Source organism: Pleurodeles waltl, chromosome 2_1 (assembly GCF_031143425.1).
Source record: "Pleurodeles waltl isolate 20211129_DDA chromosome 2_1, aPleWal1.hap1.20221129, whole genome shotgun sequence".
Classification (NCBI taxonomy): Eukaryota; Metazoa; Chordata; class Amphibia; order Caudata; family Salamandridae; genus Pleurodeles; species Pleurodeles waltl.
This window is the reverse complement of record NC_090438.1, coordinates 523,730,753-523,802,841: the sequence shown is the minus strand read 5'-3', so window position 1 is coordinate 523,802,841 and position 72,089 is coordinate 523,730,753. Positions and strand designations below refer to the sequence as shown.

At 47.8% G+C, this 72,089-nt stretch overlaps 1 pseudogene; it reads right to left on the bottom strand.

Moving 5' to 3' along the window:
- Nucleotides 1-28,964: 28,964 nt before the first annotated feature.
- Nucleotides 28,965-33,760, bottom strand: LOC138259974 (small nuclear ribonucleoprotein Sm D3 pseudogene; annotated as a pseudogene).
- Nucleotides 33,761-72,089: the final 38,329 nt, after the last annotated feature.

Here is a 72,089-nt window from a genome sequence, read left to right as displayed (position 1 = left end):
CTGTTGCGTAGGATCTCATTATTCTAATGAGACTACTGGATTTTGAGCAGCAGGATCATCCACGGTTTGGGAGACTGAGTCTAACCCACTGCGGGTTACACCTGTTGCTCTAAATCTGGGTTTTGCTCCGGATAACTAGCAGTGCCTCATCTATACCAGAGGATAGTGATGATTGGGCAGCTGAGTGCATGACATACTAGGCTTCTCAGGAAAGTCGTGGTCACTCAGGTCGCATCCGGTTCTCTCATTTACAATTTAGTCTCATGTATAAACTACAAACAGAGGCAGTATATGTTTCAATAATGAGTTTAATAAAACAACTGCATCTTAGAGAGCAAGGTGTGAGCTGCAATAACCAGGACGACACAACATGACAGCATTAAAATTGTGACGAGGAGAGTGAAGCATAAAAACAATGCTATCATATTGTCACTATGATCGATGGACTATTTCCTATCTAAGTTATAATTTGAGCACGCCATGTTAAACTCTAGTTCTGCCTTTCAGGTTCCCCTGGGAAGACATCAACCCCCATACCTGAGCAAAGGTCTGTGGTCTGCATTAGCATCTGTAGCGAAGCATTCAGCAATCAGCATACAGTCGTGGTTCCCTGGCTGGAATCTCCCTCTAACGTGTAAGGGACAAGGAAGTGTTTATATAACAACACAGCTTCTGAGAAAATGTCCCTACGTAAGGATGTGTATTTTCTATGAATGTTGGAAACTAAACTTCTACCACGTTCACCGGCAATGTACCGAACTGTAGCCTTGAATGAAGCACAGAGTGATCGAGAATGTCTTGTTTGAGAACAGAGTGCCGGGCTAGGCAAAAACAGTTAGATAGATGAAAATAAACAAGACCGTAAAAATGGTTATTGTACAATGCAAAGCCGAATAAAATAAATCTAGGTTAAAGTGCACAGCGGCCTAGCGTGTCAAAATAACATGCATGGAGCTATAACTAAAATGGCTACACAACAATCCCACTAACACAACCCACCCATCCCACTACCAAGCCCTACATCCAACACCAATGCATGGACATCCATCACAGACCTGCATGGACACCCATCACCACAGCATGCCCGTTAGAGAGACTCACCCAGCCCACAAAATCACCACGCACACAAGTCAAAGCTGACAGGGAAATCACAATCATACAGTGAAACACACCCATGCACAAAATGGCACACACAGACACATTAACATTGCATTTGCATCCCCACAGGACCCATACTCCACGTCACAGGAGAGGAGGTGCCAGCCACATCCAGTCCCCCACCTGAAGAGGCCCACAGTGACTAAAGCAACTCTGCACGCCTGGATCAGGATGACCAACCTGGCCCATCCAGAACCTCTGGACAGTCGGTTCCCCTGCCACAGTCCCAACCCACCACAGAGCCTCCCCCCTCAGGAAACACCAGCACAGCACCCACCCAGCGGGCCCATACCACTGTCCCCAGGACACGTCAATCAGCAGTGTGTCCACCACTACAGGGACCCCAGCCAACGGCACAAACCCAAATAAATCAGGGACCTGGGGTCAGTGGCAGTGGGCACACGGTTCAGGGGACAGAGGCACAGGACAACAGGGAAGCTGGGAGGACAGGCCCAGGGAACCCACTCTCCAGGAGGCACTCTCCAAGATCGTGGGAGCATACCACCATTCCCAGGAGACAATGGGCCAGATGCTGGCCAAGTTGCAGGAGACCCAGAAGCTGCAGGCGAGATAGTACCTGGGGATCAGGGTTGACCTAACAAAAATATACACCATCCTGGTCACTGTTTCAGGGGTGCTGGCTGACATGGACAAGAACATGAGGGAGGCAGTGGCACAACAATGGGTGCCTGACACAGCCACACCGAGGAACAGCCTTCCACCTCCGCCGGCGCTAGTGGACAGGAGGCCCTGCCACAGGACCAACAGGCCACCAGCACCCCACCCCCTGCAGAACGAGAACCACCCCGCAAACAGTCCCTGCGATCCAGGCAGAAGCCAGATAACATTGCCAAGACCCCCGCCAGGAAATAAGACTCTCCTGATTGTCACCCTTGTGTCCCACTCTGTCACCCTGTCCAAATTGAACTGCCATTACTCCCCATCCTATGCCCTATTGGACAATGCACCTGTGATACCACGATACTGGACTCTACCCTGGACTTTCCTGTACCATCAGCCCAGCCCCTTGCACATCCCCCTCTAATTATGAGTACCTAAATAAACACCCTTGGAACAAATACCAATCTGGAGTCTGTCAAATGATTCACAAATGTATTAGTACAACATTATCAAAGCATTGCACCTCAAATGTTCAGTGAAATATACACATAGCAGGAGCCAGAGTGGGGCACAGAGATCTGAAAAAAGAGATTCCAAAGGGAACAGTCAGTGTCCATAGACATAGTGAATGAGGCTGCCTTGTATAATGTCCAACAGATAACTGAAATGTAAAGTGAACTTACAGTGTCTTACTTGTGTGTCACTGGAAGTACTGCAGAATTATATTGGTTCTGTTGTCCACATCTTCGTCCTCTGCCTCCTCTTCCTCACTGTCCACAGGCTCCACAGCTGCCACAAGACCATCTCCAGGCACATCCTCCTGCAGAAAAGGCACCTGGCGTCTCAAGGCCAGGTTGCGCAACATGCAGCATGCAACATGCAACGATGATCTGGCACACCTTCTTGGGTGAGTAGTACAGGGAGCCACCTGTCAGATGGAGGCACTGGAACTTGGCCTTCAGGAGGCCGAAGGTCCTTTCAATGATCCTCCTTGTACACCCATGTGCCTCATTGTAACGTTCCTCTGCCCTTGTCCTGGCATTCCTCACTGGGGTCACTAGCCATGAGAGGTTGGGGTAGCCACAGTCACCTGCAAATATTGAGGGATACCTGTTAGCCACACACTCACCCTTAGGGACAACCCCATACCCATACTCCAATTTATACTGGGTGGGGCCCTTTGGCTCACCTATTAGCCACACCAGGTGCCTCTGGAGTTGGCCCATCACATATGGGATGCTGCTATTCCTCAAGATAAAGGCGTCATGCACAGAGCCAGGATATTTGGCATTCACATGGGAGATGTACTGGTCCGCCAGCCACACCATCTGCACATTCAGAGAGTGATAGCTTTTTCTATTCCTGTAAATAAGTTCATTTATCCGGGGGGGGGGGACAAATGCCACATGTGTACCATCAATGGCACCAATAATGTTGGGGATATGTCCCAGGGCGTAAAAGTCAGCCTTCACTGTGGCCAAATCCTTCACCTGGGGGAACAAGACTTAGCTGCGCATGTGTTTCAGCAGGGCAGACAACACTCGGGTCAACGCATTAGAGAACATCCCTGATGCCATAGCCTCTGTTGTTTGGAAGGAACCACTTGCCAGGAAATAGATCACTGACAGGACCTGCACTAGAGGGGGGATTCCTGTGGGCTGGCCGATAACTGACATCAGGTCTGGCTCCAATTGGGCACACAGTTCTTGGATTGTGGCACGATCAAGTCTATAGGTAATGATAATGTGTCTGTCTTCCATTGTCGCAAGGTCAACCAGGTTCTGTACACCGGAGGATGCCGCCATCTCATTTTCTGCCTCAGCGGTTGAAGCCTATGGAAGAGAATGGTGAGAAAAGGGTCATATTCACACATCTATTGCACTACTGATGATTTGTTTACTTTACAAAAACAGTATGTGAACTCGAGAGTCAGTTGATGTGCCAATGTCTGCTGTGACGCAGTTAGGTGCCATGCCCTGTGCCCCCCTGAAATGGCGGATGCCTGACCTGTGAGGAGGGACAAGTGGAAATGAGGTAATTGCGCTCGCATTGTGCGTCGTCGCGGTAGGCGGTCGATGACCGCAGTGCAAAATAACATTGGTTATCATTGGGCCCTATGGGTTCCAGGAGCCAATGGCGATGTACGCCAGCGGTGACTGTACGCACCGCTGCGGATGTCACCGCCATTTTCTATCTAATCACTCACTTGCTACCTGACCTTCAACAGGAGAGGACCTACACTGCAGGTGCTGCTGTGACCTGTGTCTGCAACCGACCATGGCTCATGTGTCTGGGTAAAGGGCCCCTGCCTTCACTGCGGAGGAGTTGGAGAAACTGGTGGATGGGGTCCTACCCCAGTACACGTTACTCTACGGTCCTCCAGACAAACAGGTGAGTACACTGTGAGCATGATGCGTGGGCCATGAATGTAGGGATTGCTGTGTGTCTAAGCCACATGTAGGGGGGTGGCAGAGGCGTCCTGGCCAGAGTGCAGCATATAAGGTGGTCAATGTATGAGCATCAGGGGATGGGTGGGATCTGGTGGGCAATGAGTCTGATGGTCCGACGGGTGACTAATTCCCTTTTCTGCTGTCTTTTCCCTGCTGGTCAGCCCCCACCAGAAAAAGGGTATTTGGCGTGCCATCGTCAAGGAGGTGCGGAACCTGAGGGTCTTTGACAGGCAGAGCACCCACTGCCGCAAGAGATGGGAGGACCTGCGCCGCTGGGCACAGAAGACGGCGGAGGCCAAGCTGGGTTTGGCCTCCCAACGAGGAAAGGGTGCCCATCGCACCATGACCACCCTGATGTTCCGCATCCTGGCAGTGGCCTATCTGGAGTTGGATGGGAAGTTGAAGGCATCACAGCAGCCACGAGGGGGTGAGTACAGAATCTGAAACCTGACTTCGCGCGCGTTAGGAGGTACCTGGGTGGGGGATGTGGGCTGTGGATGCCCCTAGGCCAGGGCGATCATGGCAGGGTAGGTCCCTTGTTGGGCAGGCTCTGGAGCACTCCTCCCCCAATAGTGTAAGTGGGCATCTACTACTGGGCAAGGTCCTCTGGGTTTCTGGTGTGCAGATGATGGCGTTAGGCATTGTACCCCATGGGCTGGTGACTGTCTTACTAAATGGTTGGGCATGGCCTAGTGCATAGGGCTGCTCCCTGTGAGTTGTGTACGCCAACGGTAGTGGTGTTGCTGGCATTGTTTCGTCCATCTCCTCCCCCCCCTTTTTGTTTTGTCCCCTTGGGCCAGATGTACAAAGTTTTTTCCATGTCGCAAACAACGAATTTCACTGTTTGCGATGTGCAAAAAGCACTTTGCAATGCACAAACCCTGTTTTGTGATTCAGTAATCTGGTTACCGAATCGCAAAACGGGTTTGCGAGTCGCAATTAGGAAGGGGTGTTCCCTTCCTAATTGCGAGTCGCAGTGCAATGCAGGATTGCTTTGTGAACGCGAACGGGGTCGCAAACCAATCGCAGTTTGCACCCTTTTGTAATGGGTGGTAACCCATTCGCAAAAGGGAAGGGGACCCCTTCCCCGTTATGAATGGCACTGCAAACATTTTTTCAGAGCAGGCATTGGTCCTATGGACCACTGCCTGCTCTGAAAAAAATGAAACGAAAACATTTCATTTTTTGTTTTTGTAATGCATCTCATTTTCCTTTAAAGAAAATGGGCTGCATTACAAAAAAAAAAAAAACTGCTTTATTAAAAAGCAGTCACAGACATGGTGATCTGCTGTCCGCAGCAGGCCACCAACCCTGTGAGGGCCGCCACTCGCAAGGGGGTCACAAATTGTGACCCACCTCATGAATATTCATGAGGTGGGCCTTTGGGATCCCCTTGCGAGTCGCAGATGGTGTCAGGGACACCACCCAACATTCCGATTTGCAACTCGCAAATTTCGAGTGGTTCTGACTTGCAATTTGCAGGTCGCAATTTGGAATGTTCCTACATCCGGCCCCTTGTCCTTATGTACATTAGCATCATCTGGCGGAGGAGCAGAGGCACCAGCGACAGACGGAGCTGCATCCCATTGAGCCTGGAGGCAGAATCCACCGAGGGTGAGGGCACCAGTCGGACGGAGGGCATGGGGAGCACCACAACTGGGACAGGAGGGGACACCACAGACAGCGACTCCTTCCATGATGGAAGCTCCCTGGCGGTGGCAGACACCTCTGTGCCCACCCCAACAACAGGTACAACCGCCACACCCCCTACCAGCACCACCCTCCCAGAAGCCCCTCAGCGTGTTTCCTGTGCCTGCTCACCCAGGAGGGTGGGCATCTCCTTCACCCCAGGCACCTCAGGCCCTGCTCTAGTCAGCCCTGCTGCCCTCATTGAGGAGGCTATTGACCTCCTGAGATCCCTCACTGTTGAGCAGTCGACCATACTGAATGCCATCCATGGTGTCGAGAGGCATTTGCAACAAACAAATACATACCTGGAGGGCATTTACTCTGGCATGGCGGCCCAACAGAGATCATTTCAGGTTCTGGCCTCAGCACTGATGGCAGCCCTTGTCCCTGTGTCTAGCCTCCCCTCCAACTTCCTCTACTCAGACCCATTCCCCTCAACCCCAGCCTATCCCAAGCACACCTTTAGACCAGCATTCACCCAAATCACCACACAAAAGTGGCTCAGGCAAACACAAGCACCACACTTCATCTCACAGGCACTCACACAAGCACCATACCCATGCAAACATACCAACGTCCACTGCCTCCACTGTGTCCCCCTCCTCCTCTTCATCCTCCTCCCTCCCAGTAGCGTCTACACTCACACCTGCATGCACTTTAACTTCATCCACTACCTCCATCACCAGCACGCCCACCACAACACACCCCTCACGAGCAGTCACCACCCCACAACTATGCACACGTCCCCTGTTTCCTCTCCCACTGTGTCTGTGACCCCTCCTCCAAAAGTACACAAACGCAAACACCCACCCACCCAACAGGCATCCACCTCACAACAGCATCCAGCCCATGCACCTTCACCCAAACTCAGCAGACAGACACCTCCTCCAACCACTCCCTCTTCCTCCACTCCCAAACCCTCTTCATCTTCCCGTCCCAGTGTGTCTAAAAAACTTTTCCTGGCAAACATTGTCCTGTTCCCTACCCCTCCCCCGTCCTTCCCCTGAGGCCAGGGTGACCAGAACCCAGGCCAGCACCTCAGCCACCGAGTCAGAGTCCGCTGTGGTACCTGCAACTCCCAGAGGATCAAAGGGGGCACCCATCAGGCCAGCCAGTGTGCCACCGACCCCTGCAAAGGACCAAACCATTCCGCCACCTGCCAAGGTGAAGAAAGGTACAGCATGCGGCAAGGGCAAGGAGCACGACCCACCCAGCAAGGCCTCCTCCAAAACTCCAACTGCCAGAGCCAAGGTCCCAGCAGCATCTGCCAAGGTGAGGAAGGGGCAGAAAAGCCAGGCCAAGGCACTTCAGATGTCAGAGGCTCCAGGTGAGGGCCTGATGGCCACCATCAGGACCGACAGCCCTACCACCTGTACCGTGGCCAGCACCGCCAGCATCCCTGCTGCAAGCACTGCCACCTGCACTGCCACTGCCACCACTACTGTCAGCAGCAGCATCCCTAGTGGCCAGCCATCCGAGGCTGCAAGAGACAGGCTGGTGCCTCCCTCCACCACTGGCAGCACTGGCACCTGCACCACGAGCAGCACCGCCAGCATCCTCGCCACAAGCACTGCCGCAAGCACCACCACCTGCACCGCTGACAGTAGGACCACTACCAGCAGCAGCAGCCCAGGTGTGCGTTTGTCCGAGGCTGCAGGAGACAGGCTGGAGCCTCCCACCACCACTGGCAGCACCACCACCAGTACCGGCACTACCACCAGTTTGCAGCCTTAGTCGCCGCAGGATGGAGTCTGGCCCTGCCTCCATGGAGTATCATGCTACCTGGTCCCTGCAAATCTCGTGCCTCAGACACCCAGGTGAGGGAATGTGAACTGCCACACCCCAAGTGCTGCAACACTGGGCACAAGGCCCCCTCCAGAACCAGTGGAAGAAGCCATCCACTCACCCTATCCTTGGCAGGATAAAGCACACTGGGCACAAAGCCCCCTCCAGAACCAGTGGAAGAAGCCATCTACTCACCCTATCCTTGGCAGGGTGAAGCACACTGGGCACAAAGCCCCCTCCAGAACCAGTGGAGATATGCATCCACTCACCCTATCCTTGGCAGGATGAAGCACACTGGGCACAAAGCCCCCTCCAGAACCAGTGGAAGAAGCCATCCACTCACCCTATCCTTGGCAGGATGAAGCACACTGGGCACAAAGCCCCCTCCAGAACCAGTGGAAGAAGCCATCCACTCACCCTTTCCTTGTCAGGATGAAGCACACTTGGCACAAAGCCCCCGATAGAACCAGTGGAAGAAGCCATCCACTCACCCTATCCTTTTAGCAGGATGAAGCACACTGGGCACAAAGACCCCTCCAGAACCAGTGGAGAAGCCACCCACTTGAGAGACTGTGGCTTTGCACTCCCCAGGACCAAGCAGTGGGCAAACCACCCACTTGAGAGACTTGAGAGACTGTGGCTTTGCACTCCCCAGGACCAAGCAGTGGGCAAACCACCCACTTGAGAGACTGTGGCTTTGCACTCCCCAGGACCAAGCAGTGGGCAAACCACACACTTGAGAGACTTTTGAGAATGTGGCTTTGCACTCCCCAGGACCAAGCAGTGGGCAACCCACCCACTTGAGAGACTTGAGGAACTGTGGCTTTGCACTCCCCAGGACATCGCTGTGGGCATGGAGCCCCCTCCAGGAGCATTGGCGTTATTCCATCTTCTGGCTGAGGTGCCCCCCTTCCCCGTCCCCCTGAGGTGCCTGTGTGTTTACGACCTGATGCCCCTGCAGTGTTCTCTCCGTATTGAGGCAGGAGTCAAGTGTGGGCTTGGCCCATGATTTTTGGCCCAGTGGCCCACAGACATTTGCAAAGGACAATGTACGGCCTTCTGTACATATTGTAAATATTTGTAAATACTGTTTTTATATTTGTTATGTATATCTGCCTATTTTGAATATATCACTGATTGGACTCTCTTCCTTTTGTCCTTGTTTTCTTCCAGGGGGTTACCGGGTGTAAATGTACTGTTGTTGCATGTGTTTAAGTGTATGGTGTTGTGGGAGGGCAGGGGTGCTGCGTGTTGTGTGTGTGTCACTCTCTTTTTCCTCCCCACCCTCCCCTGTGTGTTAGGTGCAGTACTCACCGTGGTGGTTGCCGCCACCTTTGATATTCCTGGTGTATGAGGAGGTAGACCAGCATGGGCAGGACCTGTAACTCGGGCTCCATGGCGTCCTGGTTCTTCGTTGAGTGTCGAGAGGTGAGTGGTTTCCCTTCCAAACACTGTTTATGCCTTGCTTTTGATGGCATTGGTACCGCCCCGGAAAAGCTGCCGGATTGGCGGGTTGTAATGGGGTGGGCGGTACATTGTCTTCCGCCTGTCTGTTGGTGGTGACCGCTGTGGTGTTTGTTGCTACTGCAGTGGAGGTTGGTGTGTTAAAGTGGCTGTCTGTGTGGGCAGTTTCCGCCGTGGTCGTGATCCCATTTTTTTTTACCGCCGGCCTGTTGGCGGTATTACCACCACTTTATCACCTACCGCAAGGGTTGTAATGAGGGCCCTAGCTGACAGAAAGGAAAAAATCCCCTATCAACATGGTTGTGCACTTCACTGCAACTTTCCAGACACGTGTTTTTTTTCTTTATAAATGAAAACTCTGCAAAACCACTGCTCCAAAAATAATACATTTCAGTATTTGTATGTGTGCTGGCCGTCTCATGCACTCATTTGCCTCATATTCCCTCCCACTGGTTTTCTCACACCCAGGCAACTTTTGGAATAGGCAGAAACCACAAGCCCTGTGATGGATTACTTTGAAAATAAAAGGGTTATCACACCAACTGTAAACATATCTTTGTTTGGTAAGGGCTCTTCAATCAACATGCATTTGATGCTTGCAGGTTGCCCCCTAACACTCAGGAGCACACTTTAGCTGACATCTTATGAAAACAAGTGATTTCATGAAGACGGGTACAGATAGCGATTTCCAAAATCGTGCCGCTATTTGCGAGATGCAGATTGCGACACGCAAAAATGGATTTGAAATGCGATGTAGCAAAAAATCGCAATGTGCTATTATTCGCAGAATGGCTGTTTGCACATGCAATTTACAACAAACTGAAACCAGATATTAATCAGGTGCAACCTATATAAAGAGGCCCAGAATGCCTCAGCCCCTCTTCCACAATGGCTGCACTCTACGTCATGGCGAGGAGAATGAGGATCTTGGCAGGTTTGAGGAGAGAGAGGAGGAGACAGGAGCGCATAACCCTTTTTGACCAGACTGAGGAGGAAATTTATGATAAGTACAGGTTAAGCTCAGCCACGATACTTGGCCTGATAGCTGAGCTACAACCCATGCTGCAGCACACAACACACAGGACCAATAGCATACCCATCCATGTGCAGGTATTATGCTCCCTGCACCTACTAGCCTCAGGGAGCTATCAAGGGGTCATAGCAGCAGCGGGAGGGGTATCACAGAGTGCCCGCTCTAGATTTTTCAATGCATTTCTCAATGCCATGTTGAGCAGAATACAACTGTACATCAGATTCCCCAACACCCCACAGGCAGTACAACAAACCAAAGTTAATTTTTTCCAGATAGCAAAGTTCCCATATGTGCTAGGTGCCATTGATGGGACACATGTAGCAATCTGTCCACCATCGGCCAGCAAGTATGTGTATCGCAACCGTAAAAAGCATCATTCCATGAACATACAGGTGATATGCAATGCCTCCTACATCATTACCGATCTTGTGGCCAGATACCCAGGGAGCACACATGAGTCCTACATCTTTCACCACAGCGGGATACACACAAGACTGCTAGCTGGGGAGTTTGGGGAACGATATCTACTAGGTAATTGGATACTTCACAATAATGCATTGATGTAAGCATAACGTCAGACAGCAAATGTACTCATTGTACTCTCTGTGCATTCATGAGACAGTCCCTACGCAGTGCGCACCTATATGCTAACGCCCTACCTGAGCCCTGCCACCCCAGCAGAGAGGAGGTACAATGATGCACATAGGGCTACCCGCAACGTGGTGGAGCGCACCTTTGGGCTGCTGAAGAGCTGTTTCAGGTGTATCCATAGGAGTGGAGGTGCATTACAGTGCAGCCCTGAGATGACATGCAAAATTGTGGCCACATGTGCTATCCTGCACAACATAGCAACCACCAGGGGCATACCAGTGGAACTCACGGAGCCAGACTCAGATGAGGATGATGATCCCTTACCACCCCTTCTACCAGCAGACAGGACCAGTGCAGCAGAAAGCAGGGAAAGACGGGCTGACATCACACGCAACCATTTTTGACGTAAGTAATGACAAATACACTTCAATACTATGTTTTTCAGTAGTTAGCATCTTTATTACCTTAACTGCAGGTAAACAGTGTGTCAGTAGGACATATCTATTCACAATGGGAAGACATGATCTATTAACAGTGTCACACTATTAGCATCATAGCATGACTTAATTACACATGTTGAGGTGGTCCCCTGTGGCCCTCAACATCACTTCTTTTGTCCACGCACTCCACTCGAGTCCTCAGTGCCCTCGCTGGCACCTCTAGTAGCAGGTTCACCTGCAGTACTGTGTCTGGCACTGCGACACCTCGGATCAATCACAGGGACTGTCAGACTGCTGAGGCTAGAGGACTCCTCACTGTCACCAACACCCAGTTTGCTGGTTGTGGCACTGCGTGCTGTTTGCATGGCATCCACTACGTTGGTAATTTGCACCAGTCCCTGTGCAATGTCCCTACTGCAATGTGCCATCTCCAGCTGTGTGGCAACGGCACGCCGTGATATCAGGGCTATTGAACTTGCAAGCAGATTGACTGATCTACAGAAGCTGTCAACCTTAGCCAAATATTGGTGCTGGCGTCTAGGCTGGCTGACACGTTCCTGCCGTATCTCTGAGCATAGTTTCCCAATGGCCTGTGTCAACTCCTTGGTGTTCTCAGCAACTCTTTGCTGTCCCTCAATCAGGGTCTCCAAGTGCTTGTTTTGTAACCCCATACTGTTATTGTGAGACACAAACTGTAGGAGGCTGGCCTGGCTTGTAGTGGGTACCAGAGGTATTTACACCTTGTGCCAGGTCCAGTTATCCCTTATTAGTGTAGAAGAGGTGTTTCTAGCAGCTTAGGCTGATAGAAGGTAGCTATAGCAGAGCAGCTTAGGCTGAACTGGGAGACATGCAAAGCTCCTACTTTACCACTGGTGTCATATGCACAATATCATAAGAAAAATGTCAGAGTCACCAGATCCTCGGGGTCTGTGCACATTCCCAACACTTCCACCACAAGACAGCTCCAATACTCTGATTAGATTTATCACAGAGTCTAAGAGAGTCCAAGTGGGGAAAAGGGGATTAGGACGGGAACAGCTGGGAAGGAGACCTGTAGGAAGCAAAGGTTAAAACACAACATCAAAATTACATCTCATGAAATCAGTAACATGCTACAACTCTAAGCTTCGTCTTTTCCGAAAACAAAACATGAACAACCCTAGAATAGTCCTACAACTGACTAGGCTTTAGATGACCGAATACCTGAGGAGGAAACAGGAAAAGTTAAATAGGACTTTCAGATTCAAGTACTTTCTTTAGCATGAGAATCAGGAAACACTCTGAGCAATTTCTAAACAACCATATGAATCTCCTTTTAAGAATACATATAAGGAACACACAGCATTACATCTAGAACTCTGGTATTGTTGTGTTCATCTCAGAATTAACATTGGAAAGTGAATTGCGCACATTGCAGATTTTTATATGAGTGTTAAACACCATAAAGGATTGTGCACCATGAAATCACACAACGTAGATTCAAGGAATAAATCACGCGACTTGTCAACTTGAAATGCTACCAAGAAAATGTCTTAAAATGGTAGAGCACACTAATTTACATTATTTATACACGAGGAAAGAACTGCGCGTCTTGCCGATTCAAATGCCACCATACAAATGCCAAGAAATGGTAGCGCACAATGAACAACATGAAAACACTCAGGGAAAAAATTGCGCGTCTTGTCGATTCAAATGGCACAATGCAAATGCCAAGAAATGGTAGCGCACAATGAATAACATGAAAAAACACTCAAGGAAAGAATTGTGCATGTTGCTGATTCGAATGCCACCATGTAAATGCCAGAAAATGGTAGCGCACAATGAACAGCATGAATTACACACGAGAAGTGAATCGCGCGTTTCGGCGATTCGAAAGCCACCATGTAAATGTCAAGAATCAATCAATCAATCAATCAAAGGCATTTGTATAGCGCACTGCTCACCCGGAGGGTCTCAAGGCGCTGGGGGGGGGGGGAACGCTACTGCTCGAACAGCCAGGTCTTGAGTTGCTTCCTGAAGGCGAGATGGTCTTGCGTTGTCCGGAGGTGGATGGGGAGGGAGTTCCATGTCTTGGCTGCCAGGTAGGAGAAGGATCTTCCTCCGGCGGTGGCTCTGCGGATGCGGGGGACGGTGGCGAGAGCGAGGCTGGCGGAGCGGAGCTGGCGGGTGGGCTTGTGGAAGGTCAGGCGGCTGTTGAGGAACTTGGGGCCCAGGTCGTGGAGGGCCTTGTGTGCGTGGGTGAGGAGTCGGAACGTGATTCTTTTGTTGACGGGGAGCCAGTGCAGGTCTCTCAGGTGTCCGGAGATGTGGCTGTGTCGGGGGATGTCCAGGATGAGTCGTGCTGAGGCGTTCTGGATCCGTTGGAGTTTCTTCTGGAGTTTGGCGGCGGTGCCGGCGTAGAGGGCGTTCCCGTAGTCCAGCCGACTGGTGACGAGGGCCTGGGTGACCGTCTTCCTGGTCTCGGTGGGGATCCACCGGAAGATCTTTCGAAGCATGCGCAGGGTGTTGAAGCATGAAGATGAGACGGCGTTGACTTGTCTGGTCATCGAGAGGGAGGAGTCCAGGATGAAGCCTAGGTTGCGAGCGTGGTCCGTTGGCTTGGGGGTGGCTCCCATGGCGGGGGGCCACCAGGAGTCGTCCCAGGTGGATGGTGATGATCCCAGGATGAGGACCTCCGTCTTGTCTGAGTTCAGTTTCAGGCGGCTGTTCTTCATCCATTCGGCGACGTCTTTCATCCCTTCGTGTAGGCTGGCTCTGGCGGCGTCCGGGTCGCTGGTGAGGGAGAGGATCAGCTGGGTGTCGTCGGCGTAGGTGATGATCTTGAGGTTGTGTTGACGTGCGATGGTTGCGAGGGGGCTCATATAGACGTTGAAGAGGGTGGGGCTGAGCGATGACCCTTGTGGAACTCCGCAGATGACTTCGGTGGCCGCTGACCGGAACGGGGGGAGGCGGACTCTCTGGGTTCTTCCGGCGAGGAATGAGGTGATCCACTCCAGGGCCTTCTCCTGGATGCCGGTGTTGTTCAGGCGCTGTACCAGGGTGCGGTGGCAGACAGTGTTGAACGCTGCGGAGAGGTCCAGGAGGATGAGGGCCGCAGTTTCCCCATTGTCCATTAGGGATCTGATGTCGTCTGTGGCTGCGATGAGGGCGGTCTCCGTGCTGTGGTTGGCTCGGAAGCCGGATTGCGAGTGGTCGAGGGATCCGTTGGTCTCGAGGAAGGTGGCTAGCTGTCTGTTGACGGTCTTCTCGATGACTTTGGCAGGAAACGGGAGGAGCGAGATGGGGTGGTAGTTCTTGAGGTCGGAGGGGTCTGCAGTTGGTTTCTTCAGCAGGGCACTGATCTCGGCGTGTTTCCAGCACTCCGGGAAGGTGGCGGTGTTGAAGGAGGCGTTGACGATGTCGCGGAGGTGGGGTGCGATGACGTGGTTGGCCGTGTTGAAGATGTGGTGTGGGCAGGGGTCCGTAGGGGATCCAGAGTGGATGGTGTTCATTGTGCGTGTTGTGTCTTCGGTGCTGACTGGGGTCCAGGTGCGGAGGGTGGCGGTGGGTGGCATCGGTTCGGTGGTGGGGTTTGTGGTTGGTGGGCCGAAGCTGTTGTGAATGTTGGCGATCTTGTCGTGGAAGAAGGCTGCGAGGGAGTCGCAGAGGTCTTGCGAGGGAGTGATGTCATTGTTTCCGGCGTCGGGGTTGGAGAGCTCTTTGACGATGCTGAAGAGTTCCTTGCTGTTGTGGGTGTTGTTGTCCAGTCGTTCCTTGAAGGCTGTCTTCTTTGTGGCGCGGATCAGTTGGTGGTGTTTGCGGGTGGCGTGTTTGAGGGCCGTCATGTTGTCTGTGGTGTGGTTGGTGCGCCAGGTGTTCTCCAGGGAGCGGCAGTTCTTCTTGGAGGTGATGAGCTCGTCGGTGAACCAGGAGGCTTTCTTGCTGCTGCGTCTGCTGGGGGGGTTCTTCTTCAGTGGTGCGAGGGCGTCTGCGCAGTTGGTGATCCACTGTGTGAGGTTGTTGGCGGCTTCGTTGGGGTCCGTTGAGCTGGTGGGGTGGTTCTGGCTGAGGAAGGTGGTGAGCTGGTCGCCGGTGATCTTGTTCCAGCTCCTGCGGGGGGCTTGTTGAGGGTGGTGGTGGGTCGTCGTTTTACTGAAGCTGAAGTGGACGCAGCTGTGGTCAGTCCACTGGAGATTGGTGGAGTGGCTGAAGGTGACATATTTGCTGGATGAGAAGACTGGGTCAAGCGTGTGGCCGGCGTGGTGGGTAGGGGTGGTTACCAGTTGCTTGAGTCCGAGGTTGGCCAGGTTGTCCAGTAGAGCAGTGGTGTTGCAGTCCTTGTCGTCCTCCAGGTGGAAGTTGAGGTCCCCCAGGAGGATGTAGTCGGTGGAATTGATGGCGTGGGGGCTGACGAAGTCTGTGATGTCTTCGCTGAACTGTGTGCGTGGTCCCGGTGGTCTGTAGATGAGGGTGCCTCTGAGCGTGGTCTTGGGGTTGGTGTGTATCTGGAAGTGGAGGTGTTCGGCGGAGGTGAAGGTGTCATCGGAGTTGGTCGTGATGCGGATGGTGTTCTTGTGGATGATGGCGATGCCTCCTCCTGTCTGGTTGACGCGGTCCCTCCTGGTGATTTTGTAGCCTTCTGGGACGGCGATGGCGACGTCGGGTGCTGAGGAGGCGTTCATCCAGGTTTCCGTCAGGAAGGCGATGTCTGGTGCTGTCGAGTCGAGGAGGTTCCAGAGTTCGACGGCATGCCTGTGAACGGAGCGGGTGTTGAGCAGGATGCACATCAGGTGTTTGTTGCTGGGGCTCGGTTTAGTAGGTGCAGTGTTGGGTCGTAGGCTGGTGAAGCGGCAGGTCAGGCAGGTGAAGGGTCCGTTGGTGCGTCTCGGGGTGGCTCGGTAGCAGGCGGTGTTTCGGCCGGCGTTGAGTGCGTGGAGGGTTTTGGCATCGTAGCTGTGCAGGGTGTGCTGGCGAGGGCGAGGACCAGGGGGTCTGGCGCTGGGCACGGTCCAGGCGTGGACAGGCGCAGACGGGCTTACCTTTGGCGCACCTTCGGCGCTCAGTCGGTGCTCCCGCTGCGCGCGTCCGCTGCGCGCGTCCGCTGCGCGGTCGCTCTGGGGGCGTCATAAGTAAGGAGCCGGGAGGGAGGAGCAGCTGGGTGGCGGGAGCGGTCCGGCGAATGGAATCACAGGGGGGCGGGGCCGCAGGGAGGCAGCGGCGGGAAATCCCAAGAAGCAGCGGGCAGCGGGAATCCCAGGAGCAGCGAGCGAAGGAATCTGCAGGCAGGAGGCGGCAAAGGCAGGCAGGAGCGGCAGGAGTGAGTGGGGCGACCAAGCCCTGTGGAGGGCTGAGCGGTCACACTCTGTGGTCCCCTTAAGTAAGGAGCCGGGAGGGAGGAGCAGCTGGGTGGCGGGAGCGGTCCGGCGAATGGAATCACAGGGGGGCGGGGCCGCAGGGAGGCAGCGGCGGGAAATCCCAAGAAGCAGCGGGCAGCGGGAATCCCAGGAGCAGCGAGCGAAGGAATCTGCAGGCAGGAGGCGACAAAGGCAGGCAGGAGCGGCAGCAGTGAGTGGGGCGACCAAGCCCTGTGGAGGGCTGAGCGGTCCGCGCGCAATGAACAACAAAATTAAATGCTCATGAAACCAGTTGCACGTCTTGCCAACTCGTAAAACATCATGTAAATGTCAAGAAATATCAGCGCGCAATGAACAACAATGTAATAACGAAGTCAAATCTTTATGGAATAAATTGCGCGTCCTCCCTATTAGCAAAACACCATACAAATGTCAAAAAATGGCAGCGCACAAGTAATCTGTTATTCATTTAAGAATTAAAATCAAGAACATGAAAATTCTCAATTACGGTGTTGGGAAAATGTCCAAACACCATCTTACTGCCTGGAAACTGTTTCCAGGCAGTAAGTAACTGTTTTAGTAAGATCACCAATGAGAGATGAGTGCAGAAGACTGGAAAATCCAAATAGGCCGCCGGGACAGGAGCTCAGGAAGAAGCTGCTGCTCTGCACCGGGACCTCTGAATAGTGAGCACTGGAAGTTGGGCTGACTCTCTTTTATAGAGTCTTGGCCCAGCCTAGAACCACGCCCAGGCCTGTTGCAGGGAAAGTCTCTAGAAGGCCCTGAAAAGGGACCACACCCTAACACACTCTGAATGTCTGCAGCAATACATTGCAAATGTACAGTATTTATAAGCACCTTAAAAATGAATCTTTTGGATGGAATTCTGCAATGCAAAAGGTTAAACATTAACATATCATCACAATGTATAAATTACATTATCTTGCGAGTGTTGGGTTTTTGCATTCTAGATGCCCGTAGAGCGCGCACTGTCCTGGTGTTGACAAAAACACAATACACAGATATACTAAAAATAAAGGTACTTTATTTTTATGACAATATGCCAAAAGTATCTCAGTGAGCACCCTCAGTATGAGGATGCCAAATATACACAAGCTATATGTACACAATACCAAAAATATGCAGTAATAGCATAAGGAAGTAATGCAAGCAGTGTAAAGTTACAATAGATTGCAATAGGAGCACGTAGGTATAGGGGCAACACAAACCATATACTCCAAAAGTGGAATGCGAACCACGAATGGACCCCAAACCTATGTGAGCTTGTAGGGGGTCGCTGGCACTGTAAGTAAACAGTGAGGGTTAGAAAAATAGCCCACCCCAAGACCCTGAAAGGTAGGTGTAAAGTGCACCTACTACCCCCAGAGAGCACACAAGTCGTGATAGGGGGATTCTGCAAGGAAAACCAACACCAGCAAAGCAACAACAGTGGATTTCCGGACCTGAGTACCTGTGAAACAACGGGACCAAGTCCAAGAGTCGCGACAGTGTCGAGAGTGGGCAGATGCCCAGGAAATGCCAGCTGAGGGTGCAAAGGAGCTGCCACCAGATGGAAGAAGCTTGGTGTTTTGCAAGAACGAAGAGGACTAGGAACTTCCCCTTTGGAGGATGGATGTCCCACGTCGTGAAGAAGCTTTCAGAGGTGTTCCCACGCAGAAAGACCACAAAGAAGCCTTGCTAGCTGCAAGGGTCGTGGTTAGGGTTTTTGGATGCTGCTGTGGCCCAGGAGGGACCAGGATGTCGCCACTTGGATGAGGAGACAGACAGAGGGGGCGCCCAGCAAGTCAGGGAGCCCTCACAGAAGCAGGCAGCACCCACAGAAGTACTGGAACAGGCACTTAGAAGAGGAGTGAACCGGAGTCCACCTGAAGTCAGAAAAGGGAGTCCCACGACACCAGAGGACAACTCAGAAGGTTGTGCACTGCAGGTTAGAGTGTTGGGGACCCAGGCTTGGCTGTGCACAAAGGAAATCCTGGAATAGTGCACAGGAGCCGGAGTAGCTGCAAATCACGCAGTACCCAGCAATGCAGTCTAGCGTGGGGAGGCAAGGACTTACCTCCACCAAACTTGGACTGAAGAGTTACTGGACTGTGGGAGTCACTTGGAAAGAGTTGCTGAGTTCCAGGGACCACGCTCGTCATGCTGAGAGGGGACCCAGAGGACCGGTGATGCAGTCTTTTGTTGCCTGCGGTTGCAGGGGGAAGATTCCATTGACCCACGGGAGATTTCTTCAGAGCTCCTGGTGCAGAGAGGAGGCAGGCTACCCCCAGAGCATGCACCACCTAGAAACAGTCGAGAAAGCCGGCAGGATGAAGCGATACAAGGTTGCTAGTAGTCGTCTTGCTATTTTGTTGCAGTTTTGCAGGCGTCCTGAGCAGTCAGCGGTCGATCCTTTGGCAGAATGTGAAGAGGGAGATGCAGAGGAACTCTGGTGAGCTCTTGCATTCGTTATCTGAAGAATTCCCCAAAGCAGAGACCCTAAATAGCCAGAAAAGGAGGTTTGGCTACCTAGGAAGGAGAATAGGCTAGTAAGAAAGGTAAGAGCCTATCAGAAGGAGTCTCTGATGTCACCTGCTGGCCCTGGCCACTCAGAGCAGTCCAGTGTGCCAGCACAACTCTGAATCCAAGATGGCAGAGGTCTGGGGCACGCTGGAGGAGCTCTGGGCACCTCCCCTGGGAGGTGCAGGTCAGGGGAGTGGTCACTCCCCTTTCCTTTGTCCAGTTACGTGCCAGAGCAGGGCTGGGGGATCCCTGAACCGGTGTAGACTGGCTTATGCAGAGATGGGCACCATCTGTGCCCATCAAAGCATTTCCAGAGGCTGGGGGAGGCTACTCCTCCCCAGCCCTGACACCTATTTCCAAAGGGAGAGGGTGTAACACCCTCTCTCTGAGGAAGTCCTTTGTTCTGCCTTCCTGGGCCAGGCCTGGATGGACCCCAGGAGGGCAGAAACCTGTCTGAGGGGTTGGCAGCAGCAGCAGCAGCTGCAGTGAAACCCCGGGAAAGGCAGTTTGGCAGTACCCGGGTTCTGTGCTAGAGACCCGGGGGATCATGGAATTGTCCCCCCAATGCCAGAATGGCATTGGGGTGACAATTCCATGATCCTAGACATATTACATGGCCATGTTCGGAGTTACCATTGTGACGCTGTACATAGGTAGAGACCCATGTGCAGTGCACGCGTGTAATGGTGTCCCTGCACTCACAAAGTCTGGGGAATTTGCCCTGAACGATGTGGGGGCACCTTGGCTAGTGCCAGGGTGCCCTCACACTAAGTAACTTTGCACCCAACCCTCACCAGGTGAAGGTTAGACATATAGGTGACTTATAAGTTACTTAAGTGCAGTGGTAAATGGCTGTGAAATAACGTGGACGTTATTTCACGCAGGCTGCACTGGCAGGCCTGTGTAAGAATTGTCAGATCTCCCTATGGGTGGCAAAAGAAATGCTGCAGCCCATAGGGATCTCCTGGAACCCCAAAAACCCTGGGTACCTCAGTACCATATACTAGGGAATTATAATGGTGTTCCAGTATGCCAATGTGAATTGGTGAAATTGGTCACTAGCCTGTTAGTGACAATTTGGAAAGCAGAGAGAGCATAACCACTGGGGTTCTGGTTAGCAGTGCCTCAGTGAGACAGTTATTCATCACACAGGGAACACATACAGGGCACACTTATGAGCACTGGGGCCCTGGCTGGCAGGGTCCCAGTGACACATACACTAAAACAACATATATACAGTGAAATATGGGGGTAACATTCCAGGCAAGATGGTACTTTCCTACACAAACTGTTTGTTCATTGACTTCAAATGTTTGCATTACAGGCGCTGCACCTTCAGCATGGAAGCTTCCAGGCCGCCAAAGATTGAAAGGCCCACTCCTTCTTCTGTGTCCTGTCTGCCTGCATCGTGACACCTCCTGAGGGGAGTAGACTGGCGCTGGCGCTGGTGCATGGACTGCTGTCTTCCTGTGGAGCTCGGCTCTGGTGGTGGTGTGGGGTCATGTTCTGGCATCTCATCTGAGTCCAGGTTGTACTCTGGCAGTGGTAACATCCTTGCCCTGTGTCTAGTGGGAACAATACTGTAGGACTCACTTGTATTTGAGTCTGACTGTGGCTGTGTTTCTGCTTCCCCCATGTTTTCTGATCCTGCAGCATCAGGGACCGAGTCCTCTGTAAGGATAATGTGCAGCATGTCAGTTCTAGCATTTGTCACAGATTTCCACAGTGTTGCTTCATATGTACAAATAAATTGTGTCACCCTGAATCATTTGTGGGGTTTCACTATGTGGCTGCCCACTATCTTGCTATTTATGTGGTGTACTCACCTGAAGGTTGTGTACTACCACTCTCAGAAGGCACTGTTGTGTTGCATGTAAGATGTGACATTGACTACTTTTCATTGTGCATCAAGCTAGGTTCTCTTTCCTAAGGGGCATGTGTACATGCAGATGTGGGGACACACATAAGCACTGGCTTTACCTTTGCTGGTGCTGGGTGTCCCTGACCGGTTGATGTCAATTACACCACTGACAGCTTCTGGCAGCAATGTGGACTCCACCAGGTCTTCCACAAACTTTTTAAAGATGATCGAATGCAAACGGCCTCCACTTGGCTCTTCTCCTGCATTTACTTTTTTCATTTGACACACTTGGTGTGAATAATTTAACCTTTTCCTTTCTGCCAGATTTTGGCCTCAACTGCAGAAGAGCTGAGTGGATACAGATGGTGGGCAGAAAACACAATAAATAAAGAAAAACCAGGGCAGCAGGCAGGTACCCACCAGTATAGAAATGAATCAATAAAACAAAGATAATTTATTTAATAGAAAAACAAGTCATGAAGGGCTGTCTCTGCACACAAAATAAGACAGGCTGCTATAAAATGTGCAAAAATGTTTAAGATTAATAGTACTTCCAAAATATAGGGCTAGATGTATCAAGATTTTGGTTAGTGATTTCCAAATTGCGATTTTTAAGAAATCGCAATTTTAGAAATGCAAAAGCGGTGTATCAAAATTGAAAATCGCAATTAGCGATTTCTTAAAATTCGTAAACACAATTTGCGAGATGCAAATACAGAATCGCAAAAAAATTGTGATTCAGTAAATGGTTCTGGAGGGGGATTTGTGCCTAGAGTTCTTCATCCTGCCAAGGACAGAGGTAGTGGATGTGATACTCCACTGTTTCTGGAGGGGGCTTTGTGCCCAGAGTGCTTCATCCTGCCAAGGACAGAAGTAGTGGATGTGATACTCCACTGGTTCTGGAGGGGGCTTCTTGCCAAGAGTGCTTCATCGGATGAATGACCACTGGGGATGGCAGCCATGTCTGCGGTGGTGCCACTGGCTCAGGATGTTGCGGGCCACTGGCGGTGCTTGCGGTGGTGTCAGTCGTGGCGGTGTCAGTCGTGGCGATGCTGGCTGCGGTGTCAGTTGCGGCGTTGCTGGCTGCGGGCTCTGTGGTGGCGGTGCTGGCTGCGGGCTCTGTGGCAGCGGTGCTGGCTGCGGGGTCTGTGGGGCGGTGCTGGCTGCAGGCTTTGTGGCAGCAGTGCTGGCTGCGGGCTCTGTGGCGGCGGTGCTGTCTGCAGGCTCTGTGGCGGCGGTGCTGGCTGCAGGTCTGTGGCGGCGGTGCTGGCTGCGGGCTCTGTGGCAGCGGTGCTGGCGGCGGGCTCTGTGGCCGTGCAGGTGGCAGTGCAGGTGGTGGTGCAGGTGGCGGTCTTCTCCGCCGTACAGGTTGGCGTCGACGTGGACAGAAGGTGTGATACTGGTCCCTCAGTCGGTGCCACCATGCCCTCTCCTGACCTGCCCTTCAGTTTCTGGCCCTTCCCCACCTTTGAAGGTGGCGCAGCTGTCTTGCCACTATCCCCTTTCAATTTCCCTGACCCCTTGGTGGCAGGTGTTTTTGGCTTCTCCCTATGGGATGTGGGCAACTTTTTTAGCTTGGCAGGTGGCGGGATGTCCTTGCCCTCGCTCCGTGGCACACTGGCAGCCCTGATGGTTGGCACACTCCAATAGCCCGCAGTTGCTGGCACCACTGTGCCTGGGGATGTGGTGGCTGAGGTGCTGGGTTGGGACCTGGAAAGCCTGGCCCTATGGGAAGGACGGGGGGTGAGGTGTAGGGAAGAGGCCAATATTAGCCAAGAAAAGTTTTTTAGACACACTGGGACAGGTAGACGGAGGGGGGTTGGAAGAGGTAGTGGTTGTAGGAGGTGTACGTCTGCTGGATTTGGATGAAGGTGCATGGGCCGGAGGCTGTTGTGAGGTGGATGGCTGTTGGGTGGGTGTGTGCCTGCATTTGTGTAGTTTGGGAGGAGGGCTGGGAGAGGACACTGGGGATGTGTGCATGGTAGTGGGGGTCGTGAGTGCACGTGAGCGGTGTGTGGTGATGGGTGTGCTATTGATGGAGGTAGTGGCTGAAGATGTAGTGCATGCAGGTGTGAGAGTAGATGAGACTGGGAGGGAGGAGGGAAACGTGGAGGAGGGGGACACAGTGGAGGCAGTGGATGTTGGTATGTCTGCATAGGTATGATGCTTGTGTGAGTGCCTGTGGGATGTGTGGTGCTTATGTTTGCCTGAGCCACCTTTGTGTGTTGATGTGTGTGCATGCTGGTCTGATGGTGTGCTTGGGATAGGCTGAGGTACAGGGGATTGAGTCTTGGTGGAGGAAGTTGGAGGGGGGAGGCTGGACACAGGGACAATGGCTGCCATCAGTGCTGAGGCCAGAGCCTGAAATGCTCTCTGTTGGGCTGCCTGGCCAGAATGAATGCCCTCCAGGTATGCATTTGTTTGTTGCAAATGCCTCTCGACACCCTGGATGGTATTCACAATGGTAGACTTCCCAACAGTGAGGGGTCTCAGGAGGTCAATAGTCTTCTCACTGAGGACAGCAGGGCTGACTGGGGCAGGGCCTGAGGTGCCTGGGGTGAAGGAGATGCCCACCCTCCTGGGTGAGCGGGCAGGGAACACACGCTGAGGGGCTGCTGGGACAGCGGTGCTGGTAGGGGGGGTGGCGGCTGTACCTGTTGATGCAGGGGGCACAGAAGGGCCCACCACCGCAAAGGAGCTCCCATCAGAGGAGGAGTCGCTGTCACTGCTGTCACCTCCTGTCCCCGCCGTGGAGCTCCCCTCGCCCTCCGTCCCACTTGTGACTTCAGACTCCGTTGTGTCGCCCTTCAGGGCCAAGTGGGATGCAGCTCCCTTCTGCTCCGGTGCCACTGCTCCTCCGCCTGATGATGCTATTGCACACAAGAACAGGGAGATCACAAAAAGGGTGGGGAGAGACAGAAGAAAGACATGTTCAGTACATGCAACACCACTACCGTTGGCGGACACAACAGACACAGCAGCCCTCTGCACTACGCCATGCACTTATAGTTCCTAGCTTTATCACATGCCCATGGGGTACAAGGCCTAAACTCGATTGCTGCACACATGGAAGTCACAGACACAAACCACTAGTGAAGTTGGGGTTCCACTGAACCTGCCTGACAAGGGACCTTGCCTACCAAGCTCGCCCTGGCCTAGGGGAACCCACTGCCCATCTCCCCCACCCAGACACTTTGTAAGGCATGCAGAGTCAGCTGAATGTGACTGTACTCACCCCCTTGTGGCTGCTGTGATGCCCTCAAGCGCCCATCCAACTCTGGATACGCCACGAAAAGGATCCGGAATATCAGGGGGTCATGTTGCGATGGGCACCCCTCCCACGTTGGGGCAAAGGTCCTCCCATCTTTTCCGGCAGTGGGTGCTCCGTCTGTGGTGGACCCCCAGGGTCTGGACATCCTTGGCGATGGCACACCAAATAACCTTCTTCTGGTGGGCGCTGACCTAGAGGAATGGTACAGGGGGAAAGGAAAATCTTTACCCGTCCGGACCATCATACTCATTGGCCCACGTTCCCACCCTTGCCCTGACGCACAGACACTCACCATCCGCTCATGCAGGCCTCAGTCCCCCCCATGTATCTTCCATTCACACCACTCAAAACAGGCATTGCCCATGCAGCATGCTCACAGTGTACTCACCTGTTTGTCTGGAGGACCGTACAGTTGTGTGTACTGGGGGAGGACCCCATCCACTAGTTTCTGCAACTCCTCCGAAGTGAAGGAAGGGGCCCTTTCCCCAGACACATGAGCCATCGTCGCTTCCAGACTGAGGTCACAGCAGCACTTGCAGTGTAGGTCCTCTCCTGTTGAAGGTCAGGTATCAAGTGAGTGAACAGACAGAAAATGGCGGTCACGTCCGTGGCGGTGCGTACCGTCACCGCCGGCGTACATCGTCATTGGCTCCTGGGACCCATAAGGTCCAATGTTAACCAATGCAGGATTGTGCCGTGGTCTTCGACCGCCTACTGTGACGGTGTAGAACGCCAGTGCAGTTACCTCATATCCCCTTGTCCCACCTTAAACTTCAGGCAGCCACCATTTCAGGGGGCCACATGGCATTAATTTTAAATGCGTCACACTGATGTAGGCCTTGCATACATACAGTAACAGGCACATTACGGATTAACGGATTAATAACGTTTCTGCAAAATACACATTATGATACCTCAGTGTTGGCTGACTCTCTGCTCGCTGTTCTCCTTCATAGGGCACGTCCGCTGGGGCAGGTGATGAGATGGCAGCATCCTCCGGTGTACAGACCGCTGGTGGACCTGTGGCAGGTGATGAGATGGCGGCACCCTCCGGTGTACAGAACGCTGGTGGACCTGTCGGCAATGGAAGAGAGACACGTAATAGTCACCTACAGACTTGATCGTGCAACAATCCTGGAACTGTGTGCCCAGTTGGAGCCAGACTTGATGTCAGCTATCTGCCATCCCACAGGAATCCCACCTCTAGTGCAGGTCCTGTCTGTACTCCATTTCCTGGCAAGTGGATCCTTTCAAACAACAGTGGCCATTGCATCAGGGATGTCCCAGCCAATGTTCTCTAACGTGTTGTCCAGAGTTTTGTGTGCCCTGCTGAAATGGGGTTTCCCTACGGGTTAGTGTGTGCATAACAGTTGTTCCTCGAAATTTGCAGGTGATTCTGGTTACCCCAACCTGTCATGGCTACTGACCCCAGTGAGGAATCCCAGGACAAGGGCAGAGGAACGCTACAATGAGGCACATGGGCGAACTAGGAGGGTGATAGAAAGGACCTTCGGCCTCCTGAAGGCCAGGTTCCGGTGCCTCCATATGACAGGTGGTTCTCTATACCACTCACCAAAGAAGGTGTGCCAGATCATCGTGGCCTGCTGTATGCTGCACAACCTGGCTTTGCGACGACAGGTGCCTTTTCTGTAGTAGGAGGATCCAGCTGGAGGTGTTGTGGCAGCTGTGGAGCCTTTGGACAGTGAAGAAGAGGAGGCAGAAGAAGAGGATGTCGACAACAGAAACAACGTTATCCAGCAGTACTTCCAGTGAGACACAGGTAAGAAGATGTCACTCCCTCCCACATCTCATACTATTGTTTGAGCTATCATAAGTCTGTCATTTTCACTCAGTGTATGGACCGTGACTTGTCACTTTGCCTTTTCATTTAACAGATATGGGTCCCACTTTGTGCCCTCTGCTATATTTCATCCAGCCCTACAGCTATGTTTCATCGGTATGTGAACAATTAAATTGACATTGCTATATTCCATTGTTATTACAATTACACATTTCTGAAAGCACAGACTGACTCCAGATTGTTTTGTGATTGAAGTGTGTTTATTTCTGTGCAAATAAGTGGAGGGGGTTGTAAAATGGGCAGGGGTGAAGGTGGAGGAATGTCCATGGCAGAGTCCAGCCGATTTGTTTCACAGGTGCATTGTCCAAAGGGGCATAGGAAGTGGAGCAAGGACAGTTGATGGATGGACAGGGTGACAAAGTGGGACAGAAGGGTGACATTCAGGGGGGTCTCATTTCCTGGCGGGGTCTTGGCAATGTTCTCTGTCTTGTTCCTAGATCTCAGGGACCGTTTGCTGGGTGGCTCTCCATCTCCAGGGGGTGGGGTGCTGGTGTCGTGGTCCTGTGGCGGTGCCTCCTGTCCACTAGGGCCGGCGGAGGTGGAGGGCTGCTCATCATTCAGGCTAGTGTCAGGGGCCCGTTGTGCCACAGTGTCCCTCCTGGTGTTGACAAGGCTCTGCAGCACCCCTGCAATGGTGACCAGGGTGGTGTTAATGGACTTGAGTTCCTCCCTGAACCCCAGATAGTGTAGACCCTGTCGACGATTCTGCGCCATAGCTCCTTCTTCCTAGCAATGGAGGTGTGCTGCACCTGTGATCAGCATAGCTGTGGCTCTACCTGGACGATTTCCTCCATCATGACCCTGAGATCCTCCTCAGAGAACCTGGGGTGTCGTTGAGGTGCCATGTGGGTGATGTGTGAGGTCGTGTCGGTTGTGATGTGTGAGGGGTTGTGTTGTTGTGTGTTGTTAGAGGTGCGTGATGTTGTGTGAGTGATGATGTTGTGTGTTTGTGGATGCTAGTGTTGTTTCTGGTGGTGTCTCTCTCTGGTCTTCTTTTGAAATTCTTGTAGTAAGGGTTTGTGGGTGATGTGGGCGTATGCTTTATATTGGATTGGGTGTGTGGGAGTGGTGTGTATATGTGTATCAGGTGTGTGTATTTGGAATTGTCCAAAGTGGTTGTGTTTTGTAAATGTGTGTGTATTTTGAGCGCGGCGGTGTGTACCACCAATGGAATACCGCGGTTGAAAGACTGCTGCGTGGGTCGTGATAGTGTGGGCTTATTCCTGTTGGCGTGGCGGTGAAGGTTTTTGTTATCGCCAGTTTATCACTGACCTTTGGTGTGGCGGACTTGAGTGGGTGTCTGGATTATGGCGGATTCTGAGCTGTGGGTCATAATAGCTGTAGCGAAATTCCGCCGCCGCAGCGGTGTGTTGGCGGTCTTCTGCACGGCGGTAAGCGGGATTTACCACCAATGTTGTAATGAGGGCCATAGTGTTTTTCTGTGGCCAGAAATTGTCAGTTGCAGACCTCAGCTTGCCATGCAATCTCTTTTCTCTTGTACAGTGCATACTTTGAACTGAGTCACCTTCAGGCCTTTATAACGGGCCACCTTTGAGAGCTATGGAGGAAAGACTGAAGGCAGTGCACATTTCTTTCAGTGCCTGCCAGTGGGTCAAAAAGGTGTTCAGAATACTTGGTCATCGAAACCTTGGCCTCCCTGCTGAACAAGTAGAGCAGTGGTCACTTATTCCAGTTGCAATAGTGATTCTGTGTAACTCTGTCTGAAGGAGGTAACCGTTGCCAAAATATTAAGAAGGCTAAAGTAAATAAAACTGCAGTACTTACAGGTGAGTCGGTGTGTTGTGTGTTTGGGGGCTGTGAAGTGAAGGAGATGCAAGGAAGTGCACTCAGGAGTCAGTGAAAGGAGGCTGCTGAAGATAAGACATGCATACAGACGATATGAGGAGAGAAAAGGGTGAATGTAAAATGAGCATAACGGGCATGATTGATACACTCTGAAGACTACTACCAATTCAACAGGCCTCAGTAACCTTAGTTCACAGTCTCACAATTTCAGTATTGATTTTTTATTTATTTTATTAAACTTCTTGCTTTCTCAAATTTACTTGAAAATGCACTGTTTGCCCCCTCTTTTTTCAAAAATTTCCCAGGGGGAGAACCCCTCAAATCCCCTTTATTACAGTCGGACTCGCTTGGTACGCTCGCTCGCCACAGGGTGCTAATCCCGAACATTTATGTCCCACCACTTTCAAATGCCACCAGCCCCAACTGCCTAATTTTCTGTTGCGACCACTAGTAAATCTATATTTGGTTTGATTGGTTGAATATCTTATTAGGTTCTGGGTCAGAATATAGCTCCAACATATTTGTTTATACCAAGCTTAAACGGGTATGTAGTTTAGCGCCATTGCTTTTTTTTTTATTTAGCAGACTTTCCGAAAAAGATTAGAGAAGTAAATTATTATCTTCCGAAATTGAGTGCGAATGGGAAACAGATTTATTAAATCATCAAAACCAGTGCTTAATTTGTGTCGGTGGTTTCCGGTGCTGGGTACTGACACTTATTTTTGAGGGCCGGCAATTATTTTTCTGCCTCAAGGATTTACTGTGAGCAGAAGACAAATATGGGAAAGATGGAGGAAGAGAAAAGCGAAAAAGCGTCACAAAGTGAGAAAGCGCAAAGGTGCAAGGAGGGTCTGTAAAATGATTAGAGAGGCCAGAGTTGGCTTCAGGATTACCCTATCTCAGTATTCCATGATCGCACATTTGATTGCAGCAGCAGTGTGGTTCAGAGGAGAGCTTTCGGCACCAGCCCGTTTTTATTTACAAATTAAGCACTGATCAAAACTCTGGGACATGTTTGGTTAACAGTTCACAAAACAAAACCCTTGGATAAAAAAATAGTTTTTGAAAAAGTTTCTTCTCACTGAAAGAACAATTTAGTAAACAAAAACCCTAAACAATGCATATAAAAAGTCTTGCAAAGGAATAAGTTATCTTTCTGGAAAATATTTCCTCTTCCCATTCCACGACCTCTCCCTCGTGCCTCCACTTGAGCTTTGAGGGTGGCGCCTTCTCTCGCCCCGCTCCAGATCCTTGGTTTTTGTTTTTCATGCAGGCCTTTTCCCCCTCCTGTGCCAAGCCTTTTTTTGGCTATTTGGGGCAGTTCGTGCATAGGCCCTCATAACTTTATGTCCACATAAGCTAGCCAAGCCAAATTTGCGTCCTTTTTTTCCCAACATCCTAGGGATTCTAGAGGTACCCAGACTTTGTGGGTTCCCTTGAAGGAGACCAAGAAATTAGCCAAAATACAGTGAAAATTTCGTTTTTTAAAAAACAAAATGGGAAAAAGTGGCTGCAGAAGAAGGCTTGTGATTTTTTCCCTGAAAATGGCATCAACAAAGGGTTTGCGGTGCTAAAATCACCAGCTTCCCAGCTTTCAGGAACAGGCAGACTTGAATCAGAAAACCCAATTTTTAAACAGAAATTTGGCATTTTACATGGAGATACCCCATTTTTACAATTTTTTGTGCGTTCAGCCTCCTTCCAGTCAGTGACAGAAATGGGCATGAAACCAATGCTGGATCCCAGCAACCTAAACTATTCTGAAAAGTAGACAACATTCTGAATTCAGCAAGGGGTCATTTGTGTATATCCTACAAGGGTTTCCTACAGAAAATAACTACTGAAAACGACAAATATTGAAATTGAGGTGAAAAAAACATCACTTTTTCTCTACGTTTTACTCTGTAACTTTTTCCTGCAATGTCGGATTTTTGAAAGCAATATACCGTTACGTCTGCTGGACTCCTCTGGTTGCGGGGATATATAGGGCTTGTAGGTTCATCAAGAACCCTAGGGACCCAGAGCCAATAAATGAGCTGCACCCTGCAGTGCGTTTTCACTCTATACCGTATACAGCAATTCATTTGCTGAAATATAAAGAGTGAAAAATAGCTATCAAGAAAACTTTTGTATTTCCAAAAAGGGCACAAGATAAGGTGTTGAGGATCCGTGGTTCTTTGCACATCTCTGAATTCCGGGGTGACCATACTAGCATGTGAATTACAGGGCATTTCTCAAATAGATGTCTTTTTTACACACTCTCTTATATTTGGAAGGAAAACATGTAGAGAAAGACAAGGGGCAATAACACTTGTTTTGCTAATCTATGTTCCCCCAAGTCTCCCGATAAAAATGATACCTCACTTGTGTGGGTAGGCCTAGCGCCCGCGACAGGAAACGCCCCAAAACGTAACGTGGACACATCACATTTTTTTAAAGAAAACAGAGGTGTTTTTTGCAAAGTGCCTACCTGTAGATTTTGGCCTCTAGCTCAGCCGGCACCTAGGGAAACCTACCAAACCTGTGCATTTTTGAAAACTAGAGACCTAGGGGAATCCAAGATGGGGTGACTTGTGGGGCTCTGACCAGGTTCTGTTACCCAGAATCCTTTGCGAACCTCAAACTTTGGCTCAAAAAACACATTTTCCTCAAATTTTGGTGACAGAAAGTTCTGGAATCAGAGAGGAGCCACAAATTTCCTTCCACCCAGCGTTCCCCCAAGTCTCCCCATAAAAATTATACCTCACTTGTGTGGGTAGGCCTAGCGCCCGTGACAGGAAATGCCCCAAAACGCAACGTGGACACATCACATTTTTTTAAAGAAAACAGAGGTGTTTTTTGCAAAGTGCCTACCTGCAGATTTTGGCCTCTAGCTCAGCCGGCACCTAGGGAAACCTACCAAACCTGTGCATTTTTGAAAACTAGAGACCTAGGGGAATCCAAGATGGGGTGACTTGTGGGGCTCTGACCAGGTTCTGTTACCCAGAATCCTTTGCAAACCTCAAAATTTGGCTAAATAAACCCATTTTCCTCACATTCTGGTGACAGAAAGTTCTGGAATCAGAGAGGAGCCACAAATTTCCTTCCACCCAGCGTTCCCCCAAGTCTCCCGATAAAAATGATACTTCACTTGTGTGGGTAGGCCTAGCGCCCGCGACAGGAAATGCCCCAAAACGCAACGTGGACACATCACATTTTTTGAAAGAAAACAGAGGTGTTTTTTGCAAAGTGCCTACCTGTAGATTTTGGCCTCTAGCTCAGCCGGCACCTAGGGAAACCTACCAAACCTATGCATTTTTGAAAACTAGAGATCTAGGGGAATCCAAGATGGGGTGACCTGTGGGGCTCTGACCAGGTACTGTTACCCAGAATCCTTTGCAAACCTCAAAATTTGGCTAAAAAAACAAATTTTCCTCAAATTTTGGTGACAGAAAGTTCTGGAATCTGAGAAGAGCCACAAATATCCTTCCACCCAGCGTTCCCCCAAGTCTCCCGATAAAATGATACCTCACTTGTGTGGGTAGGCCTAGCACCCGCCACAGGAAATGGCCCAAAACACAACAGGGACACATCACATTTTTTCATAGAAAACAGTGCCTACCTGTGGATTTTGGCCTCTAGCTCAGCCGGCACCTGGGGAAACCTAGCAAACCAGTGCATTTTTGAAAACTAGAAACCCAGGGGAATCCAAGATGGGGTGACTTGTGGGGCTCTGACCAGGTTCTGTTACCCAGAATCCTTTGCAAACCTCAAAATTTGGCTAAAAAAACAAGTTTTCCTCACATTTCGGTGACAGAAAGTTCTGGAATCTGAGAGGAGCCACAAATTTCCTTCCACCCAGCGTTCCCCCAAGTCTCCCGATAAAAATGATACCTCACTTGTGTGGGTAGGCATAACGTCCGCGACAGGAAATGGCCCAAAACACAACGTGGACACATCACATCTTTTTATAGAAAACAGTGCCTACCTGTGGATTTTGGCCTCTAGCTCAGCCGGCCCCAGGGGGGGCAGAAATGGCCTAAAATAAATTTGTCCCCCACCCCCCCAACCCCCCCCAGGAGCGACCCTTGCCTACGGGGTCGCTCCCCCTGCGTGACATTGGCGGCAAAAAAAAAAAATCCCCCGTGCCTAGTGGTTTCTGCCCCTTGGGGGCAGATTGACCTAAAATCGGCCAATCTGCCCCCAAGGGGGGCAGAAATGGTCTAAATACAATTTGTCCCCTAGTGGAGCGACCCTTGCCTAATGGGTCGCTCCCCATCTCTGAAAAAACAAACAAAAAAAAAAAAACACACAAAAAAATTTGTCCTGGGGCCTAGAGGTTTCTGCCCCCCCTGGGGGCAGATCGGCCTAATAACAATAGGCTGATCTGCCCCCAGGGGGGGCAGAAATGGCCTAAAATAAATTTGCCCCCCATCCCCCCCCCGGGAGCGACCCTTGCCTACGGGGTCGCTCCCCCTGCGTGACATTGGCGCCAAAAAAAAAATCCCCGGTGCCTAGTGGTTTCTGCCCCCCTTGGGGTAAGATTGGCGAAGCAAAAATCAGCCGATCTGCCCCCAAAGGGAGCAGAAATGGCCTAAATACAATTTTCCCCTCCAGGGGAGCGACCCTTGTCCAAGGTGTCGCTCCCCATCTGTAAAACAAAAAAAACAAAAAATCCCTGTTGCCTAGTGGTTTCTGCCCCCCTTGGGGTCAGATCAGCCTAATCAAAATAGGCTGATCTACCCCCCCCCAGGGGGGCAGAAATGGCCTAAAATAATTTCCCCCCCCAGGGAGCGACCCTTGCCTAAGGGGTCGCTCCCATTGCGTGAAATTCAAGTAAAAAAAAAAAAACTCCCTGGTGTCTAGTGGTTTCTGTCCCCCTTGGGGGCAGATTGGCCTCATTAAAATAGGCCAATCTGCCCCCAAGGGGGGCAGAAATGGCCTAAATATAATTTGCCCCCTAGGGGAGTGACCCTTGCCTAAGGGGTCACTCCCCACACATAAATCAAAAACATAAACAAAAACAAAAGAAAAAATATATATATCCATGGGGCCCCTCTGGGGGCCCCCCTTTCTGCCCCCCCGGGGGCAGATCGGCCTAATAATAGGCCGATCAGCCCCCAGGGGGGGCAGAAAAGGCCTTCCCAAAAAATGCCCCCCCTGGGAGCGACCCTTGCCCAAGGGGTCGCTCCCTTATGTCCATTTAAAAAAAAAAAAAAAAATCCCTGGTGTCTAGTGGGCGTTTCAAAAGCCGGATTGCAAGCAATCCGGCTTTTGAAACGCTTGGAGAGACTTCAAAGGGAAGGAAATACATTTCCTTCCCTTTGAAGCCTCTCCTTGCCTCCCCCACGTGATCGAAAGAGAAATGCTTTGCATTTCTCTTTCGATCGTGCTGGAAGCTGAGCTTCCAGCACGATGGGGGAGGCTCTGTGACATTCAGCGCGCGCTGACGTCACAGGGGGGGTGGGGGGGCCGGGGGTGGAAGGGGAAGGGCTTCCCCTTCCATCCCTGCCTTTGGGGGGGTGGGGGGAAGCACACAGAGGGAGCGAGAGTGCTCCCTCTGGGCTGTGTGCCGAGGACGTAGTGGTTACGTCCTCGGCACAGCAGCACTGTGCCGAAGGACGTAACCACTACGTCCTCGGCACAGAAGGTGGGCGCATTTTCTAACATGTCCGGTAGAATCAAGAATCGAATTTTGCTGCCTCAAATGTAGACCTGTTTAATCTGCGCTACTCTGCCATCTCTGTACGTAACTGTAATATTGGACATCTGGCAATTCATATTGTCCTCGGCCTCAGTAGGTTTGCCGCGGTACGCTTCCCCGGTATTCGTCTCGCATGTTATGACATGGCCTTCTGCTTCTTGCAGCACTTTGAGGGGAACAACAATAGACATATTTGCAGAGGTGGGATTTTAAACCGTTGGTTTTATTCTCTCCCGCTCTAAGAACTAATGGCGTGGCGTCCTTCTTAATCCAGTGCGAATGTAATTTCCACCCTTATGCATGCCAATATCTTGATTCTAATGTCCCTAAAACCTATCAGCCCACAAAGACATTTAGATGCCTTAGCATCAAAAACAATGATAATGGATTCCATAGGCCTGAACACCTGAAGACACTAGTAGTATTAAGGCACTAAACTCCAAATAGTAAAACATTACACATAACTAGATATAAATATGGAAAACAATTTAACATGGGTAAATCACGTTAAGGGTCAAAGATCGAAATAACATCAAAAGGGATTAAGTTTTATACATCAGTACGCAGCAGAGATATCCTTCCTTTCACAGGCCTATGTCATTAAAATTCCCCTAGTAATGTATATGCCACAGTAACTCGTTCGATGAGTGCCTTGAGAATGTAGGTAATGCAGTTTTACAAGGAAATTGAAATGTGGTTCTCTCCCACTCGGAATTAACACCTGGTTAAAAAATGGATCTTTACAACGTCACCCCAGGTTACCAACTGTGTAAAGCTAGGGTAAAAGATGTTCCATTTGTGTTATTTTTGAGTCCAGGATGAGTGAACGAAAATATATACATTTATTACTTGCATAATATGTTCTTGGAACAAATGAGAAAGATTTCGTGTTTTAATGCTTATGATTAGTCCTTCGTCATTAAATGTCTGCTGCATTTGTAAAATTGCAAATAGAGGAAAAAACAATAGGTTCAAGTAATTGTTATGGGTATGCACAGTTATTTATGGAAAAAATGTATACCCATAGTGGGTATTATGTTGACATGTGATGAACTTTTGAATGTTTCTTTGTATTGTTAATATTGTGTTTCTATGCCCACTTAGGCCCTCATTACAACATTGGTGGTAAAAACCGCCTACTGCCGCAGCGACGGCCGACAAAAGACCATCCCCGCGGACACCAGCCGTCTGCCGTATTATGACCACAGCCGGATTTCCGCCAGAAGGATGGCAGAAATCCAGCTCTGGCCACGTCAGTAGACCGCCGCTGGCCATATTATGACCCATAATACGGCCTGGCGGTGTTCTGCTGGCAGACACTGCTGGTAGCAGCAGTTCCCCGTCCCGTCTCCTGCCGGACTACAGGTAAGTCGGGTCTACGACAAGGGAGGGGGGGTGTTGTGTGTTTGGGGGTGTAAGTGTGTTCGTGGATGCAGTGTGTGTTGCATGTTGGATGCGAGTGTGCATGTATGAAGGTGTGAGTGCGTGTGTGTTGTGTTTTGTGTCTGCATGTCTACATGTATGTTTGAAAGTGTGTGCCGGTGTGTGTGAGTGGATGTCTGCATGCGTGGATGTTTGTGAGAAAGTGTGTGTGTGTGTGTGAAGGGGGAGTGAATGTAGGGGGTGGGGAGGCTTTAGGGAGGCGGGGGAGTGGGAGGGGTAACTGGAGAGGAAGGGGGAGAGAGGGATGCCCCTATCAGTGACAGGGAAGGAATTCCCTATCACTGATGGTGCCTACCGCCATGGTTTTCGTGGCAGTAAGGAAGCCACGCAAACCATGGCGGTAGGCGGGGTCATAATCCCACAGGCGGAACAGTGATGGCCACCGGGTTGGAGATAGATATCTCCAGCCCAGTGGCTGTCACCGCCAAGGCGGTCCGAGTGTTACATTGGCGGGTTGGCTTTGGCTCACCCGCCAATGTCAGAACATGGCGCTAAGTACTGCCAGCCTGTTGGCGGTACTTACCGCCATATTACCACCGACCACTGGGGTCATAATGACCCCCTTAATGAATTGTAATAGTAAATAAAATAGATGAAGCTGCACAGCTTCAGAAGTGTTCCAGGATGTTGTTTATTCCTTATCAGTACAGACGATAAGAAATCTCATACTAGAGACCAAAAAATCCAATCCTAGCATAGTGGTTCCAACTGTGAAATTTACGGCTTTGTCTTGGAAACAGATACTGAAAGATAGAAAACAAACAATTCACGTTTTTAGACTATCTGAGTGTGTCTGAATCCTGTGCTGCTATTGAATAACACAACCGTATCTTGCAAAGGCTGGATTTATTTAGCAGTATTGCAAATCAATAATGTAAGGATGAGGGCTCTACTGTATCATTTGATTTCTTAAATTCAATTATTCAGTTAAGGTTAAATTGCACCATAGATACTGATTCTGGAATTAATATTACATATGTTTTCAGTAGATATGCCAGAAATAGCCAGGTTGTCATACTGATAACAATAAATAATTGCCATATTCCAAAAATGTTTTGCGAATTTCAAATATCGATGCAACAGCAAAAAATCTGGAGACGGAAGTAGCACTGTCAATTGAACTGTTAATGATAATCCAGGGCAAAATATGTGTATGCATGTATTATTGTGAGTTTAAATTTGTATAAAATGATCCTAGCAGGAGTAGAGTGCAATACTTGGTTAAATTCAAAGAAAGTAAGGCCCGTATTTATACTTTTTTAGCGCCTCATTTGCGCCGCTTTTTGACGCAAAAGCGGCGCAAGCTTTCAAAATACAGTTGTGCCGCTTTTGCGTCAAAAAACGACGCAAATGCGGCGCTAAAAAAGTATAAATATGGGCCTTAATGAGTAATTGGAGACGTAGCTTGGCTCTTAGCTGGGTTCTTAGAGCCGATGGACTTCGAGTGAGTTGCCATGGGGTGTTCTTTAGCGAGCCTTGTATTTAGTTGTCTTCTAAATTAGAGGACGGTTGACAGATATTGGGGAATTGTTCCATCTCCTGGGTATGCAGACAAAACCGGCGGGTGTGTTGCCTTGTTTGTCATTTTTTCACCACTTCATCTCCACTCTAATGGTGTCTTGGCTGCTGGTAAGAGAGAGAGCGAGGGTAGGCTTGTCCACTAGATAGACAGGTGGTTGGCCACGATGGCTTAATGGATGATACTGATGGTGTTAAAAAAGGTATGGGCAGCAGCGAGAGCTTACATCAAAAGATATGAAACTAGGTTTGCTTGTATATTTCGAGGAGTTAAATTTGAATATCATATTTAAATATCTTAGTTCTTTTGGAGTTGTTTTACCTGAACTATATGATAAACCTTGTATAATGTCAGCATGCAATGTAACAATAATAATAATAATAATAATAATAACAACAATAACAATAACAATAGCTTTAGTTAAGAATAGATTTGTTCCACTGCTGCGAAATTATCAACGTTAAACATGCTACACCTGTCGATGAACTCCTATTTTTCACCAGGCTTCATACATTAAATGTAGTTAACGCACTCCTTAAAATACCTTAGTAATACTCAAGTGGTGAGTATTAATTGTGCCCCTCAGTCTTACCATTCATTTTATAATAGCTAATTATAACCAGCAAAATACAAATTGGTGCAAAGAGCTTGAAAATAAAGTTATGAAGAAGAGTGGGTAAAACAAAGTAGATATAGGAAATATATGAGATCTTCTTTCTTCAGCATAACGATGTTTTTCTAACTGTAGATTGTATTACAGCCCCCAGATAACTTTTTTGTATGTGTCAACGGTTCCTGAGAGATATCCTCATAAGGGGAGAGCAGCAGGCACTCAGTGTCACTGGGCCCAACATCTACCTTCACAGTGCAGGAATGGGGGCATGCATGTAATGCTATTACAGAGGACCAGCAGTGAAACACTGCTAATCGTCTCTTGAGACCCTAAACAGGCCATTAACCACGAGCCGTGATTTGACAGTGCTTCCTGTCTCAGAACTGTCACTGGTAGGGCTAAACGTGTGCTAAGTCCTTCTGAATGCCAGCTGAGGAAAGGATCTTCCTACCTACAAACTGACACATATAAACCTTACAAATGAACTACACAGCCCTGGTACCAGGGCACATTGATCTACGGTAGATGAGAAAGTCAAACTCTCTTCTTAAAGAACCTCGGAAAGGACTACTTGGCTGGTTCTCACACCTGACACAGGAGGAGATAAACACGCAGGGTTTATCCTGCTTCCTAATGCACTACTCCTTTGTCAGTGTCCTTTCCCACCCATTGATCTACCCTCCATGGCGAACAGAATAATGGATAATTGCTCTCTCAACCACAGGGTTGCATGTACCTTAGGGTGTACATTAGGGTGTGGAGTCAAGGGGTTGAGTGGTGAATTACGACTGTTTATCTGTGAGAGAGAGGAAGACTGCCTACGCTTTGGCAAACCTGTGAGCAAATGTACCTCTGTATAGGCGTATATTTTATATTGTGCTATTTGTTATTTGCTGTCATATTGTACATCAGTGTCAAAAAAATGACGACTAAACCTGGTTGTTAATTTTTCATTTGGATAGATCCCTGTGAACAACGCTAAAACATTTTAGCGAACACGTAAATTTATCTGGGTTTGTGTTCTAAGTGTTGTTAACAATCAGATTACCCGCACCCGCACCCGCAGTGCAAAGAATGGCATTTGCCTTTGCTCAATAGTAAGCCTTAGTGTTATTCTCCAACAAGCTATGATTAATATTTTACTTTGTTATCCACCATACTGAAAGACCGAGGGACTGATTACGAGAGCTCCATTGATTCGAATGAGGCTGCAAAGAAGTGGTGCCAGCCTCATTAGGATGACAAGATCAGTGGAATCCTCATAGGTTACTAGTGTCTCACCCAGACACATCATCTGCTGAGAACAGCAAAGTGTCCTTATGAAATGCCAGGGGAAATGAAGAATTTTCTTGGAAACTCCATATTGGTATTCGTGATTGCTCATGTCATTCCGCATTTCTGAAAGGGTTCCCAGCATCCAACTCAAATTTGTGGGGTTTGCCCTTTCCTATTGATGGAAACTGATGCTCACTTTGTCGGTAGTTTGCAAGTGTAGTGATTGGAGAATATCAGGTTATGTTCTGGCAAAATATTAATAGGCCCCCGAAGTTGTACCTAGTAGGATTCCAGCGGTGGCCATCAGGTGCCGCACAGTTTTCTGAAGCAGATGCATAACTCACAAAACGATCCTTCTCGGAGACAGGCATATAAGCACACACGCATATTCTATTACTGTACTCAACAGGTCTTTATTCCTCCCAATTTAAACTGTTCATGTTATCTGTCTGAAAACGACAACAGATACTTTACCCTTTCAGTGTCAGAAGGTTGCACAAATATCACTGCACTGGGTGCACTGAGCAGCCACGCCAGATAATGAGATGAATGCAGACGTTTTGAATAGACATTCACATTTTCAGTTTCAACCCAATTCTGACTAATTCTACCTATTAAATGACAGGTAATTTAGAGTCATCTGAGTACTTATTTAGGGAAGAAACAGTCTTAGGGGTGCGCAAATTCGCAACGTTTGTTTCTCACAAACCTTTAATTTGTGGGCAAAATATTTTTTTGCATGTGTTTTTGCACACCATCAGAATTCTGTCACCCTTTTATCTCGTATTGAAAAAAAAGATCCCCCAAAATCCCTCTAGCTCAAAGGTCGAAAACAGAAAAATTCGAAGTTAACCTGCATAAATATGGCATGCCCGTTTTTAGAATGCATGCAGAAATATTGTCAATTCATAATGAAAACAGCGAGGGCATAGAGGTCAGAAAATCTGGAACCTCCGTAAAAGTACAGCTAAACCAATAATCTGGGGTCAGGTGTATCAAAAAAGCACTTTGCAATGTCGTAATAGTGAATTTTTGTGATTCACTATTAGGAACTCGTAAACAGCAATGTATTACTGTGTGTTTCACACTGTTAGTGATCCTTAGTGGGTCGCAAATGAGCCTTCCTTATCAATATTCATGAGGCAGGTCGCAATTTGCGACCCATTGTGAATGGCTACAATCACAGGGATGGTGGCCTGCTGGGGTCAGCAGATCACCATGTCTGTGATTACTTTTTAAATATAGAATTTTTTTGTAGCCTATTCTATAGAATGGTAGGACCAATCTGGAATTCAATAGTTTTGTGAAAGATATTCTGTTCCAAGGTGGCCACCGCAGTTGTGTGTAGTGGACATATGATTCCTGAAGGGCTATGCCCTCCAGGCGTTTGGTGAAGAGGGACTGTTTGTTTGCATGCATGAGCTTTATGAATGATATGAGCCGGGCGGCAGTTTATGTATGCGGGGTGAAGTACGTAATATTTGTATCTAATGGATTTATGTTCCATAGCAACCTAAATTCGAGTGTGTTTGTGGGAATCTTGTGAAGCGATTGGCATTTACTTTGTCTTCATGTAGATTACGTCGTCCTTTCTTTATACTGGAGTAACTTACTAGCAGTAAGCATGGTCCTGTGGGAGCCTGCTACTGTAGAGCAGTTAGAACTTTCTTCCTGACTTTGTATCTTTTTTGTTTAGTTGGATGGCCAGACAAAAAGGATAAAGCAGTGCTTTTCTAGCAAGTTGATGTTTACGCAAGTATTAATATGCTGTCTTGCTTTGTTTCTGGAATTGGTTTCGGGCTTTAGTTGGTTCACCTTGCTTGGGGGTATTTAAATTTTGTCAGTTGTGAGTTATTTTAATAAATATTTATATATGTATACACACTCTTTTTGGTGTAAATTTGGTGTTGCATGTTATGGTGTTGCATGTAATTAACGTTTTACACTGAGGTTTATATAGGCTGATTTTTGGGATGCCTTGAAGATAGGTGATTCACTTGCATGTACAGCTTGGTTTGGTTTTCTGTTGCCTTTTAGGGTCGTATTACATATTATAAATATGGGTTATTTATTGTGGTTTAGAGCAACAATTATTGTGATTTAATTCACTTTGACATTGTCCTGAGGATGGTCTCATGGATAGGTTTGAGCCTTTGGAGGCCAAAATGTCAACCTTATACTCTACATGACACAATTCATCACATGAGCTGCTGCAGTCCATTAGGAGTGATTTCTGATTGTTTGAAAGACTGCATATAGGACTCAAACCTTTTGTGGTTGGAGAGTTAGGAGGGTTGGTGCTCTCCTTCTGCCCATTGAATGTAAAGGGATTGGGGACTAGAGGGGTCACCAGTACGTTTGTATAAAAACACTAACAATTCTCCTTGTTGCTTTGCTATATTGATGAATATACTATTAATGCATATATAAAAATTATTCATTTTTTCAGAAACAAATTACACACTGTTTGAAGATTTCCTCATTTATGGAATTTGATTTATGCTTAATTACAACATTAATAGTACTTAATATTGCTGAAATATTTGTATGCAAATGACTCCTCCATGAATATTTTGTGCTTTACAGTTTAGATTACCTAGTTCTGTGGGGAATATTCAGTTACCCTGTTTATTTGTATAATTATTTATAAAGCAGTCACAGACATGGTGGTCTGATGACTCCAACAGGGCACTATCACTGTGAGTGCCGGCCATTCCAAATGGGATGAAAATTGCAACCTGCCTTATGAATATTAATGAGGCAGGTCCATTGGGACCCATTTGGGAATTACAAAAAGTGTCTCAGGCACTGTTGTACATCAGTATTTGTGACTCACAATTTACGGGTCACAAAAAAATGCAAATTGCAAGTTGCAAATACTGAGGGTCATACATCTGGCCCTTGGACCATCAAGTGGAACAAGCACCACATATTAACCGAGGTGCTCCATCCTGGCACACAACCGTTTTGATCTGGGTGGATGAGGACGGGCAGACATTGGGAATGATGGTTGGTGGGGACCTTTCCAATAATTTTATTTTCTGTGTCCAGAATAGCAATTAGCAACAGGATGTGAGAAGGGTCAGGTCATGGTCAGATTTCTGGAATGACTTCAGGACTAATTCACACCATGAAGAGGGTAGTCTCCTCACGCACTGGGCTTCCTCATAAACCTCGACCAGGCAAGCTGAACTGAAGGTACTGTAATATTCGTCTGGGAGGCTGTCGAGGCTGAGAGTCTTGTTCCCGGTCAGTCTGCGGATGGCCTGTTTGACCTCCTAGATGGTATGGGGTTCATTGATTTCCTCACTACTGATTGGGGGTCAGTTTTGGGAGTGAGCACCTGGTGAGAAAGGAGGCAATCTCTGTCCCATGGGACAAGGAGTCACAGAGTAGACTGAAGAGTAGTAAGTAAAAAAGGGTTCCAGGGTAGTCTACTGGGTAAGGAGGGTAGCCCTTGGAAGAGAGATCATCTCAAAGATGGACCCGGAACGAAAGTCCTGGAGAGCCAGCCAGGCAAGGAGCCTACCTGACTTATAGCCTTCCCAGTGCATTTTGGTCATATGACCTAAAGTTAAAACAATGTAGCTGATCAAGCAAAGTGGCACAGTGAGTCTGGGAAAGCACTGCACGTTTGGAAACATCGAGTGTCACTGCCTTCTCCAGGTCAGAAATCAGGTGTTTGGACTTGGAAATGTCCCGGTCCAGCTTCTTGCAGACTCTGTAGATTTCCTGGATGCACTGCCCATGCATGACCACCTTAAAATCATTCCACTCAATGGCATGCAAGGATGCCAACTGCAATTAGTGGAAAAGCATTAGGTGATGTGCTGGGCATGGGTAACCTGAAAGGAGGGATCCTCAAAGTTATCATTAGGCAGGCGCCATATAGACACCGGGGCCGGCAAGGCAGCCCAGGAGAAGTCCATTGTGTGTCTACCATGGATCGATATTATTAGTACTTCATGTCCAGGAGAGTGGTTGGCATTCAAATCCGATCAGGGCACACATAGAGATAATTTTCCACTGAGTAGGAGTGCAGGTGCTCGCCAGGATGAAATGACTGCCACATGTCGATCAGTACCCAACGGTTGGTCCACTCGTACAAGTGTGCTGCCTGTGTATGAGGAGGCACTTAAGGCAGGGGAGTCCCTGTGCTGTGCGCTAGTGTGTGTGAGAGAGAGGCCCAAAATGGGTCTTGCTCCGTATTAGAGGCATAAATGCTGCCAAGGAGGATGCTGGAGCCATATCATTGGCCGTCAACAATAATAATCACCCCTCATTATCCATAATGGTATTGAGTTCCTAAAAGGGGACAACAAACAAATCCATTTAAGAGCACTGCATGTATCTGCAGAGTAAGTGGTACCTACAATGAGACCCCTGCAGAGTTTACGCAGTAGCTGTAACTCAAGCAGTGTGATGTGGGTCTCCTGGAGAAAGATGATCTGGGCTTTCTGACATTTACCATAGGAATAAACAGCATAGCATTTTCTCACTGAATGCATCCCCATGGCATTTATAGAAATGAGCTGGAGATTAGCCCAGGAAGCCATACAGAAGAGAGGAAGTTGTCCCATGGGGATGGCCTGTGGCAGGGGTCCACTGACGTACAAATCTGCCCCATCAACGCTCAGTGTCATGCATTACCGCCCTGGCCAATTTATTGCAGGCAGGCAGGGAAGTGAGTTAAGGGAAAAGTGATCATGAGAACAATTGAGACATACTGCAAAGGCAACATATCCAAACAAGAAAGAACAGAATACCACATCAGGAGCTGAAAATGGGCTAGTCCGGTGTTGGTCTATCCAGTCCCACACATCTGGAAGATTTGTGAAAAAGATGAACTTGCCATCTGAAATGACTTTGACATGGGCCATGAAAAGCAGGGACTACTATAGTTTGAGCTCGCTGAATTTTACCATGAAACCTAGGAAAAAGGATTGTTGTTGTACTGCAGGTGTGTACTCGGGAAAGAGTATGACGGGACGATTGTCCAGGGTCAAAGGGCCTGCAAGGAGCATGGCTCAGAGGATAGTATCTCAATCCTGGTAGTGGAGCAGTTTGACCAGCATGGGGTGAGGAGGGGCACCCGGGATCTGTGGTCTCACAGGCACCCTGTAAGCTGTTTGCAAAGAGAAGAATGATGTGAGTTCTGTGGTGGGGACAAAGGAGCGAAACCAGGTCTCTAAAAGCATTAAAAGGTCCTGGTCCTCCAAGACCCTGGGTCACCAACACTATAGTTATTGGCTCTTTGAGAGCGACCCTCTGTATCCTCTGTCTGCTCCTCCAGGATCCTCACACAAGCTTGGAGGTCCAATAAAGAATGTTGTGCATCTGTCTTCTGAGGCTGCAGCGCTGCCATCTCCCATTCGCCCACTGCACACAATTGCATAGTTTTCTGTGGTCATCAGAAAGGAATCCTATTTCAGTCATCAATGTTTCCACCATTGACTCCATGGACAATTGAGAACTTTCAGTGACCGCAAGGACATATTTGAGTTTACCATCTGGAGGCATTAGTTTGTGGAACGTCAAAGTTGGAGGTTTCCGGTACAACAGTCTGTTGCTCCATCACTTGATTGGGAGGGCAGTGGCAGCACAGTCTTCTGCCAGACCTATTGTGTATACCAGGGAGGAGAGGAGGCAAAGAGGGCACCCTCCCAGTAAATGTTGTGGAGAGGGCATGAAAGGAATGCCAAGGTTTCAGGGGGATGGGCCGTCTCGTTGTCAGGTCAGGCCAGGTAGTGGCTCCAAGAGGTGAAGTGTGAGGGAGCAACAAGTCCAGGAGGTGTATTGCACTGGTTGGTGAAGGCACTTCATGGGGGGCCTGAGCCAGCCCAGGGGTAGCAGCAGCAAATTAGGTTAGATATGCTCCTGGCTCAAAGCAAGCTTGAAGACGGTGAAAAAGGATCAGCCAGGGGGTGCCCGGGGAGTTGATAAGAGACTCCCCTTCCCCACTCCAGAAGGGTGGTCCTCATCTGAGTACTCTGTTGCCACCCTAGAAAGCACAGCACTGTATGACAGCCTTCAAGAGATAGAGGAAGAGAATCACAGTTTGAAGTAAGGCAATAGGGAGGACTTCTCTCCAACCTCGTCTGTCAGTTACTGCTTGAAGTCATAGCAGGTTTCTCTAGGTTAATGTGGTCTATGCCTTTACTAGTGAGGGTGAATGAGTCCTGTACAGAGGTTAATCACTGGGCAGTCTATGGGCAACCAGCAATTAGGCAGATAGTTCCTTCAGTGTGCCTTGAGAAATGGTAGCTGGACAGGCTCAGAAAGGTAGTGTCACAGATGTAACCAAGAGAGGCAGCCCCTTGAGGTCAGAGTAGTAGCAAAATATAGTGGGTCTTGAGATGTGAGAGTCATTAGGGCGGGGTGATAGGATGATCACCTCAGTGATTTTATCCTAACAGACTCCCTTCTGTGCAGAAGAGGCCCCTCAAGTCACTCCCTGGTGGAAGAGAGATTCACCCACCGGACTCACAGGTGTAGTATGAGGGAAGAATGAAAGCAAATTCAGCAGGATGCAAAGAGGTACCTCTGGTATGAGGATACTGCTCAGGTACTCAGCAACTGTGAGTGCAGGAGCCAGGGTTCAGTGCACCAGCAGCCAGGGAAGGAGGGCAGTGTGGGGCAAGAAGAATGCACTGTGGTACTGTTCACTGTGGGTAGGGATGAGTGCTGGCTGGCTTTGTAGGGGTATCAATGTCGGCTGTGTGGAGGGCGTGCACTCCTCAAACAACTGGCAGGCTGTGGACATCACAGAGAGGGGAGGTGGCAGCAGCGATTGGCTTAGCATGATGGGAAGAATGCTGGTATCTGGAAAGTCAAGTGTTGGGCAGTGGCTGAGCAATCAAATGCGGGGGCTAGCACTGACTCTTCTGCCCACTCAGTCAGCAGGTCGTAACATAAGAAGGAGCCCAGCTAAGTACAGGCACCCAGAGGGCTCACTTAGGGCAAGTAGCAGAGGCAACATGCGGGCCCCTTTGGCCATGTGCATTGATCACCTCCCAGGGGGCAGGCGAGTTGGGAGTTGCTGAGGTTGGAGGGCAGGGAGAATCAGGCATATGTAGGTGGCCAAAGACTAGTAGACTCTGCAAAGCAAGGAGAGGGCCGTAGGTGCAGTCCTGTCCAAGACAACACCGGTACCGCAAAAGTCAGAAGCCAGGCATGGACATTGTCCGGTGCGGGATCTGCAGGAGATCCACTGCTGTTCCCTGTGCCCGCCTGGCCAGTAGAGTTCCAGGCCCCACCATTCAGAGGTCCCCAGGTGAAGTGGGCAGCCTTGTTGGCCCCAGAGGCATAACAAAACTGCAAGGGGCCCCTTGCACAGAACATGGAGGGGCTGCCTCTGGACTCACTAAGGTTAGGTGGTGTGCAAGAGGGCCCCTTGGAGCTTGGAATCCCCCACACTGCAGGGGCCTTTGCACACCCCTGGTCAGCCCGTTGGTTCTGATGCCATACAGAGCAGCTGTCTCCTGGGCAGCGGCTGGGTATAGGCCTCAAGGATTGAGATGCCACTGCAGGTTATGTGGCGCAACCAGAGTCATCAGGGATGGTGAAGATATCCACTGCTGGCCCCAATTGGTACCCTCACGCCACTTTAAGGAGTTGAGTCACAGGTTAACATGATTAGGTGGGCCCTGGAGTGACACTGAACAGGGTCTGAATGGTTAGGTTCATGGAGCTCTAGGAGAGAGAGTCCGCCATGATAACAGTAAAACCACCCTCCTCTTTCAATCAGTTCTCTTCGATCATTTTTAGCGCTCCCTTAAGTTTAGTTCACACTTGTTACATGCCCAATGTTCTTTGTTTAGTAGGGTTTAATTTCTCAGCAATTGTCCATTAAGGGCCATATGTACGAACACTTTTTCCCATAGACACAGAATGGGTAAAAACCTTTGCTACATCTGGCCCTAAGTTCCTTGCGGATCTTCCTAAAATCCACTACAAAGCTGGTTTATAATTCTGTTCTATTTACAGCCCATTAAAAATAAATGTTTCTTATCGCTTACAGCTATAATTTCTTGGGTGAAAGTCAAGATATGAACTCCCATATATACCCAGATTTAAGAAAATTTAGTGCTGTGTTTGTGCCATTTTTTTATGCAAAAGCGGTGCTAAGTTAAAGGCATATTTAGATTTTGATGATAGAGTAGTCTAGCATAAAATATTTCGACTTAGTGTCATTTTTTGGGACCACCACCTCAACTTGTGTCGTTTAATGACAATGATGTGAAAGGTAGGCATTCCCTCCCCAAAAAATTATGCTAGGCTGCTACCACCAAATTTAGAACCAGATGGAAAAATTACACATGCAAAGGACCAGCTCCAAAAAATGACGGTAAGTCTGATTAGTGTCAAGATGTTAGCACCTGGTCAGGCCAGGCGTTAAAATGAGATCCACAAACTACTACATAAGGGAAACACACAGAAGGCGCTTTAGAAAGCAACAGGACATCATGGAAGTTTTATTCCTACAGCTTGGCACGCATAGAAGACGACAGCCACAACGCCAACTACTACCAGAACCACTGTAGCAACCGCAAATGCCACCACAGCAGCCACAAACGCAGCCTAGAAGACAGGAGAGGATGTTTCACCAGCGTGCAAGCATCCTGGACCTCAGGGAAGAAGAGGTGATCAGACTCTACAGTCTGAAGCAGGAGTCTATTGCATGCCGGCTCTAACACATTGCACCAGACATCACAGCAAGAGTGTGGAATCACATAGCAGCTCTACTCCTGGCTGTTCTCCACTTGCTGGCATCAGGTTCATTCCAGACGACTGCAGCACAAGTGGGTGTGATCTTGCAACCATCCCTCTCTGCCTTCCTTATGAAGGTTCTGGATGCCATCATTGGGCTCAGACCCCACAACATCTGGTTCCCCAACACCCAGAAACTGCAGCAGGAGACCAACCAAGGTTTCTACCAAATAGCTGGCTTCCCACATGTGTCCCACCTGCAGCAACTGAACACCTCTACAGGAAACGCAAACATATACACTCAATCAATGTGCAGGCAATCGTGGATTGCTGTGGAATTATCACAACCATCAGAAAAATATCCCAGAAGCGTCCCTGATGCTTATATCTTCAGGCACTCCACTATGAACCAACAATTCCAGGATGGACAATATGGCAATGGCCTACTTGTAGGTAAGATACCATACAAATCATAACACACACAACACATCAAACTTGTAGTACAAACAATGCAAAAACAACAACAAACATACATGGACAGAGAAACACAGATGTTTAGACCTCAACACATAAGCCACATGCTACACTACACTGCTTGCAATGCACATCACCCTCACATATGCCCATATCTACAAGTCCCTGACACCACCTGACTAACACATCACTGGACAGACAGGTGAAGCAATGTCCCCAATGAATACAAAAGCTGGATTCAAACTACATGTGTCCACTGGTTCAAAACAAAACATAGATCCTACACACATAACACTTACCAAGGAATCACTTTGTTATGTGGTTTGCATTGGGCATTCAAACATTAAACAACTCACATATTGGCACTGCACCACATTTACTATACTGTAGAAGTCTCAGGCACAACTGATATCTATTGCCACCCGAGTGGTCCCACCACCATCTACATATCAGCTAAAGATGATAGATATACTCATTGTATACAACTGTCCCTTGTGTGGTACATTGTGCAGCACACATTGAAATACAACATTGCGATCAATGGTAGATCATGAGCTGAAATGGACACCTCACAGCACACCACCAAACGTAACTGTAAATCCCACATCTCCATACCATGACACAAGGGTACCAACAATGGACTGTTCCAGTTGTACTACTGACACTGTACAGGGAGAGGCCAGAAATTCACATGAATAAGGATACATGGAACTTAGCAGGGCTGGACTCCAGATGAGGGCACTGCTGAAAAGCACAGCATGGTCTGTCCTGTCCCACAGCTGTCTGAAAAATCATGCATACCTCACAATACATCCAACATAACTGTCCCATTCTGGGCATATAAACCTCATGCACCTACATATGCCAGCCAGAGATTGACAACAACACTTTGTGCATGGGAGGTATTTCCAGGGAAAAGGGGTGGGATTCACATGCAACACACAGGGCCTCACACCTGTTGCATGGAATACAACACACAAAATAGGTGCACATGTCTACTATATCACTCTTCTGCAGGTCTAAGAGAAGGCACTAAGGGCCACAAATTGGACAGCATCTAAAGCAGTGCTACTTCACTTGAGTACCTTGGCACCCCCCCACACCCAACAAGTGTGTGCTGTAGTCAATATATGGTGCACCATGGCGCAGAGTAGGTGCAATAGTGTCAACATGATGGATGCCAGTGATGGACTGTGTAGGATAAATGCCAAATGTATGGGCCAAATCCTGCACAGTACATAGGCTCACATTTAAAGCAATGGTGTGCCCCATACCTCTCTGTGCAGGCGTCAGAAGTACCAGATAAAAATTATGCTTTGGAACCTCATATTCCTCTGCACCATTTTAGCTTTAGCAAAATGGGGGAACACACCACATGCATGAATGATGGTTTGCACAGGCATAACGTGTTGCAAAGGTACACTAAGTGTTGCACTGCATGGGTAGTGGCACTTTGTAAACATGGGACTGTGATTATTTGCCTAGTTGGCTCACAATAGTGTCCACAAAAATTAGGCTAATGTGGTACAAGGAGGTTCTAGGGCCTTGTAAATTTGGTCCCCTGGCTCACATACAGAGAATACCGCACACATTTGGCATGGGTGAACTGTCAGACGAAAATTAAAATTACAATCACGATGTACCTAAGCCACAACCCATGATTGGAAAGTGCACTACCAAAGACCAATGCAACCATACATCTAAACAGGAACACACACAATACCAGATGTAAGTCTGATACACCACTCCACTTAAAACAAATATGGGCCATGGAACCTAGCAATTAACTAATGAGCATCATTGACACATGTCCTCACATTCCTTTGTAGCTGACCAAGGTATGGCATCCAACCATGGGTCCTGACACCTTTTGGAAATCCTTCAACAGCTGCAGAGAGGGCCTACAATGAATCCCACATAAGGACCAGAAATGTCGTGGAGCAGACATTTAGCCTCCTTAAATCAAGGTTCAGATGCCTACATCTTACAGGAGGACAGTTATCTGCACCACCCATTGTCTGCAAAATATCCTTGTGTGTGCTATTTTGCACAATATTTGTCTACACACACATGTCTTCTGGGATGACAAAGTAGATGTTCCCAAAGCGGAGGATGGCAAAAATGGTGTACAATTGGAGGAGGGGGAACAACAAAACACCACAGCTGGAGTACGCAGAAGAAAACTAATTGTGCAAAACGTTTTCACACAGAACTCTACTTAAAGAATCACCATGCAAATAATTCAAGAAAAACACGGAAACTCAAAATGTACATGGCATACTCTTTTACACCATCACATACCAATTGTAAGTTGCCCATATCTCAGAGAGCATGGCTACACCATTTGTAAATAACTTTGGGACATAGGCCCTGATTTACGAGGACCTAGTGCATCCTTGTGGAACATTACTAGGCTCTACGCAAATATGTAAGCAGCAGACATTCATAGTGGTGCAAGTCAGATAGGAAAAGTCTAGCAAGTACCTGCAATGGCAGGTTTGTGTCTGCTAAGTAACCTTGCTAAGTCTGAATGATAATATCACACGTAAATAATGACATAAAAAGCTTGATTGTGTCATTTTCCCTACTCACAGCTGACATGAGTAATCACAGTACGAAAATACACTCATTGGGAATGTGACATACGTTGTGGAAAGTTAATGTAACCATGTGGGCCATGTATGAAAAATGATGTAAAACAGTAGAACAGTTGTGAGAGAAGTTGGAAGACTTTGAGGACTTTTCTTGCTGAAATGATGTATGGATACGAGTGGTACCTCTAAATACCAAGGTTCTGGCCATGGACCTGTATGTAGATAATAACACCATGAAACAGGTGCAAACATGTGGACTCCCAAAAATCTTTTAGGTGGAGGAAGCCCAGCACATGCCAGGTGTACTATGATAGTCTGGAGCATACCCTTGTCCCTTCATAGCAAGACTCATAAACATCCGATACTGGGACGTGAGTCACCAAGCAGCTCTCATTTCCCTTCCATTGCATATAGGTAAAGCTCTGGGTACTTTTGTCACCAATTTCTGTCTTTGGGTCCAGAGGCTGCCACACAGTTTCCTCTAGGAGAAGAAGGCTCTGAGGGAACGGGACCACAAGTAAACAATGACTTATCTGGGACTGCTTTGATTAGTTCAGCATGCAAAACTCAAATTTTTTTAAGCCCAGAAGCCACTTTTGATTGGCTGGATTGAATGTCAGGTGGCAGGAGGGTCAAGACACTGCAACCACCCAAAGAGGCACCAGGATGGTGGCATGGCAAAGGAGAATAGTGAAACGCTTGAAGTGGAGATACGGGCCAAAACATATAGCGGCCGAAAGGAACTTCCACTCAGGAATGGAAGTCATCGGCACCTGGATGGGAGAAAGCTGCCTCAAGCTCAACTCCAATAAGAATGAGCTCATCATCTTTGGAAACGCCACCTCAGCTTGGGACGACTCCTGGTGGCCCACATCCCTCAGCGCCCCCCCTGCACTGACTAAGCACGCCGGCAACTTAGGAATCATCCTCAACTCCTCTCTATCCATGACCCGCCAGGTAAACTCTGTCGCCTCCTCCTGCTGGCACACACTCCTCAAACATTGGAATATCTTCAGATTGATCCGAGCAGACTGTTTGAGGACAGTCACCCACGCCTTAGTCACGAGCAAGCTCGTCTATGGCAAAGCCCTCTATGTAGGCTCCTCAACTAGGAACTTAAAAAAACTACAACTCATCCAGAACGCCGCCGCCAGACTCATTCTGGACCTCCCTCGCCGAGAACACTTCTCCGTACACCTGAGGTCCCTCCACTGGCTACCAGTCGAGAAGCGAATCACCTTCAAGCTTCTCACCCACACATACAAGGCCATACACAATGCAGGACCAGCCTACCTAAACCACTGCATCTCCTCCCAAACCCCTGCCAGGTCCCTCTGCTCCACTCAGATGTCCCTGGCCACCATCCCATGCATCTGCAAAACCACTGCTGAAGGACGATCCTTCCTCTACACTGCACCAAAGAGCTGGAACAACCTCCCACTGCACCTCAGACAAAGGCCGTGGCTCACCATCTTCAGGAAGAACCTCAAGACGTGGCTCTTTGGATGAGGGCCCTCCCCTCCACCCCAAAACCTCAAGACCCTCACGGGTGAGTAGCGGTGCTTTACTAATACTGATTGAATGAGCGCCTAGCCTGGGGTATCTTCCAGATCACCTGAACAGATCTTAGGACCCATGGGGAAACGAGAGGGGCTCGTGGGATCTGAAATATGGCACTAGATATGCACCCAAAGCGTTTTGTGGGTGGGCTTGGAGCAGGCTGTGACGATCCTAAATCAGTAATTAGGAGCAAGATTGAGACAGAGAATGTGAGACACCAACTTGGTAAAGGCATCCCAGGAAGGGCGTGGGTGGGGCCAGAAGGCGGTAGTGATGCATTCTAGTTGGCAGTAGGTTTGGTTGGGGCAACAGGCACTTTGCGCAGTTGTGGAGGTAGGCAGTGCAGTGTAGCAGGAAGGGGGGAGTGATGATTCCAGAGGGGTAATTGATAGTTGTTGTAGGTAATAACCAGGCAAAATATATGGCCAGTCAACATAGTGAGGCACACAGGATATTCACTCTGAACCCCAACCAGATTAGGGCCGGCGCACCCCATGTCTGATCCTTTAACCATACAGTGAAATGTCCAAAGTTAATATGTCAACCTTAAGGCTAGTATCCTTGAATGTCACTGCCCTAGGTGACAAAGTCAAATGGGGAGTGGTGCCCCAGTACATCAAACCAGATTCCCCTGAGATGGTTCTCCTACAAGAGACTCACCTCCTAGATAATAGGTGTGATTCCCTTCACCATTGAGGTAATAAAAAGGCTGCCAATGTGGCCCATACCACCTCCTCTAGAGGAGTAGTAAAGTTTGTGAAGAAAACGCTGTCTCTGGTCATTTGACAAATATGGCCTGATCTGCTGGGTCCCTATGTGGTGCTCTCTGGGACCCGGGGGAGGGCATCTTAAACATATCTTCTGTAGATACCACAACATGACTTCAGGACTCGGTACTACCAGCTCAGACCACTCTGCTACACAGTCTTACAGATGGAGAAGTGATCATGTGAGGGAACCTCAAATCAACAACGAGTGAAGGCATTCACCAACATCCCCCCAGGCTACTGGACTCAGTCACACAACCATTAGCAGACTTCCTCACTGCCCAGTGACTAGCAGATGTATGCTGTACCCTTAACCCAGCAATCCAACACTTCATACTTTTACTTGGGGGTGCATAATAGCCTCTCCTGAATTGATCACTTTCTCATGCCGACTCCCCAGTTGTTAAAAGTCAGCGAGGCCACTAACTTAACCAGGGGTATTTCTGACTATTCTCCCGTGTGGTTGGTATGTGGTCGGGCAGAGAGGCCAAACACTACCCCTATCATATTGAGCCCTTGGTCTCTTAAAGAACAAACAATTAGAGAATGGATGTTAGCCGCAAAAGACCATTATTTTCAGGGAAACAGCAGATCAGTTGAGTCGCCACTCACATTGTGGGTGGCCTATGAGACATTAGTCAAGGAGGTGGGTCTCACCATGATGGCACAAGGAAAACAACTGAAAAGGGACAAATTGAAGGCTCTTGAACATGAGTATTTATCCCTTGAGGCCGGCTTACCTGATGAGGAAGGATCAGAGGGAACCCACATCCTAGCCCTGAAGCAAAATTAATAATGAGACATGGCCCAGGGAGGTGCCAATATGCACCATAGGGCAACACAGAACAACATCAATGTGACACAAAAGGAAAAATATTGGCCTGACTGGACAGGTATGAGACAGTGGATAGATGGGTTCCTGGGATCCAGAAGGAGTCAGGGGAACTTGATAATAGTGGGCAAACCATAGCCCAAATGTTTTCCCACTATTGTGGGGAAATTGATTATGCAAGGTATTTTGCCACAGAAATCAAAGCAGGTGAGCGCCTGGGTGACATCCCCCACCCAAGCCTCACTACAGAGGTAGGGAAGCCATAGAAGACACACTTTCCATGAAGGAAATTGTAAGAGCCATCAGGGATATGAAGCCTATTAAAGCATCAGGGCCCAATGGAGTAACAATGGAACCAGAGAAGTTGACAGCCACTTAGCTTGCCTCACATCTGAAGCAGAAGTATGAGAAGAGTCAGAAGTGGTGAGTACTCCAGTTAGACCAATGCCAGGCTTCCATAGTTGTCATCCACAAAGAAGGGAAGCCCGGGGAGGACAGTATCTGTACCCAATTCAAAAAACTATCAATGACCTAACCAAGCATCCTATGAATAACTATACCGATTCTTGGCAAATCATGTGAAACATGGGAACTGATGAGACATGTTCTACACAAACAAACTGCCAGTCCCCAGTATATGATAGGGCAAGTCTGACATCAAGTACCCCAAAGGTAACAATACATACTTGGCCATGGGATCACAAATGTGCAGGTGCATGGCTGCAGGGAACTGTGCATCACAGGACTGATGATCCATAATGAGGATGGGAGATTACTACCCAATGCTTCCTCAAACCTCTGAATAGGCTACATTGACCCTTGACACAGTCAGGGGTCTGATGATTGCGCACAGTGAACTGAGCTGAAGTGACCGCAGTCAACCGACGTTCATACATACAACAAAGGCCCTGTACGGCAATTCAAATTGCAATAGGAGCACTGATGACTAGGGTGCCATTACTGCATGAGAGCACGCCTGCCATACAGATTACATTCAATTTCATCAATCTGCCAATAACATCTATGTTTGAGCAATTGAAATGTAAAAATGTAGGTTGCTAACGCAACATACCAAAATATATCCACACATGTCCCAACTACGTAGATCAGGCTGTTGCTGTCAATTTGTGGATGGACAAATGCACACAATTTACATCCTAAAATGTGCATGTGTCAGATGATAACTCACAACTTATCATGACCAGTACAAATATCCCCCCATTGTGAAACATGTTTTACACAGATATGAGTACACAGCTTTGGAAAAATGGCCTACAAATAAGATAGCTGGAATAGAGGTTTGGTTTGTGTCCAATGCCTAAATATACCCCTGTATCATGCAGCTCTTATCAGACATGATACATATATTTTCACACAAAAACATGCAACATATATACCTACAATGACACATGTCAGCACACCATCTCCAAAGTTTTGCATGCATGGGGAACCATATGTTACATGTGTTGCTCTGTATCAAAAAGTCTGCTCCTTACAACACACAAGAGTGTGGACATATGGCTCTCACATTTAAATGGCTTACAGAATCTTATGCTGGCCATAGTCAACAGCATCCATTGTTAAAGATTTGTGAAGGATATGATATGCCTCAACATGTTTTGCACATGACCCTACCCATCTTCTGATGTGTATAGTAACGTACAGTCAGAATTCTGACATGACAATGTAATAGCCCCACAACATGAGCAGCAACCCATATATACACCCAGTACACAGGTGTAAACATGTATGTGGCTTCATACACAGGAACATTTGCAAACAGTATCAGTCCTCACATGCATCACACACACATACATACATATGGCAACACATAGCCATAGCATACAAACTACATAGATGCATAGCCCCTGTAAAAAAGGAATGTGAATGTGGGTGCACTTTCAGCCTTTCCACCAAAATCCACGAATGGCCGTTATGCGTCAAAAAGTTTGACGCATAAAGTACATCTCCATACAGAGCAAATCACTAAAATGACGCCTGGCACCATGCGCGTCCGAACTGTCTTGCTGTCTCAGTCTTTCCTCAAAATTCCATGTATGCCTGATATGTGTCAAAAATGTTGACTCATACCATTGTCCAACAAACATAGCGAACTCCAAAATGACGCCTGGCCTCTGTGCATCAACTGCAAATCAACAGGCCTTGTCTGCCTTCATGGAAAAAATCCATACATGACCGTCATGCTTAAAAAAAAATGACGCATATCAGAAAATGCGACACATACACCCAGGAAGTGATGTAACAGGACTTCCTTGCTGCACACTTGGTAAAGTGAATTTACTTTCACTTTTACTTTACTGTCTATTCTGTCTGTGGTTGAGAGAGATTGTGTGGAGCTGGTGATGGTTGACGAGTGGAGGTTGCTGAGAGTTTTCTGCTGTGTCCTGTTGCTGTTCAGTTCATTTTGTTGTATTTGTAAGTGTTGTGTAGTGTTATTGTCCTGTCATTGTATTTGTATTGTTGGAAGTTAGTCTTGGGGTAGAGTAGTTTGTTTGGATTTTTGGGGTTATCAAATACTTTTTTGGGGGTCATTGGGTGCTCTGGAGGGAGGCAGCAGGATGACTGGCAAGGGAAGGGCACAGCACATGAGTCCAGATGAACTGGGGGTGTCCATTTGGTTAGTGTGCTGATATCTCCCCAATATGTTAAAAATGGGTGGCCTTGTATTCATGGGCTACCCTACGGAGGCCAAGAAGCTGCACTGGGGGAAGGTACTGTTCCAGCAGCACAGGATCGTCAAGGTGGAGTGCACAGACCACCGGAACAAGCACCAGTGAGCAGATCACATTGCCAGGGAAGGCTATATCCTGGATTACCTGGTCGTTCGGGTTGGCGGACCTGTTGGTAAGTAAACTTGTAACATAACTACATCTTCCTTTGTATGTGAATCACAGTAACCTTACCATGTCATGGGAAAGGTGAGGACATCAAGGGGCAGATTTAAGGAAAGTGGCGCTGCACCCACTGCAGCCCTACTTTCCTTGCACCCCTTAGGACCCCCTGATGCCACCATGTGTGCACTGTATCTAAGATAAGGCGCTCCATAGTACAGTTAAGGGGGCAATTGCATCATAGGTTTTGATGCTATTGATGTACTGTTCAGGATTATTCCCTTTACTTTGCCAAAAACCCTGACCAGTACATAGTTGGCCATTAAAATATAATGGTGTGCCCCCTTTTTAATACATGCTCTGAGTAGGCGTTAAGATTTGCAGAACAAAAAGAAGCAAAATGTTCCATTAGGTTTCAGTATGCCATTTCTTCAGCCCCCCTAACTGGGCAAATGCCCACTTTGCATATTTAATGGCTGGCGCAGGCATAATGTAGCGGAAAGGGTGATAAAGTTGCACAATGCATGCATTGTACCACTTTGTGAGCCTATGGGCAATATTATGCCTGCGCCATGCATGATGTTTCCCATTAAGGGGGGGGGGGGAATAAAGAAGGCACAAAGAAAACAGAGAGATATCTTTGCATAAATAATTCTGGTGTTTTCTATACCTGCTCAGACCAGGCATCAAATGGGGGCACACCATTAACTATGATGGGCCCCTTTGTACTGTTCAGGGTAGGACCAACATTTTGGCACTAACCCTGCACTGTACATCAATAGCTTAACAATGAGGATGTCACTGCCCCCTTACCCTGTGCCATGGTGTTCCTGATCACAGATACGGTGCACACATGGTGGCAGTAGGAGTTTCTAAGGGGTGCAAGGAAAGAGACAGTGCACTGGGTGCAACAACACTTTCTTGTTATCTGCCCCTATGCGTTGCACAATTAACAGTGTCCTGTCCCCCAGTAAGTATGACGTATGAATCTGACACATGTATGTGTTGATGAGTTACATTGCTATATATGTTTTTGGATGCTGCCTCTGTCTGTCTGACCTGACATGTTGTAGATGGCAGTGGGTCATTCCTAACACTAAGTTGACTAGGTCCCTCAGCTAAACAAGTGCAATGTGTAACAGTTGTCCATGCTAATCTTTGTGCACAAATCATAAAGCTATGTTTTCCTGTAATGTCTTGCAGGCGGACCTCCACACTACACCATAGGCGAGGTTTCCACTTTCGAAGATCCCGATGCAACCAGTAAGTGTCACCTTGTGTGTCACATGTGTACATGCACTGTTGTGTGTGAGAGGATTTGATGTCTATTAAACTATGTACATATAGCATGTGTGTCAATTTAGACACCATCATCTATTCTTGGGTATCAACATCATATCTGATGGTATGCTGAGGAAGTGGAATCAATTGAATGTTGCACAGATGCCAACGTGTGCTGCCATGGATAAGTGGGTCTCTGGAAATGTATTGTATGGCCACAAACCCACTGATGTCAGTCACAGTATGTGTCAGAGGTGCTGGTTTTCCTCAATGCATGGATGTTGCAAACATGTTTTCACAGCACCCGTTCCTGCACTGTATGCCACATGTTGTACAAATTTAGCCAGGATATGGTACGATATATGTACCTGGGGAGAGCTCTCCAAGGGCCTTTCGCAAGGAGACACTTGCACCGGTGCTTCACTGCTCTTCAATAATGAAGTGAGCCACTGGACGTATATACGCTTATTTGAGAAGGACAACAGTCAGTTGAGTACACATTGAGGTTTGCGCTCTTCTCCAGATGGATGTTGGACAAGTCCATGGACTGTAGCAAATAAGATGTGAGCTGATAAAACAACAAGTTTTAGCCATCATGATAGCTGTGAGCAAGCATGATCACAACACGTGTGTATAAAATGTGCATGGAGAGTGTGTACCTGGTAATTAGGAGATGTATCAGGTTTGAGCACAAATAAGGGCATGTCCAGGTAAACAGGTGCTGCACCAAGTGCTGCACCACTTCTTTTGTGTTTCTTCTCTCCCCCTATCCACCACCACATATATGAAATACGGCACACCATGGCACTGGGTATGTGCGGATTGAGGTTAACTTCTTAATGGAAATGAGGTACTATTCATGGTTAGTGCAAGAGAATCTAGTGCTAAATCTGGACTGTACATAGGGGCCCATGGTGACCAATGATGTGTCCTCTTTTAATCTCAGCTCTGAGCTGACATTAAACGTAGGAAAAACAAAATGAGGCAACTGAATCTCTTAGATTGCAGTGCACCATTTTGGCAGTCACCCTACCGGGGTAACGCCACCCTTGCATACATCATGCATGGCACAAGCCTAACGTAGAGTAAGGTGTGACAAAGTGGCACATTACAGGTATTGCACCACTTTGTTGATATTTTGCTGACCGTTGGCCTTGTTGTGCCTTCTTAACATCATATTGTTTATGACATTAATGTGGTGGAAGAAGGCCCTAGACCCTCTCACATTTTAGCCCTAGTGTGCAACTTTGGAGAGCCATTACCCCAGTGACATGTACAAAGTACTGTCAATGCTTGCTAGGCAGGTTTGTATGGACTTGGGTCCTTCCCTTGTTGTTGGTTTACTGCTTTACAACATGTGTCATCAGAAAATGCTGTTTACAATGCATGCTTGTTCTTCCTCTACCCAACACAGTTACTGATGACATGTTCTCCTCATGTTTTAGCTGCCACAATGACTCCAGCCCAGAAACAGAAATTTACAAAACGTATTGAACATTTCTGGCACATTTGCAAGGTCCAGACTGGTTACAGGAAGATGGCAAGGAGGTATTGCACAGAAAAGTTGTTGGGGTCATGGAAGGCATTCCCTAATGGTGGACCAGCTCAACAGCCCCCAATCACCTTAACTAAAGGAGTGTCCTCAGCACCCAGAGTCCGTGGTGCTCCATCAGGTCCGGCACCATCAACATCTGCAGTACATCTGACGGCACCTGCACCACAACAGCCACCGCCATCTGCCACGTGGTCTAGCTTTGAGGCAGAAATGTGTAAAGACCTGGCCAAGGTCATGGCTAGGTTTGCCAGACTTAAGACAAACAATGCCAGAAATTACAAATTACTTAAATATATCAAGAGGAAGCTGAAGAAGCTGTAGGTGTAGCCACTCACCACTTCCCTGGACCTTCCCTTCTCCAGTCTGCATTGTTTACAGTTTTAGTGGGTTCTAGGAGGGTTAGACATAGGTTAGGTCAGATAGAGTAGGTTAGTAAGGGATATGGTTAGTGCAGTTTGGGGGGTGGGATTCAGGCATTGTTTTTGTTTGGTGGTAGGTGAGTGGGGTTATGTTTAGGGGTATAATTACAAAAAATACAAAAAAATATATATTTGTTTAATTGTTAATATATGTGTAGCTTTAGTTCATGTTGTCCTACATGTCTATTGTCTCATTAGGGGACGGGGAAACAATGTTTATTGAGTGGCGTTATGTGTATGAGTTAAGTTTACAATAGGATAGATAGCTGTAGGGTTAAGTTAAGAAAAGTTAGTGTAGGTTAGCTCAGTTAGTGAGTAGTTTATGTTTTTAATAGGTTGTGTTTTTAGGTATCAATAACTCCTGTTACTTTTTAGCAATTAGTTGTCCATGATGATTGACTGTCTCATGTCTGCGCTGGCCAAGTTGGAGAAATTCTTTAGGGTATGCATTCACTATTGATTTACATGTTTGACTATGTATATCCCCAACGACCAAGAAGCTGTCTGATTGGCAGTGCTATGACATCAGCTACTCAAGACAGTTTTCAGCACAGTTCCAGACACTCAGATTGTGTATGGATACAATATCGCTGACAGCTAATGATGCAACATCAATTGTCATTGCTAAGATCTGTCCCATCATTATAAAAATTGCACATTATTCTCCACTTTCTTTGGGGTATGGATCCTGTCACACTAACAGCTGCCTGTCACAACTTTAAATATGCTATTCAGTTCTTCACACATTTGTTGTATTGGTACATTCATCTGGAAAATTTCCTGCACAAGTTCTGAACCATTCATGCCCTTGTCAACTTGCATGGATATATGTTCCATACATGCTTGGGAGGCTCAGTATGTTGTTTTTAGTCCACAATACTTTTGGTCACATTTATCATGTTTGAGTCCTAGTCTGTGCCTTTCTGTTTGACAGTAAGCCACACATGTCATTTAATTCTGTTCTCATTGACATTGCTTAATACCATGCAGACATCTATATGAGTTGATTAAACACTGAAAAAAGTGCATGATACATGTGATTATGCTCATATTTACACGTTCAAGATTAGTTTCCAATGCAGTACAATGTCCAGTTCACTGACCCCATGAGAGGTCCTGAGACATTTGATGCACATTCAGAGTCCAAGGGTGAGGGACATGTCATGTGACGTGGAAGAGAAGTGTGCATTAGTGAGGATGTGTCAAAATTGTCAATAGGTAGGAATAGACATGACAGTCCATAGAAGGTAAGTCAGCAGTGGTTGAGTGAAGGGGGCACATTGCCAGCTGTCACAATACTGGCATGATCTTAAGCACAGAACCAAGGAGATACTATCCATGTGGCTCAGACTGGTGCTACCAGGTGGCTTTACGTGTGAATGTTGTTCCTTCCAAATCTTCATCCTCTGATGTGTGTGGTGCCTCCTGTGCCACAGGTTGTGCTGTTGTTGAATTTGAGGGGGGCACACACACAAAATGGGATTTAGATGTGGAATCAAAGGTCCCAGCAGCTGCCATTTGTGGGAACACATAAGGCATCAATGAAGAGAGGAGGAACTGCTGATTTCTCAACACCGCAGATACATCACAGTGGCAGGCAGCCACGTTTCAGTGCATTTTGTATAGCCCCCAGCCTTTTATCTGACATGCTGCTTCCACTTTGGGAGGTCAATTGTTCAAGCCTCCGCCTCATGACAGCAGCTATGTTGGCCAGGGGCTGCTGGAGTCCACGTAGTGGGGATTGGGTGCCTCTGATGGCAGCTGAAAAGTCCTTATTCGGACTGAGGCACCTTCTCACTCCCTCTAGGCTCCCTGCCATGGTCTCCATCCCCACTCGCACATGCAGTGCCAGCTCACACTGGACTCCTACCACTGTCCTCTGAAAGGTGATGTCTGGGTCCTCAGAGTCCAGGGCTGTGACAGGACTGGTTGGTGCTGTGTGTTGGTAGTTGAGTGGTTCATGTGGAGACCCCGAAATGCTGTGTGTCTTCCCTGCGCCTGGAGGTGGTGTCTGGAAGGAACCTAGGACATCCTGGGGAGTCACTTCATTGATAGTTGGCAGCTGGTCATCCATGTCAAATCCGGGACAGACAGGTCTGAAGGAGGTAAGACATCATCCTCTGCATTGGGATAGTGAAAGGTCAGTCTTTGACTGTAGTGTCTGTTGACATGGCTCATTATTTACTTGCTACTGGTGGCTCAGTGACATTTTACAGACCCCAGGTTGTACTTGTTTATAATGTGTTGGATTGTGCATCACACATAGGGCAACCTTTCAAGGTATTTGTTGCATTGATACCACACCACCATATTCCTTGCAGGCCCCTTGTCCCAGCTTTTGACACCATGGTAGCACATCATTTACATTCCTGTTTACCATGGTAGACCTTCCCACAGTAGTCTACTGGGTTTTATCACTATTGTGGTGCTTTGCTGCATTGGCACCATGAATGATGGCATTAGTGCAGCACACACAGAGAGGTCCATTGCTTACAGTGCGTGTTTCACTTTGTCATCTGTCTTTAGCAGGCCTCACACATGTGGTCATTAGATGGCACAGTGCAACCTTTATGGATTGTCAGCCCTATGAGTTCTTCCCTCCCTGCGTAAGGGACATTTCCTTGCATACATCATATCTGCCCCAGGCATATGTTGGTGTAAGGATGTACAATGTGGATCAATGCATGCATTGTGTGACTTTGTTAATGTGGCAGGAGGGGAATGGGCAGCTTGCATCCACACTGGCAACTATTTGTAAGATGGTACTGTTGTTGGGCTAGTGACATTGAGCCAGTAGTGGACATTGATGCCACTTGTGTCTGTTATTACGCATGAAGGTGCCTCTTTGTGCATGACACCAACCATTCCAACAACACAGGCAACCTTGCTACATGGTGAAATTCAAGCTACTTGTACATCAGCACAAATGATGATCATAGACATGCCCCATATGTTGTATATTTTCACTTTTGGCCCATTCCCAAATGGTGCATGGAGGTGTGTGAGGGTTGCTGTTGGGCCACCCTGTGCAAATAGCACAGGAAATGTTGAAAACTGAGGGCCAGATTTAAAAGGCCCTAGCACCACACCCTGGCGGATGTTTTTTGACTGCTCCATATTGACAAGGTGGTGTAACGCCACTTTCTGTGGCGTTACGCCTCCTTGTAAATATGGGCCCCTCCGACTCAGTTTTCTGAGTCAGAGGGGGGCGTGCAATGGGTGTTGCAGTTGGCGTTCTATCGCAACACCCATTGCTTTTGACGCTGCCCCAGACTTACAAGAAATTGTAAATCTCTAGCTGCGCCAAAAACTATTGCCGCCCCACCTGTGGCGTTAGCATGGCACAACGAGGAGGAATGCTTTTCTTCCTCCTTGTTCTTTTGCTTTTTCTATGTGTGCTGCATTCTTCAGCACATGTGAAAGAAGTAAAAGAAGCAAAATGCCATGGATGATCGTTTAAATGCAGGAAGGTGCCCCTTACTGCACATAAACAATCATTAAAAAATGACGCTTTGACACTTCCATGTACGCTGCATTCTGCAGCACACATAGAAGTGCCAATATGCCATTATAGAAGGGATACCTTCCTGCACATAAACAATCACTCCCCTCAACTCAGACACCCTTGCACTATAGTGCAAGGATGTCTGCAGTGGCGCAAACTGCTTAATTTAGAGTCAGCACTGGGGAAAATGCAGGGCTGTGCAATACTCGTGAATACGCACAGCCCTGCATTTCAAAACTGGTACAGCGCTGTTGATTTTGGTGCAGCACCATGCTACGCCAGTTTCTTTTAGATCTAGCCCTGAGAGTTACACATAGGTAGGTGGATCAGTGGCAACAGTGAAGCGATTGCTGGGATGGGTGACAAATGTTCGGTGCATCTAGGGGGAAGGTGTGGGTACATCTTATGTGCTGGCCCATTATTGCCCAGGTTTCAAGGAAAATGAGTGTGTGATGTAGCACCACATTTGGCAGTGCCACACTCCACCACTTTCAATACTATAGGATGCATCTTTTTAAAACGTATATGGTGCAGCCCTGTGTTGGTCCCTGCATCACTGCAATTTTGCTGACGAGCACTAACACACAAAACCTTGCACCATGGTGCAAGGATGGCTGCACTGCAGCGGTGATGGCTTTTAGGCAGAAAGTGATATCTTCCTGCTGAAAATATAATGTTTTCTGGGCATATGCACTTTTTATGTATGCTGCAGGATGCAGCACACATAGGAAGGGCAATAACACAAGGAGGAAGGAAAGCATTTTGCCTTGTTGTGCCATCCTAACACCACCCCTGCGGTAGTGTTGGATTTAGTTGCAGCCTCAGGTTTACAGGTAGTCTTTAATCTAGGGCAACAACAATATACAATGGGTGTTGTCGTGGCACGGCCTCAGCCACACTGATTGCATACACCTTCCAGGCAAAGTGCAGCGTGTGTAGGGGCCATATTTACAAGGTAGTGTTAAGCCACAGTAAGTGGCTTAACACAACTTTGTGTATATGGCGGAGTGCATAGCGCCACCAGAGCATCACTAAAAATGGGGCTCCGTGGCGCTGGGGCCTTTTGATTCCAGCACTGTGTGTCCTGATGCGACCGTTTTGCATGTATTCAGTGTGTCTATTGTGCCTCCCCCTTCTCCCATTTGTAAAATTCCAGATAGTCCCCCCCACCATGCATTTGTGGTAGGTCTTGGTAGTCTGCTCTGTCCTGTCCTGCGATTCTAGTGACCAGCTTCTCCGGGATGACGGCTGCCACTATCTCCTCCAGGTCATCAGGTGCTCCTGGGGTGTGGGACTTCCACCTCCAGTCTGCAGCGCTGCCTTTCAGTTCCTTGCCAGTTTCTCCTTAGTTCTGCGCTTTCAATCAAGACAGCACTTCTTACAATCGGTGACAGCTCTGCCAAGCTTTGACCTTATCTACTATTGCCTGCTATATAGCCTCTCTCCTGCCTATTGGCAATTTGGAGGTGACGAAGAACTGGTGTTGATGCCCTGTCACCTCTCAGACCAAGATGTAATTCTCCTCCTCACTAAAGCGACACTTCTGCTTCCTCTTCTCCTTCTCCTGGGACTTTGATAGTCTCTCCTGGCTCGTACTGGGCTCACTGGGTTATCTCTGGGGTCTCTCCTGGCCTGCATTCTCCATCTGGTCTCCCAATGTTTTTTTCTTGCTCACACTTTTTTTATGCTAATGCTATTAAATATTGTGCTAGCACGTTTAGCGTTAAAAAGGTGCTGCAAAACAATCTAACATCACTTTTTACAGCATTAGAATAATTTTTCTTTCCTGCATGTCGCAAAGGTTATTATTTTTTTTACCCTAACCTTCCTTAGCACCATGGTGCATCGTTTTTTTAAATCAGGGCTATAGTGTTTTACTTACAGCAACATTTTTTCTGGCAGGCTTAATCATACGTTTAGCAGATAATTGTCCAATGCAATTAATCCATGAAATGTAGTATTTCCCAGAAAATGAAGAAATTTGGACAGCGGTCTGGAAACATCTTTGATTCTATATTTGAGGAAGTTGTTACCGATCACCACGCCCAGGTACTCCTTCCAAGGATGCATATGTGAGCATTTTGGAGAATCAGCTCTTGATTATATTAAAAGTATAGCATGAACATAGATAACGCAGCCATGCATTAGTAAAGAAAGCCTTATTTCTTTTTCAGTATGGACCAGTGATGAGTGAAAAACAATGGCATTTGAGAGGTCAGAACAGGATCCTGTCCAGGTTCGCAAATTCTATTTGGTTAGGAATTAAATAATCATTTTTTTAAAGTACAAATAGCTTAAATCGTTATTGTCAATGGCTCTTCAGAATTGAACTCTGCCAGATCTAAGGTCAAGAGCAGAATAACGTGGGAACTCAAAACAATATTTTGGAAGAGCCACAAGGAAAATAGTGTAATATTGTTAGAAAAATATAATTTAGGCTCAGATTTGCTAACACTTTGCACCAGGTTTGCACCATACAAATGACACAAGCCGGCACAAAATTGGACGCACTGGAAAGTAGTCCTAAAGTAACACAAACAAGTGGAATGGACTGTTTTGCACTACTTTATGTCAAGGAGTGTACCATATATGGTACACGGTCAGTCTCATGCAGCCTTCTGATGCAAACCCCTATCTAATTAAAGTGGTAGACAGGGCTTAGTGGCAATAATGTATGATTCCTTGAGACAGGAGTAACTTTTGAATTTCTTTCCCTCCAAACCTTCCCAATTTTGATATGCTATAATGTATAGTGCACATGCAAATATCGAAATGTTTGAATTATGTCCAAGTACTTGAACGGTACGTTCCCAGCTAAACCTTCAGAGGACATTATGCACACTCCCTTGCACTATGGTGCACTCCACAAGCAGCCTAAAGTGCACAAGCGCAAAGGAAGAGACAAACAGCTTCATATTTCAGTAGATACCATGCTGTTCTGCACTCTCCCGTTAAAGCAATCCAGTGCAGAATCTGTGTGTGCTGCAGTGCGTGGTGTCAAATGTAGGTAAGTCTGACCTAAAGAAAGCATCAAATAAACTTAAATCCTAAATTTAAAAACGGAAGTCTTAGATGGGCACAGTTACCAACTAAGTACCTAACACCACTTTTTTGAATGCAACATACCTCCGGGTTGTTAGCAAAAAATACCTAATAATAACGCCTGCCTTGTCATTTTGCTACACGAGTATAATAGCTAATTACGAAAATACATTTCATACAGATTCCTGTTTTCAGGACCGAGCAAAACCTTTCTTTCGGGGAAACATAAGCAAAAGCAAAGGAAAAGTTGCAAAGAATATTGCAAAATAGTATGTGGTCCAGACATTAAAATAGGATAGAGAAATCAGTGCTCAAGTGCATTCCAAATTAGTTCAGGTCTTCTTGCAAATTTCCGGTGTTTGGCAGTTTGGAAAAGATTGGAGGTAGAGTTGCAATAGGGACACAGTATAACATTGTGCATTAGCTGTTTAGCGGTTGGTACCCTGCCAGTGCGCTCCTCAGATGCAAATTCCAGAGGCACGCAAACTAATTCCTCTCATGGTACCAGCAGTGTATGGTAATGTCCTTAAAGCACAGTGGTGGAAAATCAAAGAGTGAATGACAAACAGCTCGCTGCTGCTTTCAGATGAATGCATGATTTCTGTTGACTGACAGGGAGAATTGTTAAATCAAACCATGCGTTGGTTAACAGAATAACACGGCAATGAACCTATGGTGGTGCGTTGTGGCAAGAAATGTGACAGTGGAAAAACATGAACAAATCTGCAAAGGGACTTAAAGCCGGTATCATTGATGCACTATGAAAGGGCTAAGAATCAAATTACAACAGTCCGGGGAGGATGAAGGCAACTGAGTTATCTGAGGGACATTTTCTAAGACTCACACTCACAGCATGATTAACGTTCGACAACGGATTTTGCTTACAATGAAAATGTGCTATTGTTAATGTTGCCCCAATTTCGGACACTCTGGTGACATTGATGGAATTTTCACGATGTAAAAAATGTTGCTCCCAGTCTTTGAGATGGTCTTTGAGCGAAAAGTTTTTTATAACGTTTCCATGGCTCAGATATAACTATAATTCGCATCCCCACCATTCAGTTTTCTCATCGATAATTTGATTGCAAATGTTGGGGTGATATTATCAATGATGCAATAGAAGATGCCATAAATAATAATGTAATATAGGAGGTAATTAGCAGTGCATGGCGTGGGTGCGAGTTATAGTTACATTAAGGCACAAGTCATAGTTACTTGAGACAATTATAACTATAACTGGGAATTTTTCTGGTCCTAAAAGTTTAAAATGTTACACCGTTGCTACATTTTTTACGTAACTAACATTATTTAAACCTTTGTTTTTTTCATTGAATTTCTTCAGAGTTTTTTAACATAAAGTAATAACTTATTACCACATGCAAATCCAACCCTATGTTGCAAATGGCCTTTGGCTGTGTGCGGCTGTGGGTTGGTGTAAGAAAGTAGGTGTATTATTATATGATAGGGTTGGGGCCTTATCGTACAGTACACTCACATTAGTCTTCTTAGGGCCATTCTGAGTTGTTTACTTAACCTTCAGCTCAACCCTTTGGTACCTATGGCACAAAGCAGCAGATCTTAGCAAAAGGAGCACTGTGTAAAGCATTCAACAGCACCAAACAATGGAATAAAGAAAGAGTGTGACAACAATTTAAAATAAAAGAGCATAATTTTATGAATTTGTAGAGTCCTTGATGACTAAAATTCTCCAGAGGGTTCTGGAGAAATGAATTTTTAAAGCATTTAGTAACTTTGACAGCAGGCGCAAACAAACAGAGGCAAGTCAAAACTTTGAAAACATTTGAAAAGTTTGTAAATGTTTGTTTCACCTCGTTTGGTGACTCCAACCCGGGTTCTGCAAATAAACCCACCAGGATAGAGGTCTAGGAGTCTCAAAAGGAATCTTTGGACAGTTACCTGGCCACAAGAGCATTTCTAGAGTCAGTTCCATACTTTACGGTACAACCACTATTGACTTTTATGGAGTGGTCCTGATGCTGAGGGATGCAGGCTTAAGGATGCTCAATGGATGCTCCAGATGCAATGTGGTCCACTGGTGTGAAGTCTGGTTGAGTCCTTGTGTAACTTCTACCTATTTTTTAATTGTCCTTCGAAGTGCCCGGCATGTGTTAGTAGAAAAACAATGACTACCAGGAATGTGGTTGGGGCTCTTCCAGCTTTGTTGTCTCTAGTAGGGGGCCAGCCAACTGACCCTTGGAGACTCTGCTTCAGACTGTGGCTGGGAACAAACATTTCCCACAAGCTGGGCATGCAGAACAGGTTCCAAACTCCTCTAGCCCAAAGTGCAGTAGGTGCAGTTGCTCCAATGTCAGAGCCTCTTTTTGTGCACTTCCAACAGCTGTACAGTGGTCTCGTCCTTTGTCCAAATTCAGTGAGTATTGAAGTCTTGGGTGCCAGGGATGGCCATTAGGTCCCACTAAAGTGCCTTGAGGGGACAATGCAGTCACTAACCAATGGGTTAGTAAATCCCCTCCTATCTGGAGGCCCTGCAGCCAGCCCCCCACATGCAGTCAAGCCCATGCTTTGCATGGCCTTCTGCTGTGTGTGGACGGGGGTTGGTCACAAGGATTGACATGTGACCAACCCCTCAAAGGCAACCAATCCCAAGCTGTGCAGGGCCTTTGGTTGTGCATTGTGGGGGTTGGCCACAGGTCCTGACATGCAGTCAGGCCCTACCCCAAACACCTTGCATGCAACCAATCCCATGCTGTGCAGGGCCATAGGTCGTGAGTGGCAGAGTTTGGCCACAGGGCCTAGCCTGTGGCCAGGCCCAGCAGCCAGCCCCCCACAGGCAGCCAACCCCACAACGTTCATGTCTGTGGCACAGGGTTAAGCCTGTGCCACATGGCGTTGGATTGCCTTTGGGCTTCTGGGACTCCTTCACCTGATGAAACGTACAATTGCACAGGGGATGGGGTGTATGGCCCCCTAATCAAGCCTTCTTGGGATCCCCACCCTGAGCCTCATCATGCCCTGGGGTCCCAGAGCCATATTTATTTTGAAGGGTAGTGCAGGTATATGGCTCTGCTCCCCAAGCCTTACTAGGTCCCAGGGACCCCACCCCAAGGACATTTTTTTGTTAAATGGAAGTGGGACATGTGGCCCCCTCTCTAAGCCTCTTTAAACCCTGGTGACCCCATCGCCAAGTGACTCTTTTTTATTTTAAAGGGGAGGGAGACCATGTAGGCCCATCCCCAAGTCTATGATGGCCTGGGGACCCCATCTCCCACAGCCATAAATATATATTAAAAGGGTCCCCAAGCCATAATTTGGGCCGGGAACCCCATCTCCTGGGGCCTGCATTATTTTAAGGTGGGTGCCGTGGTGCCCACCCAGACCACCCACTATTAATATGTTGGGGGCCACAGGGGAAGCCCCATGGTCCCCACAGCCTCAGCCAGTTCCCCACATGCAGCTGAAGCCAGCATTGCTCCCACCTGCAGGACAAAATTGTTTATGCCACCCCTCTGGGAGGCAGAAGGATCTTGATCTGCTTCCCTGTCTGCATCCAAAGTCTGCTCCCAGCTGGCAGTATCATTTTTAAAGCTTCCACCTGCTGGATGCAGTCTTTGTGTTAGCTCCAGTTTGGCAGGAGTTTTGAAAATTATCCTACCAGGGGCAAGTAAACACAAGTTTCCCTGCTCACGCGGGTGCCCCGATGTTGGGCTCTCCAGGACATACCATGTGAAGCAGCCCAGGGGTATGGGGTCCCTGGGACAATTAATGGTTCAGGGAAAAGGACTGCATGGGCCCCTCTCTTTTAAGAAGTTTAACAGCCCCGGAAGATGGGGTTCACAGGGCCTTTAGAGCCATGGGGAGGAGGTCTGAGCTATCCCTTTCCCTTCAAAATATATTAGGCCCTGGGAGATGCACTCTCACCACACAAAATACTTCATGCCCTAGGGGTTGGGGTCCTTGGGGTGGAAACATGCCTGGGGTGAGGTGCTACTTGCTCTCTTCACAATTAAAAAAAAAGGTGTGTCACCTGCTGTGGGCCCTTGGGGGGGGGTGGTTTAAAATGAAGTTATTTTGGCCCCAGGCGGGTTTCTCTGGTAACCCAACACCAGGCCTAAAGGGTAAGGGTATGTCTACCCTTGTGTCTTTTTTTGTTTGTTTTGAACTAGGGACTGAGTTCTGTGTCCTTAGATGGCAGCCACCACTTCATTTTTGATGTGGTGGCAGCCAATCAGATCTGAGCAAATCTATTGGATCCATGGAGGCTCCACGTCTTTAGATATACTACGTTTTTGAGCATTAATTACTCAAAAACTACTAGACAGATTGACACCAATTTATAGTAAACACTCTTTCTGGACCAAAGTTTAGCTTTCTGCCAAAAAGCCAATCAATTGCAAAATTTTGAGAAATTCCCAGGGCTTAGCAGGTAAAAATAAAAAGTGCCATGGCCTAGACTTTTTCTTATGAGGGTGCTTCTCACCACCAATACCATGGCTCGCTCTGCATCTCCAGCAATGGTGCCAGCCTCTGTCAGAATGGGCAGTACCACTCAATACTTATGGGGCTAGCACCACTATTTCCTACAAGTAAGTTAGTTGGAGTAGCAGTTAGGGTTTGGGGTGCGTGAATGGATCCTTTATGCTGTAATTTTTAGCTTAGTGTTGAGTCTTTCGATTTGCTGCTCACTGATTCAGTGTGTATGGGAACACACAGATAAATTATGCTGGTGAGATTTCCTGTATCAAAGCTATGCAAAATGTTTCCTCTGAAGAGAGAGACTTCTTAACATATATTGAACAATCTTAGAAAAGTGCAGTAGTAGATCTTAAACTACTATGATTGATCAACAATAAGCAGAAAGACTAAGAAGCCTCTAGTCCAGTAGATGAGTAATTGTATTAATTTTAATTTCTGGTTCACAGTACTCCCACCAAGGACATTAAAGAAAAGATATTGCATGCAGAATGGACCACTCATTAGCTTAGTGCTTTTAATCTAACACATAATTAGTTAACACTTATTGAGGATCTTATCAGGGAAAATATTTTAAAAAACACATGTTTGATTAGGTTAAGGGCATACCTTCTTTTGCAAGGTTGCCTTGTTGTCATTCAACTTTCTTATTAGTTTTCCCAAGTTAAGGTTAAAGTCACCACTGTCCAATAAGCCTCCCTTCTGTCCACCTTTTTTTGCCTCCATCCTAGCCCTTAATGCCTAACGAAAGCTGATTTTGACATTTAGACTGGGTCAACCGGTCCACCTACATCTACTGGGCTCTGTAAATAGCCAGGGTATGAAAGTCCTGGCTGACTTATGCAGGCAACCTGGAGCTTTCTCTTTCTCTCTCTCCTACACACTTTCAGGTTGGCAGAACTCCTTGAAAGATGTCTTAGCCCTTAGATCACCTGCCACTAGAACCACTTCCACTAGGTGCAGCTTTCGCCCCCTTCAGTCATCTGAGCCCTTTTTCTTCCATTGATTCTTGGGGAAGAAATAGCATTCCACATCCTTGTAACAGTGGCAAAAAGTATTTTAGGAAATACAACCGTTAGCAGCCCAAACTAAATGCCACACACCCTGTACGTATTTCCCAGTCTGGCCCATTTTGCACCACTGGCCCAGGGACAACCAATTGAACCCTTCCTTCCTAAGACTATTTTAAAAGTAGATTTTTACTTATGATGAGGACATAGTTTGCTCTTCCATAGCAACATGCCAGGAGGTGCATCTCGACATGGATTTAGATAATTTTGTTGCCCATGAATTGCGGCTCATACCTGCCATGTCAATGTCTAAATTCCAGTAAAGTTCCCTCATGCCTAAAGACTTTAGCTTCTTAAATTTTATTGCACACAACTGGTTGAGCCAAGTGAGCTTCACTTCCTCAAATGCTGGAATCATTACCACTCATATAAGTGGCTTAGCTTGCCAGATACAGTATGTTTTAATAAATTATCAGACACAAATCAACAACATTCCAATCATTAGAACTGGTGTTGTAAATTTTTAATGTTTTTACTGAAAGCTAGTGCCTAAAAGATCAAATCCCAAACAGTGGACATTTAGTCATGCAAGACCAGAGCAAAGTAAAAAAATGTGGG